The 72,089-nt window shown below is 42.7% G+C and overlaps 2 protein-coding genes across 2 annotated transcripts; one reads left to right on the top strand and one right to left on the bottom strand.

The window, feature by feature from the left end:
• Positions 1–38,151: 38,151 nt before the first annotated feature.
• HINT1 (histidine triad nucleotide binding protein 1) lies at positions 38,152–41,983 on the bottom strand. The gene is made up of 3 exons (XM_037050531.1): positions 41,741–41,983; positions 39,690–39,794; positions 38,152–38,460 (listed from the first exon to the last, which is right to left on the bottom strand). The coding sequence occupies exons 1-3, from the start codon at positions 41,849–41,851 to the stop codon at positions 38,296–38,298; spliced, it is 381 nt and encodes a 126-aa protein (XP_036906426.1). The 5' UTR covers positions 41,852–41,983; the 3' UTR covers positions 38,152–38,295.
• Positions 41,984–45,877: 3,894 nt separating this feature from the next.
• Positions 45,878–70,236, top strand: LYRM7 (LYR motif containing 7). Its single transcript, XM_037050530.1, has 5 exons — positions 45,878–45,993; positions 55,037–55,109; positions 56,587–56,657; positions 59,786–59,867; positions 69,283–70,236. The coding sequence occupies exons 1-5, from the start codon at positions 45,976–45,978 to the stop codon at positions 69,351–69,353; spliced, it is 315 nt and encodes a 104-aa protein (XP_036906425.1). The 5' UTR covers positions 45,878–45,975; the 3' UTR covers positions 69,354–70,236.
• Positions 70,237–72,089: the final 1,853 nt, after the last annotated feature.

Raw genomic sequence — 72,089 nt, 5'->3', positions numbered from 1 at the left:
GCCTGCCAACAGGCCCCTACTGAAAAGGACTGTCTCCCCAAGACTGCACCGTGTTCCCAGGGCAACTCACACCCGATGGCTGATGGGAGAGTACAGAGATTTAGTGGCCTTCCCCCATGTCAGGGCCATCCCACCTCCAAAACGCTTTTTGATTGGCTGAGGCCTTTGTTGCAACTACAAGGCAGTCAAGTGTCTCCCCCTGCCTAATCCTGCTTCTGTTACTCCCCTCCCAGGGATCAATCCCAAGGACTCCCAGTGTACTTTGTGCATGTAAATCTCCACTCTGAGTCAGCTTCCCAGGATGGCAAAATCACAGGAGCACAAGAGCCACGTGCACACAAGGGGTTTGGCAATAAATGAGACAAGCCAAAGTTAAGGGAAGAAAAAGAGTCCAGCACACATTTACTATTTACCTAAAACTGGTTGTCTGTGTTCTTTAGTGCAGAGTCAATACGGAGTTATATGAAAACTGGAGCAGCAAATATCATGCTGGGCACCCAGCAAATCCTGCATCATGAGGTCTGGGCTGATAGTATGAGACTCATTATCTCTCCTGGAGAAAAAAATGAAAAGTCCCCCAAATCTGCATGCATCAGAGAGGTTAGAATTGGCCTTTGCCTTTTTGCTTCCTTACTCCATGATAACCTTCAGTTGAAAGCAATGACTTGTGATTAAGACTTATATTACAACGGCTTGAGCTTACGCCATTAAAACAGCCCCCAGTCTACACGATGCAAGTGCCCTTCTTCATTCCTCCTAGCTGGAGAATACAGATGAGTGTGGCACCGACCCTTGCACATTTTACTGTCCAGGGCGTTACTGTCTCAGAATACCCAGACTTTACAGGCACTCACTCCAGGCTTTGGCAGAGATGGAGAGGTAAGAACAATTCCCTGAGCAGTAGTTATAACCCAAGCCCTTTCTCAAGCCTGATTCCAGCATATGAGTGGGCTTAGAATATTTCGGTGGGGGACTGATGATCCAGGTGTAAGAGACGAGCAAATACATAATTACAACAGAGTGTTGAAAGTACGAGGGCACCGTGACCAAAACCAATATCGTCTGCCACCCCAGCCCACTAAGAAAGTTCGGGAATGTCCCTTCGCTTCTGCCCACCCCAGCCCTCTTATGCAGAAACAAGCCGTAAATGAAGGCAAGGAACTAAGACATCTGGAGGAACTACTCCATGGACCCACCTGTGGGGGTGGGATAGACATGGGAAAGTGGCTAGTTGAAAAAGTGGTCCTGTGAGTTTGAATTGGATCCCCTTAGTGTTCTTTGAGAGGCAGAGTCAGGGTTCAAAGTTATGTTAATTACTTCTGATGGATCAGTTCTTTGAATGTGATGGCATGCTGGCACCGGGCCACCTGGCACCCTTGGATTCACTCAGGTCACAAGAGAACTACATGGTGGGGGGGAGGGTGCAGGACCCTGGGGAGGGAGGACAGAGAGGAAAAGTCAAGAGGTACAAGTCAGGTGTGCAAGTGTGAGCAGGAGCAGAAGCAAAGAGTCTAAAGATACAATTCATGGTCATGTCTCAGGCAAGAGACAAAGAAAGAGGACAGTAATGAGTAAATTAGCCCAGCAATGGCCAAAGACTGTTTTATTCCCATCTTCTCTTTAGAAAAACCACATATTTGGATGTAGGTGTTTGAGGACACTCCAGGCTTAGCAAGAAGCAAAGCCGCTGTGGATAGTGGCACTGTTAAGTGAAGATGAGACTAATCTGTGCACAGGCGATTGCTAAATCAAAGGCATTCGCTAAAGCATTTATAAGCCTGACATGATAAAGTCAGATTGTGTTCTTTTGGTGGAGAAATAACCACTGTCTATAAACACCAAAAACTTGTTCTCATCACAGAAGTAAGAAGCAACAAAGATTCTGTCTCTAGAGGAGGCTAAAACTGCTAAAACAGGATCCTGAGCTTCCATCCCAGCTGCATTTAATGACATCAGGAAACCAAGATAACCCTCCTCCTCCTCCCACTCCTCCCCCCTGCCCCCTCCTCCCTCCCCCTCCCCCTGCCCCTTCCCCCTCCCCCTCCCCCTCCTCCTCCCTTTGGCTTGTCTTACCAGCCTTGGGACTTTCGGAAAGTCAGCCCCTTCTGCTTTTGTCCGGTAACATTGCTTATGCTCAACTGGCAAATTCAGACCATTTTTTCCCCTCCTTGGGATTTTTTGCTCCACGTCCCTGTTGTTTTAAAATTATATCCTTCTAATGCATATTTATCATCCATTTTTGTAAGTCAAAGTTTATTCACACTTTAATCTACATTTAATCACCCAAGCAAGAAACCAGGGGGTCCTTGCCCTGCCTCTCTCTTTTATTGGACTCTTTCGGTCACAGGATTTAACCCAAATCCCTCAGATCTGTTCCCCATCTCCTGCAGGTCCGGGCCTCCATCACTCCTGTCCGCATAGCTGCTGCCCCGCCACTGCCTGCTCATTCCCGTAGTTGTGCGATGGCTCCTATTGCAATCCTGTGGTGCCCTACACGGGAACATCTCAGCTCTCAGGCATGGCACACAGGGCTTTTGGGCCCGGCCCTGTTGACTGCCCCCGTATCATCCCCTCCTTTTTCTACCCATACCCCTCTGTAAATCAGTAACGCTCGCTGAAAGTGCAAAGTCTCCAAATGCATCGTGCTCCCACCCGAGCTCCCTCCCAAGCTCCACACTATTGCACGTGTTCTTCCCACAGCCCGAGATGCCGACCTCAACTGTTGCCTTCAGGTCACAACTTCAAACTGCCCCTAATGACCCAGGTAGTCTCGGGAGTTCCTTTCTGAACACGTCATGCCCCTTGTTCGTTCTTCCCCTACAGCACTTGTCACCCAGCATTGTTGTGACCTGGCCGCGAACCAGAGTTCGAACGGCTCTGTGACTTCCTTAAGGGCAGAGACAGCGTGGTCCATGGTGTGGCCGTAGAATGGGTGAATAAACGAAGCAGAAGGAGGGCCACTTAGATCGCAGAAAAGTGGTTTTGTCACAGGCCCAAAGCCTCAGTTTCGAGTCCCCCGAGATGATCAGTTACACATCCGATGATGGCTTAAGGTTGTCCTCATGTCTTCCAGGAACAAAATCCGGGCAGACAATCTCTGACATGTACTTCTGTCTGGCTTTTGTTCAAGTCTGTTAGATCACTTTTATGGTCTTGTGTTCCTTGCTCATTTTTTCAAATCACCCTTTTTAAAAAAAACATAATAAAAACGTATCTTCTCTCTTATACTGGATGAAGCAATCAAAACAGAAGCTCTTAGTCACCAGGGTTGGACAGATGCTTTCAGATAAATCACTCCTCAAGACTCTTCACTTTTTGGGAGGCTTTGATAGATTTCTTCCATTCTTGCCATCTCAGCAACTTATTTAACATGGCAGTTATTATGTATTATTTACTTTTTGTGCCCACCACATTGGGAGCGACCTTAGGATATCTACTCAATAAGCTTGCCCTCCATTTACTCTTGTAGCAGACACAGAACATGCTGGTCATGGGATGGATGAGTGACACAGGCTGAGACCGTCTTAGTCTCCAATTTCTCTGGGCTCAAACAGCCAAAGCAATCTTGAGAAAAAAGGAAAACTTGGAGCCATCACACATACTGATTTCAAATGATATTACCACCAAAGTACAGTGATCAAAACAGTATAGTGTTTGCAGGAAAAGACACACAGATCAATGGAGCAAACTAGAGGGCCCAGAAATAAACTCATGCGTATATGGTCAATTAACTTACAACACAGGAGCCCAGAATTTGCAACAGGGAAGGTTAGTCTCCCCAATAAATGGTACTGAGAAAACCAGAAAGCCACATGCAAAAGAATGAAACTGGCCACTGTCTTACACAACACAAAAAAATTAATTCAAAATGGATTAAAGACTTAAACTTAAGACCAGAAACCATAAAACTCCTGGAAGAAAATACAGAGGACCACGTAAAACTAAAAAGCTTCTGCATGGCAAAAGAAACCATGAACAAGATGAAAAGGCAACCTCTACATAATGGGAGAAAATATTTGCAAATCATATATCTGATAAGGGGTTAATATCCAAGATACATAAAAAACTCATAGAGTTTAATAGGAAAACAAAAAAATATCAATGAGAAGAATTAAAAATGAGTTAAAGGAACTGAATAGATATTTTTACCAAGAAGACATACAAATATCCAACAGGGACATGAAAAGCTGCTCAACCTCACTAATCATTAGGGAAACACTGATTGAAACCACAATGATGGATCACCTCACACCTGTTAGAACATCTGTTATCCAAAAGACAAGACACAACAAGTGTGGGTGAGGATGTGAGAAAAGGGGACCTTTGGTGGGGGCGTAAGTTGGAGCAGCCACGTTGGAAGTTCCTCAAAAACTTACCAATAGAACTACTATGGGACCGGGCAGTTCACTTCTGTGTACATATCTGGGTGGAAAGAATCACTGTCTTGAAGAGATGCCTGTGCCCCCCAACTCAGTGCAGCGCTATTCACAACAACCAAGACATGGAAAGAACCTAACTGTCTGTGCATCAGCAGATGGCTGGATAAAAACATGTGAATATACACCAGGATATTATTCAGCCATAAGAAAGAAATCTTGCCATTTGCAACGACACCAACGGACCTGGAAGGCCTTGTGCTAAGTGAAATAAGTTGGGCAGAGAAAGACAAATACTGTATGATACCACCTACATGTGGAATCTGAAAAAAAATTAATTCAGGAAAAGCAATCAGATTTGTGGTTACCAGAGGTAGACGGGGAGGGCAGGAGAGGGTGGGATTGGATGAGGGGGGTCAAGAGATACAAACTTCCAGTCATGACCGAGGATGAGTGATGCAGAGCACATACAACGCGATGGTTCCAGTCACGCTGCTCCACGGGGTACGTCAACGTTGTTAGGAGAGTGAGCGCAAGGAGTTCTCCTCTCAGAGAAAATGACGACTTTCCTTTTTCTTTCTTCGTAGCGATATGAGATAATGGGTGTTAACCAAGCTTCCTGTGGTACTCATTTCAAAAAATGTTGCTAAAAATGTAGATCTGAAAAGTTTGCATCACAAGAAAAAAATTGTCGTTAATGTGAGGGGTTGGACGTTAACTAAACCTATTGTGGTGATCATTTCACAATATACATGTATCAAACCATGACGTTGTACACCTGGAACTACTATGTTATACGACAATTATATCCCAGTAAAACTTAGAGCCATGGGGGGCGAGAAGATGTAGAATAGTTAAAAAGTTCTTTTTTTAAGGCTCGGGGACACTTGAGACCTTTTGAAAACCTTTTGTTTTTTTCAGTCTCAGGATATATATACATACATACATATACATATATGTATACATATATAGAAATACACATACACAAATGTCAAGGGCAAAAAATAGAGATGTTTTAAAAACACTCAGTCAACTGTAGTGAAACACTAAACGACAACATAGTATATATGTACAAAGCAACCCTCTTGAATTTATCTGAAGAAACCCAAAGCACTAATTTGAAAGAATATACACACCCCTGTGTTCATTGTAATATTATTTACAATAGTCGAGATACGGAAGCCACCCAAGTGACCATGAGTAGATGAGTGGATAAGAAAGCTGTGGTACATTTACATGGTGAAATTTAGCCATAAAAAATGAAATCTTACCATTTACAACAGCATGGATGGGCCTAGACGGTATGATGCTATGTGAAATAAGTCAGTCAGAGAAAGACATATATTGTATGATTTTGCTTATATGTGGAATCTAACAAAAAACAAGCAAACAAAATTGAAACAGCCTCACAGACCCAGAGAGCCGACTGGCGGTTGTCAGAGGGGAGAGAGGTTGGGAGCCTGGCTGAAAGAGGTGGAGGGGGTAAGGTAATTCTGGTGATTATTACCAAATAGTCACAGAGATGTGAAGTATGGCGAAGGAAATACAGTCAACAGCACTGTGATCCAGGTGGGTTCTAGAAATATCGAGGGTAACACTCTGTAGAGTACATGATTGTACCACCAGGAAGCTGTAAACCTGCAAACAACACAAAATAAAATTGAAAGAAAAGAAATGAAATGTTTGAATAGTGTCACAAAAATGAGATACAACACAGGTTCAAGAGTAAAGTGGAAGGCCCACACGATAAGGCAAGCAGGGCAGTGTTGGCCCAAGGACTAACACCAGGTGTGATTTGCAAGGGAAGCCCAGGGTTCTCAATGAAGAAAAGGAAAGAGCCACAGAACAATTTGTGAGTGAAGCAATTCAACCGTCCGTTCAGAAAGTGTTTGCATCGTGCAACCACCTTTGGGCGAGGAATGGAGCATTGTGTAAGTCTAGGAACCCATTCTTCACAACTGTTCGTATTTCACATAAACTACAATAAAATGCGTTTCAGTCCATGTAGAGTAAGAAAGAGGAGCAGCAGAGTTGATGATTCTAAACAAGAATCCAAACTTTCCATGGCTGTCGATCGGTGGTTCTGAGCTTGGGATGATTTTTCTCCTCCAGGAACTTAGGGCAATGTCTAGGGCATTTGGGGTTGTTACAACCTGAACAGGAATGATCCCAGCATCTCGTGGGTGCCATCTGGACCAGGAATGCTGCTAAACGTCCCACGATGCACAGGACAGCCCGACAGTACAACATAATCTGGACCCAAGTGTCAATAGTGCCCATGTGGAGAAACCCTGCTGCAAGTAACCTGTGTGAAGAACTGGTTATTCGCCTTCCCTGATAGAGCATGGCACTGGCTAATTGCACTGGATCCCAGTGATGTCGGCTCAGAAAATACAGAATTAGGACTTCCGCCAAGATGGAGGCATAGGTGGAAACACTGTGCCTTCTCCCACAACCAAGTTTGAATACAACAAAAGTTTGGAGAAACAAAGACACAACCAAAGGACAGAAAATTGAATTATACGGAAGTCTGACTACATCTAACCGTTCAACAGGACGGTAAGAGGGGCCGAGCCAGCAGTGAGCAGGGTCGGGCAGGACGGGGCCCCGGACCCAGGCGCGCAGGCAGACGAGAACCAGTTGGGGTGTGGGGCAGACTGACCGCGGTCGCACATTGGCCGGTTCTAGTGAACATTTTAGGGCTCTGATCCTGCTATGGAACAGGCACGAACAACCCGAAAGATGGCACAAGAAGAACTCGAAGTCCCAGAGCCAATAACTCTCAGCGACCAAGAAATTGCCAGCCTCTCAGAAGCACAATTCAGGACACTATTTATCAGGATGCTCACAGAACTGGTTGATTATAGTCACAAATTAGAGGAACAAAGTCACAAATTAGAGGAATATATGAAGGCTAAACTAATTGAAATGAAGGGAGATGCACAGGAAACCAATAGTGATGGAAAGGAAACGGGGACTCAAATCAATGGAATGGACCAGAAGGAAGAACAAAACATCCCACCAGAAAGGAATGAAGAAATGAGAATTCAAAAAAATGAGGAGAGGCTTAGGAACCTCCAGGACATCTTTAAACGTTCCAACATCCGAATTATAGGGGTACCAGAAGGGGGAAAGAAACAGCCACGAGTGGAAAACTTATTTGAACAAATAATAAAGGAGAACTTCCCCAGTCTGGCAAAGGAAATAGACTTCCAGGAAATCCAGGAAGCTCAGAGAGTCCCAAAGAAGTTGGACCCAAGAAGGAACACACCAAGGCACATCATAATTACATTAGCCAAGACTAAAATGAAGGAGAGAATCCTAGAAGCAGCAAGGGATAAGGGGACAGTCACCTACAAAGGAGTACCCATCAGACTGTCAGCGGATTTCTCAAAAGAGACCTTACAGGCAAGAAGGGGCTGGAAAGAAGTATTCCAAGTCATGAAATCCAAAGACCTACAGCCAAGATTGCTTTATCCAGCAAAACTTTCATTTAGAATGGAAGGACAGATAAAGTGCTTCTCAGATAAGGTCAAGTTCAAGGAGTTCATCATCACCAAGCCCTTATTATATGAAATGCTAAAGGGACTTATATAAGAAAAAGAAGATGAAAAATATGAACAGTGAAAGGACAGCAAACTCACAGTTATTAACAACCACACCTAAAACAAAAGCAAAGCAAGAGGACAGCTAGATCAGGAGTGGAACCATAGAAATGAAGAACACATGGAGGGTTAGAAACAGGGGGGTGGGAGGGGGAGAAGGGGGGAGAAGGCACAGAAAATAGCATAGATGGTAGGTAGAAAATAGATAGGGGGGAGGGCGAGAATAGTGGGGGAAATATAGAATCTAAAGAACTTGAGACACGTGGTTATAAACTAAGGGGGGGAGAATGGTGGGGGAGGGAGGGTGCGGGTGGAAGGGATTGAAGGGGGGGAATAGAACAACTGTAATGGTATAATCAATAAAATATATTTTAAAAAAAGAAAATACAGAATTATATATTTCATGCTGTCCTTCAAATCTGTGGGAGATCAGGGTGTCCCATAACAGTTTACTGCATTAAGCTTTGTTGCAATCCATAAAGACTAACCAACTAATACCGTGTGTGCATGTGTGTGTGTGAGAGAGAGAGAGAAATAGTTTTAGAGGGAATTGCATAAAAATACTGCAGAAGCAATTTCATGTTCCACAATTTTGTTGTGGACAAATCAAGGCTTGGATGATAAACCTACTGATAATTTTGGTTTGATGTTCTTAACGTGTCCTAGGGCCCATAAGAGATTAGGATAAAATTACTATGGAAGCCTGAAATCAATAAAATGTATTAGTGGAATTACAGGGTCTTTGGTTTTGTTTTTCTTCCTTTTTTCCAAGTATGGAACTAGGATATTGTTTTTTTCTGGCACACACCCCATCTAGAACTAGAAAATGGGTAACCTGTATTTTCAGAGATGTTGAAATACAAATGACATCCACCTGTAGGGGCGAAGGGGGAATGGATTGATCACGGTTTGAAAAATGAAGTCAGACCCACGCAGTCTCTCGCCAAGAAACAGAGTTAACCATCCAGTCGTCGGTGCCGTGCACTATTAAGGATGAAGCGTCTCCCTGTCTGTAGAGTAAGTGTTCTGATTCCCCACCTCCTTCCATTTCTGGAGACTTCTCAGAAATGGAAATGCACCGGGGGAGAAAATGTAGCACATGCGCTCCCTTGGTGACAGGGAAGGAAGAGTTCAGGCCATAAGTAACCGTATGAGTTAATTTAAATGCTTAAAACCGCTCCCCCTGCATCATCATAGGCTTTTAAATGCAAACTCAAAGCAAAGAGAAAAAAAGGAAGCCTCTCTCTGGTTTGTCTGTAATGACAGCAGTGTGGGAGGGTTAGCAAGTGTTATGAGGTTGCCTGAAGAATAAAGCACCTTTCGGAGTGAAAAAAGTAGTTTCGGTGGATGCAAACACCATTTCGACAACAACTCGGGGGGGTTGAATCTCCCCTCAGGTGGGTGCAGAGGTGAGGGAGGCAGGCAGGGAACTGGTTTTACTGCAGCGCACCCCAGCATGGACAGGGCATGTCAAGGGCAGGTCAAGGGCTGGGGTTTCGGGAGTAAGTGACCTTGTACCTTCTCAAGCTCCACGCTTCCTGTTTCTAATGTCTTCTGCCTCCTAACCAAGTTGATGTTTAAGAAGTGCAGCTGGGCAAGCTTGCCGCAAACAGCCACGTGCAACATTCTGCACATAAGTTTCGGAGGTAGATAGCGGAGGGAAGTTTTTTGAGCCTCTGGTCCACCTCATGGTTATCTCGGTGCCCCGGGATCCTTGAGCGTACATGCTCATCTCTCCAGAGGCTGTGTCGTCAGACAGACCAGGGCCTCCTAGTTGATTCTAGGTGATTTAAGCCTGTGGTCTCAGAGAAAGGACCCCTGGAGCTCTTTCTTTCTTTTATCTTCATGACTGGGTGTCATTACAACCTACCTGAGATGCCTGCAGCCTACACGGGCCGTCCTTGTGCTTGTTTTGGTGTGTGGCTGCAGGCGAGTCCAGGTTGTCCAAACCCCCTCCTTCACCATATTTACCAGCATGTGCCTTTCAGACTTCTGCATGTACCTTCCCAGGGCATTTTCAAGTGCAAACTTCATTTACCTGGGGATTGTTCCCAGTCGCACACAGCCCAGTGAGATCTGCCGGGGTGTGACCGAGGTTGGTCACCGGCTGAAAGCCTCCGTTACCTAAAGCATCTTTGACACTCCAGTACATTCTGTTTTATCGCTCATCTGTCTCTTCTTTAATCGTTCTTGAAATTGGGACGTCTGGATTCATTAACTGGTTTCCTCCACTCAGGAGAAAATCACATTGGATGAAGCTGGGGAAGGAGTGACTGCGAGTGGTATTTCCTGCTCACGTGTGAGTAAAGCCACAGACGAAGCAGCAGGATGGATAGAACCTGTGTAATCAACTTAGACATTTTTGTATATTTTGTATATTTTTGTATATACGGTACTTCCGTGGGGCTCTTGCCCTGTGGGAGGGGGAAAACAAGTGCTAGGAATTCTGGTATCATATCCCCATAGCATAAAATCGACTCTTTTTAAGTGTGCAATCAAGCAGTTATTTAGCATATTCATGAGGTTGTGCAACCGTCACCACTACTTAATTCCAAAACATTTTCTTCCTCCTAGGCGTATTTTGACCTTAAAAAAGTACTTTTGCTTCGTAATAGCTCACGAGGGAGATGCCACGGTGGACAGAATAACGCATCCTTTCCCCTGCCATGTCCACACCTAGTCCCCAGAGCCTTCGAACAGGTTAGGTTTGAGATGGGGGGATTACCCCATGTTATCTGCATGGGCCTTGTATAATCACAAGGGTCCATAACAGTAAGAGAGGGAATCAGAAGGGTAATTGTCAGAGTCAGAGAAGGAGCCATGATGCTGAAAGCAGAGGTCAGAAGGCTGCAGCTGCTGGGCTGCAGGTGGCTGAGTAGCTGGGAGCCCAGCAATGCGAGTGGCCTCTCGAAGCTGGGAAGGGCAAGGAAGGGGATTCTCCCCTAGAGCCTCTGGGAGGGGTGCGGCCTTACCATCAGACTAGCATGTTGACGTTAGTCCAGTGAAGCCCATTTCCAACCTGACCTGTAAGATAATAGGTTTGTGCTGTTTTAAGCCACGAAGTTTGTCATAGCAGCCACAGGAAAGTGGCACAGATGGGGAAGGATGGCAGGTGGACAAGCAAGGGAAGGAGGATTGGAGAGAAGAGAGACACCGTCAGGTACTGTGAGCATGGTGACCCTTGATGACATCCCAGACCCAGAGCTGGCTTGGTCCTTTTACTTGGTCCTGTTGGTCTTTGAAAGGGCGGTTGACAGTAGAAGCCCTTTGCTGACACATCAATCATTGGTTTTGCTGCTTAGAGTTCAGGAACCGCACTAATGGTGATGCGGGTGGACTGGAGTTGTCACTGGTCCTCAGAGTTGACCGAGTCTCTCCGGAAGGCATTGGGGAATGGAGCTCGTTAATCAGGGAGACACAGCGCCAGCACCTGCCTCCCCACCTGCTGACTCCGCTTCCAGTGAGGCTCACTGCACACGGAAATGGCTGGATGTGGAGGAATCAAGCAAGCAGCTCGATTTTAGCACTGGGACTCAGTTTTGCTTATCAACTGTTGAAAACCTGCAGTCTGGCAAGCTTTAAAAGAGGAAGGAACATGAATACTAATGTAATGTGCTTCTCGTTTCTTTTTGAGGACATGTTTGTAGAATTTGGTTAGTTTTTTTCTAAAAGCAAAAAGTGAAATTAATCTTGAAATTAGTTTTTCATATTCACTTTCTAAAATATGTTAACGATTCAGTCATGCTTCAAGGTACCTTATCTGCTAGTATTTTGGCAACAGCTGGAAATGCAACAGAGAAGAAAAGAAAGCTAATTACTCCTAAATGTTGATTTGACTGCCGTTTTAATCGTGTCTTTGACGATATGGTAAAGGCTGCCTCATCACAGCTACCTTGGGTACGGCTTCTGAATTGGAAGCCCTGTGCAGAACTCAAAACCGGTCTCTGATCCACAAATCCTCAGCCAGAGGACCAGGCTGTTGCACACACTTCCTTTGGGGTTACAGGGAATAGCATGCAGTTGTTTTCACAAGCTGCCAGTCTGCAGCAGGGTCACACTGGTAAGAGTATGACATTAAGTGGTCTCGCGAGTACCCCGCGATGCTGAGGCTCTGAGGCCCCATTGGATGACCATCCGTACTGACGTGGGCAGTCTGTTGAGAGGAGGTTGGGATTTGTTACAGAATCAAAGGAAGAGCTGCAGGAACTCACACAGCTTCGAGGATCTCAGCAGTGGGAACTAGAAAACGTGTACTTCCAAAGTCTTCTCTTTTTTTTCTATCACTTTTTCTCAACCCACCTCTAATCTTTGCTGGTCTCTTGTTGGCTTCCAGCAGCAAACAGGCTTTTGCCCTGTGGAAGGGGGAAATGAGTGCTGGGAATTCTGGTATTGTATCCTCATAGCTCAAAAGCAAGCTAGGGAAGAAATCCCCTGCCTCCATTGGCTCCGGTTAGAAGGATCCTGGGGAAGGTCTCTGATTGTCCCCACTGGGGCAGATGTTCAGACCAGTCATGGGCCCAGAGGGACTGGAGACTAAAATCATCCCAGCCTTTGTTGTGTCCATCATGGTCGTGATATTCTGGGTCGTGAAAGTAGGTCTGTTACTAGGATGGCGAGCTTGTTGATTTGATAACCTAATGATGTTCCCAACACAGTGAGTACAAAAGCTAAATAATATGTAACAACCACCGTGGAAAGCGAGTTGCTGAGATGGCAAGAAAGGAAGGAATCTACAGCCACCAAAGTCAAAGTAGAAGAAGGAATCCTGGGAGGCAACTTAGCCTGAGAGAATCTATCCAGCCCTGGTGGCCGAGAGCTTCAGGGCTTGTCCTCGAACAGGCATACAGGCAGGGCCCAGGGAACTGAGACCTGCAGGCCCCAAGCCAGCAGCACCAGAGCTGCATAACCTATGAAGGGTGAGGGCAGGAGGAGGTTACCTGAACCCGGAAGGAGGAAGAACCACAAAGAGTAGGCCGCCTGGAGAGAAGTGAGGGCCTCAGTTGAGGAACATAGACCATGCAGGAAAGAATCCAGGTGAATGCCTGGCCTCAGCTCACTCTCTTTTCTGGTCTCTAGTGAGTGTGGCTCACACCCTTCTGAAGCCAGAAGGAATGGGAGCCCTGTTGAAATAATGGATTAGCCACCCAGGACAGAGGACAAGGAAGACCTGTAGGAGCGACCATATGTCCTGGTTGGCCTGCTTCTGACCTTTTCTTCATTCGTTCCTTCACAGAATGATCTTTCAGGATTAAATTCATTTCTTACCACAACACTAGTTAAAAAGTCCGTCATGTCTCCACATTCCACTTAGGGTTCCACAGTAAACACTTTCCACTCTGTGTCCTTCAGGGTTCTCTCAACATAATTTGGATGTTACCCATCTCTCCACTCATCTAGTTCTACTTTTTCTTTAAGGTCTTCACACTTACTATTCCATCTTTTGGCAAATCTCTTCCTTTACTTTTCATGTTGTCTGTTTCTTGACAGTCATCAAATCTCAACATAAATGTTACCTCCTCAGAGAACTCTTCCATGACCACCCAGCTGCAATGCTTGGTTATTACCTTGACACACAATACAATGTACACATATGTACATTTATGTTATTTATTCACTCGTCTACTCGCCTACTGTCTGGCCCTACTAGAACATATGATCTGTAAAGATGAGGAATTTTCTTACTCTGTTACTCTTATATCCCCAGTTACTAGCATGGTGCACAGCACAAAGTAGGTACTCAGGAATTACTTGTTCAGTGAATGAATGAATGGCTCCTGGTCAGAAGAGTCATTCTCAGTATCTCGTGCTATGTGTCCATTGTTATTAATCTTGTTCGTTTCTCCTGATGTGCTTCTGTCACCACGGTGGTGCTGATACTAAGGAGTCATGTGTTTAAACTGACCAAGGCTCATCAGAAATCACAGCACCTTAGAATCCTCAAGGTCTGGGAAATACAGTGCAGCTCTGGAGGCAGCGTTTTTGGAGCGGGGCCACTGAGCAAACATAAGGCTTTTGCTCGGGCTTTGAAGAAGCAGGGCGGAGGTTCAGACGCAGTGCTCTTCAGTGATTTCCTAAGGAAAACCAGGGGAATGTGTGCAGGCTTAGAACACCTGCTGCCGAGAGCAGGGGACTGGGCGTGTACCCTTTGTGAAATGCCAGCCTCCCTCTAAAACATTATCACAGTGTCGGGAATGGGCTCCTCTCCTTCCCACACAGCAAGCGTGTGAAAGGGGAGAGGAAGGCCCTTTGGCTACTGCGGGGGAAACTAGTCATAGAAAGCCACGGTATTCGAACTGCTCCGGGTCAGCTTGGTTGATCAACAGCCGACGGATCCAAAGCAGTGACAACCGTGGAAGCAAGGCCTGGAGGGAACATCGTCCCTGTGTGCACAGATGGCTGATTAGTAACAGAATGAAAGTCTTCAGTCAAATTCACTTCTTGAACCACAGCACAGTGAAACAATATCAAAATATAATAAAATAACTTTGTAATATCTCATCACGCTTACTCCATCCAAAGAGGCAAGCCTAAATGGTACATATTATTGTCACTAAAGAGGATAGATACAGAGTCAGACTTCTGATCAGTCCCGGTCCTCACAGGAAGTGATTGAATAGACCCTTGAGTACGATGTGGACTTGTATGTGTGCCAGTCTGGGCAGACCAACTCTTGGCCTGAGTCCTAAGGTGGGTCTAACCATGCCGTGCCCTCGGACACCTATAGAGTGCCCCATACTGAAGCGGACCGCTCAAAGGAATGCCAAACACAGGTTGGTGGCTGTTTGTCAAAACCTCTTGACTGAATGCAGAGGGATGCTTGGTGCCTTCACAGCAGAGGCATTTCCCAGGAGTCTGGGAGAAGACCAGGGATGTTGACTTTCGGTTTCCAGTTTATTCTGCACAGGGCAGAGGCAAGTTCTGGACTCTCATATGGCTGTGCATGGTCTCCAGTCTTCATGGAAAACCCAGAGATGGGAGTCTCAGAAGGATAGAGAACTGCTCATACCTCATGCTCCCCCCTCCCCGGCAGAAATTTTCTCTGTAGCTTCGTGAGTTTTGAATTGCCTCAGAGGGAGAGATGGTATCTTCTTCCCGACTTGACTCCAGTCCCATCAAAGCATCTGGGAGAACACAGTGCTGTCCTTGAAGTTTTAAGTGGTCAAAATTATGTGCAAGACTGAGTCCAAGTTAGCTTGGCTTATCCTTTCATTCACTCTCCATTGATTAAGTCATTCATGCAGTTGGCTGACCAACAGGCATGTACTGTGAGCTGCTTTCTCTGCAATAGGAGATATAAAGAATAATGGACAAGCTCCATTTAAGTGGGAGAATTGTTAGCATCATACACACCACAAGGCCATATATGAGCACAGAGCTGGCTGTTGGTTCAGCTAGTGGAGAGACCACTGTGTACAGAGCAATCACAGAAGATTCAACTGAAAAAAAAAAAGATAACTGGGCTCAGCTTGGACAGGTGATTGACACATGAAGACAGAGAGGAACAGCAGACAAACGAGATGCAGAAGAGCATGAATGTACGGCCAGGTCTGCTGCAGGGGCTCCTGATCTGGGCATGAGGGAGGACGTCACTGGAAATGTGTGTTGGAACTGGACTGGAAAGCCTTGGATGCCAATGTGGGCTTCATCTCGCAAGTAATGAGGAAGTTCTAAATGTTCTCCAGTAATAGAATTATAATGTATTTGAACTGGGAATGCCTTTAGAGAAAAGTGAATATAAAAATGATGGCTGGCTAGACGAAAGGACAGACAGCCTGAGGTGAGGAGGTGAGAGGAGGTAATAGTTTAGAGCATTGACTTCAGAAAAAAGGAGGAGTCTGGTACGAGGGAAAACACAAAGTAAGAGTGGGCGGGACTTACCGACTGATACAGAGAAGAAGGAAGGAGTCTGAGACCGCCCAAAAGTTTCAGCCCTAGGTGAGCACGCAGTGGTGGCGCCCACAGGTGGAGAATTCTGTTGGGAGCAGGGGCACGGATAATGATGTCACAGTCAAGGTCAGCTGAGGTGAGCAGGATATCCAAGTGCCTTTCCACTAAGCGATTGGAGTTTTGTGACTGGAATTCGGACATGTTCAAAGATAGAGATGTGGATGGAAATCATCCATGTAGAGGATCCTGTCAATATTGCAACTGTGGTCTGAGAGTAGCCACCGACTTCTGAGACCCCACGGATAATGTGGGTCTATTATGTGGACGCACAAGAAAATCATTCCCTGAGTTTTTGTTATCCTGAGAGAGAACCGCAGGCAGAGTATATTGCACAATTAGCACATTCCCTTATAACTCATAATAAATGTATAAACTCAATGTGTATAATGCAGAACAACAAGGCCTATTCCTATTTGCCTTTGGGTTCTCTGTAGCTTGCACACAGTAGGTGGCCCCCCAATATACCTGATGACTACATGAAAATGGAAGCTGGCTTTTAAGATAATTCCTATGCTTTTATATGGCATTGGGAAGGGTTTACATGCTCAGTTTTTATCCTAAGCACTTTTTGTTGAGAATATAGTAGAAAGCTCACAGAAGTTGGAACAACTCTGCTTATGGGGGTTTTTTTAACAGAAGGAATTAAAAAATAAGAATTCTTCCTTTTGTACCTTAATGACTCATTAGTAACAGTTTTTGAGACAAAAAAAAATGACTTTTGAATCATTGTCATCATAAAGCTTTCAAGGCCTTAAACTTTAGCATCCGGTCATATACTCTTTTTTCTTTGTCCTCTAAGTCATACAACCAGATTTTTAGAACTGGAAAAACCTTAGTGCTTACCCATTTTCAAAGGTAAAAATGTCAAATGCTAAAAGCTGTTTGACACCTGCAGGTCTTATCTCCTATGTGTTATCACTCAACTTCAAGCCGTACGTTGATAAAGTCTACATTCTGTGCTTGTTCAATACATGGTATTCAACAAATACTCATCGACTTACATGTGAGTCTGCCAAATAATCCCTAACACACGCACACACACCATACCTTATAACTTGCGTAAAATAGAGCTTAGAAAGTCTTTTTTCCTGCATTAACTAAATCATAGAAAAATAGTGGTGTCAGCGAAGGTCCTATGCTTTATGGAGAGCAAGGTAGCGAAGTAAAATGCTAGGTTGCCCTGTCTGCTGTGGCTCAGTGGGGTGGGCATCCTCCCACAAAGCGAAAGATCGCTGGTGGTCAGGGTACTGGCCCGCTGGGGCGGGGCATGCTAGAGGCAGCTGGTCGATGTTTCTCTTTTTTCCTCTCTTCCCTTCTCTCTAAAAATAAAAGATAAAATCTTTAAAATAAAAACGAAAGTAGGACCCTGCCTGTTTTAGCTCAGTGGATTGAGTGCGGACCTGCGGACCAAATAACCGCGGTTCAATTCCCAGTCAGGGCACATGCCTAGGTTGCAGGTCAGTTCCCAGCAGGGGACCCACGAGAAGCAACCATACATTGATATTTCTCTCTCTCTCTCCTTCCCTTCCCCTCTAAAAATAAATAAATAACAATCTTTAAAAAAAAACAAACAAAAGTAGGAATTTATTTGAAAACTTTGCCAGGATTGAAAAGATAAGTTAAATAGTAGGTGATTAGGTTTACACTAGTCATGAGAATATTTTGCCCATATATGCCATTAACTATCTCTAGTATTTTAATTTACCAGTGTCTACACAGAGAGCTACCTAAAGATTACTCTAGAAGCCGGGAGGTAGGGAAAGCCTGAACAAAATGTCTAGATCCCTGTGTAACTGTCAAGCTGTGAAAACAACATGGAAGCCTGGGATACACCCTTTTGTAATTTTGCTCCTACACACAGGAGTGAAAAGACCAGAAGGAGCATCAGGTGGATAGTTTCTGAAAGGGCGACTGAGTCACAACAGCCAAACCCGGGGCTTTTCTCCAGCAGAAGTCCAGGTGCTCTCACCTCTTGCAGCTCACCCTGGCTGGTGTGCATTTCACGGTGCTGCTCTGCCCTCCTGTGGGAGCTCGGGGAAGTGCATGAGGACACGGTGCCCGGGCTCCAAATCAGCAGATGCCTTCCCTCGGAGAAGCAGGCAAAGCACACAATGAAATAGAGGCTTTGCTTTTAATAGGAAGTCCACATTAAATATTCATTTTTATTCTGAGTATAGTGTTACTGGATGCAAAAGAATAAGATAAAAGTGACAAAGGACAAGTGATTTGCGAATGTCAGGGGGATTTATATTTTTGTTATTTATTATTACTTTAGAGAGAGGGGAAGGGAAGAGGGAAAAAAGCATTGATTGGTTGCCTTCTGTATGCACCCCAACTGGGTACTGAACCCACAACCCAGGCATGTGCTCTGACCAGGAATCGAACTGGCAACCTTTCAGTTAGAGGAATGGCACCCAGCCCACTCAACCACAATGGTCAGGGCTGTCAGATGGCTTTTAATCCATCCACTTGTAAAGCTGAATTTAATGTTCCCATGTACCTATCTTCTAATTTTCCAAGGTGTAATATTGTTCACTGGCGTGGGTTTAAATGGGAAAAGCAGGGATAAATAATGATAACACTCAAAAAGCGATTAGCCGATGTCAGGCACCAGGCAAATGAGTATTAATTCACGTCACCTCCACAACCACTCCCTGAGAGGAGTGCAAACTCTTCATGCTTTTCAAAGTGCCTTCATGGAAGAGTTTTCTGTTGCTCCGTACACAGTGCTCGGGGGAGCAGGGTCCCCACAGCACACAAGACACCCAGAAGGTTTGAGGTGAGTGGGCCCAGGCCGCTCCCCAGCTGAGAGTCGCAATCCAAGGCTGAATGTTTATTTTACTTACACAAAGACGTTCTTTTACGTCCCTCAAGGAAAACCACTCACCAGACTGATCTGAAGAAATGCCTATCAAAACTGAATGAGCAGAAAGTATCAGGACGACCTCTGACAATTTACGTGGTTTTTCCTCTCCTGTTTTTAACACTGGAAGACAGAGGAGGCTAACTAAGTCACAAAAACAATAAAGCATAATTATTTATTGCATTGTATAGTATTAAGCAGGCTTGGTTTAAAGTAAGTTGATTATCAGCATTAAGTCCTCACTGAAGGCCCAGAATGAACTTGAACTTTCCTAAACATTTTTCCCCCATTGCTCTGACTTACTCGGTTAAGTCCTGTTCCTGAAGTCTGTACATCTGTATGAAGTTTCCCAAGGAGCTAACAGGGCTTGGCCTTGGCAAGCTGCCCATTTTCTGCCTGGCTTTTGTTCGTTTCTGTGTCTTTCTTTTGGTTTGGTTTGGTTTGGTTTTTGGTTCCGGGGGCAATCAGTGACCGTCCTTTAGATTTGTAGCCTTTAATCTTGTGGTCAATTGTATTTAAAATTTGCATTCTAAATTTAGCTTGATTTCTCCAGCAAGCCCCTCAAGATCAAGCTATTTTATATTTTCAAAAATTAAATCCCCACCCTCAGACTGACTCTGCTGATGCCACGGCCAGGAGTTAGCAAATCCAAGGACTGGGATTGGACCACCCTGGACTAGAAGGAACAGGGCTCCAAACCTGTGAGTGGTTGCAGAAGTTTATCTGCCAGTTCACCGTATGGACACTGTGACGAACGGTTTTCCCATTTTTAAAGTCACTACTGATATCATTTCTTCTGAGTACAGAGACTTTTGTCACAAAGCGGTTCCTCATTAGACCCTGAGAGACAGGCGGCCCCTGTTCCAGCTCCGAACCTGCACTGGTCACACCCCTCTGCGTGGAGCGCGGTGCGAGGGGCCGCAGGGCCACGGTGATGCGCCCACCAGAGTCTGGCCTCCTTCTAGTGGAACTTAGGCTCCCTGCTGGCCAGGGCTGGGGTGGGGGGTTGTGAGAGCCACTGCATGGGTGCCCTGTGCACTGCCTCAGGGGAAACAGAGGGAAGGTGCTGGCCCAGGCCCCTGGCACTGCGTTGGGGCCCGCTCGCCCTGCAGCGCTGCATTCTGGGAAGTCCCCTTAGAGTAGAGGTGTCCAACCTTTTGGCATCTCTGGGCCACATGTTAAATACATTGCGACACATTATCACCAAAAAAATCTCATAATGTTTTAAGTAAATTTACGATTTTGTGTTGGGCCACATTCATAGCCATCCTCAGCCGCATGCAGCCAGCAGGCCACGGGTTGGACAGCCCTGCCTCAGAATCTGAAGAATCGGAACCTAGCCTTCCGGGTCCTACGAAGGTGTATCAGCCAGAAAGGGGGCCAGAACAGACTGCTGTATTCAAATGTTTGCTAGCTAGGTTTTTTTTTTAAACTAAAGGAACAAAGCTTGGCAAGACACAGGACCAGGCAACATACATTAGAAGCCCCAATGACAGCCAATAGTGTATAAAAATGTGTTCAACCTGGGGAAAATACAATACAAATCAGCCAATGGGACAACTTTTCTGTCTATCAGATTTGCAATAATAAAGGACTGGCAAAATGCGATGTTGGAATGAAAATACCACACCAGGAGAAAGAACTACAAACCACATATCTGATAAGGAGGGCTACAACAATGGGTTTTTGTAGTTAGGGAGAGAGACTGGGCTCAATACAGTAGGGAAAAGTAGGAAGTTATAGCCCTGGTGGGTGTGCATGGTGGTGGGAGCCAGGTAGTCAGTGATTAGAAAATTACTTCAAGAGGAAAAGGGGGATTCTGGCTAAGCAGACCCCACGGGATTCCTTCCGAAGGCAGGGCAGGGGGATCACCTAGGGGATGGTGGCAAAGTCACTCCAATATTGGAGGAGAACAGATGGGCTTCGAGGAGGAGGCTGGCCACACCCTGACTTAGCAGGATTCCTGCTGAGTGAAGTCAGGAGCTGGGTGCGAAGACAGTTCCCATGAGTGTGGTCAAGGCACTGCTGCTCCTCTTAGTCTGAGAAAGACTAGGATTCCCCAAGGCCTTGCATTCCAAGAGAAGCATTGAATAATAGGAACATCTTGGCTTCCTTTACCAAAACGCAAGAACTTTTTTTTCTTAATAGAAACTGACCTAAATGCAATCCAGTTGAAACTGCTGACTGCCGTATGTTCAGCTACCAGTAGTTTGTCCTCTCAGTTTAGTGAGTCAGTCCTTCTGAAAGCTAGACTCCCTTGCAGACAATGCAAGAAAAAAAACAAAACCAAAACACCTTTGCTAAAATTTGTCTCTTAGGGTTTTGGGTTTTTTTCCCCTAATATACCCAACTAATGTTCCGGAATGTAGGACTTCCTGGCCAAGCTGCTCCATGCTGATTGAACAGGAAGCGATGTCTCTTCCCTGTGGAGAGTAAGTAACACGCTGTTGGGAGACGAGAGGGGTAGGAGTCTCAAGATAAACGTATTCCTTAAGTAAATGGTCAAATATCAGCTCTGGAACCAGCAGGAGAAGCACAGGACACATGCGCTTGTCAGTCTCACTCAACCCACAGGCAAAGGTACCAAGTCAGAAGAGGGGGAGTGACATTCTCTTGTCCCCATACTGCCACACAGCCCCGAAGGAAAGCAGGGAGAATAAGTCCCCGGCCAGCTGGCTGGGTGTGCGGCCTCCATTGCGCTTCAGGGACTTGGGCTGCACGGGTGGCATGTCCCCCTGATGTCCTGCGTCACTCAGGCTGGCCAGTGGTCCCGCACTCCTGCCTTCTGGAGCCTTCCCCCTCTATTTAGTCTCTCACTTACACCTCAGAGATGCTATATTTTTTCAGCTTCTTCCCTGCAGAAAAATAGAGATGAATGACAACTTCCTGTCAGATCTATGAATTTTTCAATGTGTTGCCTAAATGAAATTGAATGAGTCCCCAAAGGGCATGACTGATGTTTCGGAATAGCACTCACTGAAAGTGTAATTGTCCTATGACAGAATTTCTGAGTGTGTTCCACCCTTGAGAAAGAAACACGCCTCTGGAAAAGCAACACTCTGCTACCAACCATGAATCAAATAGGGCCGTCTTTACCCTATTTGAGTAGGATCATTATTACTTCCTAAGGCAGGGCCGCGACCACCATTCGCAATGGAAGCAGAAATTCCGCGGCCTGTTGGGTGTTCTAGGAAATGGAAGCAGTCCACAGAGCCCCAGGGACGGCCTGCTCCCTGCAGAGACGGGCAGCAGAGTAGAGGGGAGATCCCGGTGGATGGAGGAGAGAAGGCAGCCTATCCAAACCACCCCTCAAGGCCCCCAAGATAACAAGAAAGATGCTCTCCAGGGACAGACACGCCCCCTCCTCAGATAAGGCTGGGGCGAGCCTGGAGCCCTGTGTCAGCAAGTCCGACTGCTGTGAAAGGACACAGGCGCTCTGCTGTGCGTCTCACCGCTGAAAACATTGCAAACATTTCAGACAACGTAGGGTGAGATGCTGAGCTGTTAGGAACGCCGGCTCCTTCTCCCAAATAGGTAGAGAAGGAAAACTGAGAAATCCTTGATGGGGGAGTGCTTTGAACTGATCTGTGCAGGGTATGGTGGCCTTGGCCTGGAGGCAGGCCCGAGGGAGAGGACAAAACAAAGGGGAAATACTGGTCGCGCTTCTCCTCTGCTGTAGCTTGGCACAAACGGCGCCCCGCCCACCGCCGTGGCCTACGTGACCCCGATCCACTGGGCGGTGGAGCCGGTCCAGCAGCCAGTTATTAAATTTTCAGGAGTTCTGTCAGCCAGGTAGCTGTTATTAAAATTATACAAATTTAACAATAAGTCAACACTCATGTTTGAACGGACAAACAAAATTTGGTGTGAACACACAACGGAATATTATCCAGCCTTAGAAAGGAAGGAAATTCTGGTACATGCTACAGCACGAGTAAATCTCGAGGACGTCATGCTAAGTGAAATAAGATGCAGAACGACGAATGCTGTATGGTTCCACTTGCATGAAGCACCCAGGCAAACTCACAGACCCAGGAGGTGCGGTGGGGGGAGGAATGGAGGGATGTTCAATAGGCACAGTTTCAGCTTTGCAAGAAAAATTGCTGGGGGTTGTTTACACAGCACTGTGAATATGCATAACAACACTGAACCGTGACCATTTAAAAATGGTTGAGATGGTAAAGTGTATGCCATGTGTACTTTGTCACAATTAAAAGGTTTTTTTTAAAGTTTTTTTCTTAAGCAATGCAATCTCAATTTCCTGGCTTTGAGCGTGTATGATAAATGCGTAAGATGTTACCACAGGGGTCACCGGATGATGGGTACACGGAACCTCCCTGTGTTATTTTGCAACTTCTTGTGAGTTTATAATTACTTCAGAATAAAAAGGTTTCTTTTAAACAATACTCAAAAGTCATCATTTTCTAATTATTCTACCACAATTTGCCATTATCTGTATTCTTGAGATTATTATTTTTTATAGATTTTTAAAATTTCTTTTTAGAGAAAGGGGAAGGGAGGGAGAAAGAAGGAGAGAAACATTAATGTGTTGTTGCCTCTCACGCGCCCCCTGCTGGGGACCTGGCCTGCAACCCAGGCATGTGCCCTGACTGGGAATCCAACTGGAGACCCTTTGTTTCACAGTCCGGCTCTCAAGCCACTGAGCCACACCAGCCAGGTGTATTCTTGAGATTATTTGCATATTGTGCATGTACGGTGGGAACACTATATAATGCTGAGCTATACATCACCCCTCAACACTCGACGTGCAGTTGATAGCTTCAGATCAGCCCTGGTGGGAGTGCTCGTACCACGAAAATCAGCAAATGCTACAAAGAAGGGCTCCCTGCTCACAACCCCCATCCCATTGCTAAGCATTTTCCTCCTGTGCTGGTTCTCTCTCCCTACAGAGCTGTGATGGTTAATGTACACATGTGTCCACTTGGCTGAGCTACGGGAGGCCCAGGTAGCTGGTAAAACATTATTTCTGGGTGCGCATATGAGACTGTTGCTGGAAGAGATTAGCATTTGAAGTAGCAGACTGGGTAAAGAGGGTCTCCCCTTGCCAAAGCGCACAGGATCAGCCAATCAATCCATTCTGAGCGCCCGAATAGAACAAAGAGGTGGAGGAAGGGAAATGTTTCTCTCTCCTCTGGAGCTGGGATGCCCACCTTCTCTGGCCTTTCTTCGAACAGCAGGCACAGGAGCCCCTGGTCCTCCAGCCTGCAGACTCTGGGACTCTCAGCAGTGGCCCTGGTTCTCAGGCCTGCACACGCAGACTGAGTTTACAGCCCACTTGCCTGGGTCTCGGGATCTCAGATGGCAGGGCACGGGTCGCCGCCAGGCCTCCACCCACGGTGAGTCAATTCCTGTAATGAATCTCCTCCTACACATCTGTATCTCTATATTTATCCCACTGGCTCTTTTTCTGGAGAACTCTGACTCGTGCAGAGGTACAGGACAGAGGCCTGGCCTGCAGGCTTGTTTTGAGAGGGTAAGCGTGACCGAGTGGGGATTTTTTTGGCAGTGGGTTTTCTCCTACTCAGAGAGCTCTGCCCTGGGGCTCACCCACCCCCCCACCCCCGCCCCCGAGTTCATTGGAAGTGAAGCAGAGTCGGGGCGCTGGCTTTCCTCCATTTTCTGCTCTCAGGTAGAGACATCTGTTGCCTAAATTTGGGCCTGGGAGGCCCAGGAGAAACCTGGGTCTGAACAGGTGTGGTGGTGGAGTTCTGAAGCTGTGCTCCCCCCCCCACCACCCCCGGGAGAGCAAGCTGAGACCTCGGCTGTAGAAGGAGCCCCAGTCCCACTGAGGCGTTCAATTACTGGCTAAAACCAGGGAGGAGGAGACACTTGGGAGGGAGAGTTTTGAACGAGAGGAATCTTAGACTTTGGGTTTTTAACTCATGAGCAAGAAATTTGGGTTTTTGAATTTAATTTCTTTGTACCTAATTGCCTCCGGGCTCAAATTTTTGGAAAGACTTCACCTTGAGTCAGTCATTTCTCCCTGAGAATTTTGTAATGAGAAGAGATTTATACCTGATATAGTTCATATTTTCAGAGTTTTTATTATTAGAATAACTTACTATTATCACTCAGTCTCACACAGAACCTCTGATACACTATGTTGGGCAATGGGAGGGTCATAGTTTGGTATGAAAAATAGGGAACGTTCGGCCTTTGAAATGGAGTACCTTTGGCGTTGATCCGTAAGTGTACTTTCTCACCCGTTTCCGAGCCTTCTGGGGCCAAATCTAGCCCCCCACGAGCAGTCCGTTGCTGGACGTTGCCTAAAAGAGAAGTACTTGGTTTGAGAGGAGCAGTTTCATGATGTGGGGACAAAACCGAGGGCAGCCGGTGGCTACCACAGGCTTAGCAGCCAAATCAGTGGATTCAAAAAACAAGGAGCGGGGGTGGGGTGGGAATGCACCTCCTGTCTTCTACTCCCACGAGGAGGGCTTTTTTCCGAGCACACTCTTTCCTGGACTCACTCTACCCGAGGCAGGTGGAATGGTCAGTCTGATTGGTAAATCTATGAAGAACAACCACTAGCGCAAATTTTCAACTTAGCTGTTCTTTCGCATGCCCCACTCCTCCCGGGCTCTCCACCCCTCCTGGGTTCCATCTCTCCCATTCTGGCTTGATTCTTAGCAAGGACACGTGGCTGCAGGCTGAGGGCCACATCCTCCAACTTCCTCTCTACCAATTACAAAGATGTAATCAAAATGCTGGCCTCTGTATTTACTCTTTGTGTTATTTCCTCCATTTGTGCAAAACTCAGGCAAAGAAGAAGGGTGATATATATGTTGGGGAGTCCTCTTGGAGACCTCAATGCCATGCAATTCATATTTTCCCAGGAGACATGCTGTGCCCTAGGATTTCAAGAGTGAATAACACAAGCTGTATAGAATCCTAACCACACCCAAGAGCTGAATCTTGAAGACACACAATGTCTTGATCTTTAGGATTACGTCCCCCATTTAGCAGAAGTGAGCACACTCTGATGTCCAACTTCCTTCCCTGAAATGCATTTGTAGACACTGTCCATGGTAATATGAATTGCACAGCATATACAGTTGACCCTTGAATGAGTTTGAACTGGGCAGGTCTACTTATTAGATGCAGATTTTTTCAATAAGCACCGTAAATATTTTTTATGATTTTCTTAGTATTTTATCTAGCTTCATCATAAGAAAACAGTACGTGGTACATATAACATATGAAATACATGTTAAATGACCATTTACGTTATTGGTAAGGCTTCCAGTCAACAGTAGGCTGTTAGTAGTTAAGTTTTGAGGAGTCGAAAGTTATACACAGATTTTTGACTGGGCGGGTGGGGGCAGCTCTAATACCTCTACCCCAGCTTCCCAGTGTTCAGGGGTCAACTGCACCACGTGCAGAACTTGCTCAATTATTTCCAGAAGAAAGAAAATTTGTCTGTTGGTCCTCTGCTGAATAGTAGTTAATAAGAAACAAACAATGGAATGAAACATTTCCTAAACTTCAGATGGGAAAATCAATGCAATTCCTTTTCCTTATAGCAGATATAAAAATAAAGTTCACCGCATTAACAAAAATCCAGAGAAAGACTTCTCGAAGTGGAACCTAATTTATTTTCTTTAATAACAAAATTGTCTTCCATAAAACAGTTCTGTTGAATAANCCCAGTGTTCAGGGGTCAACTGCACCACGTGCAGAACTTGCTCAATTATTTCCAGCAGAAAGAAAATTTGTTCGTTGGTCCTCTGCTGAATGGTAGTTAATGAGAAACAAACAATGGAATGAAACATTTCCTAAACTTCAGATGGGAAAATCAATGCAATTCCTTTTCCTTATAGCAGATATAAAAATAAAGTTCACCGCATTAACAAAAATCCAGAGAAAGACTTCTCGAAGTGGAACCTAATTTATTTTCTTTAATAACAAAATTGTCTTCCATAAAACAGTTCTGTTGAATAACAAAACGCAGTTTGGCAGAAGCCTAATGTGTTCCTATGCTATGTGGCCAAACATAGTGTTGAAAGTGATGTGGCAAAAATACACTTTAAAAAGGATCAATCGTTGCTCTCAAGAGTAGGATTGTTATCAGTCTTGTAGCCAGTGATGGTCGTAGGGCTGTTTTATTCTCAGGAGCTGCTGAAGCTGTTTACATCAGGGCAGATGCACCCAGTAAGGAGGAAACAGGAGAAGCGATAGTGACAGAATACATTTTGTAATACGCCATTGCAAATACTAGGAGAGACTGCATACGATTCACCAATCATTTCTGGTTTGAAGTGGAGACAGTAAAATTGGTTGCCAGGGGGGTGGGGAGGGAGGGACGGAAAGGCTGAGCACAGAGGGTCTGTGAAACTGCTCTGAACGGGATTGTAATGGCAGGTACACGTCGTGATGCCCTTGTCCGATCCCCTAGCATGTTCAGCACCAACGGTGAACCCAGATGTAAACCATGGACTTTGGGCACTAATGACATGTCGCTGCAGGTTCACTGTGACAAATGTACCACTCTAGTTCCAGATGTTCATAATGGGGGCAGGAGGTATACAGAACTCACAGTTTTCATTCAGTTTTGCTGTGAACCTAAAACTGCTCTAGAAAATAAAGTCTATTTTAAAATATTATATAGAAATGGAAGGATCAGAATAGCCAAGACAATCTGGAAAAAGAACATTGGAGGATTCACACTTCCCAGTTTCAAAACTTATTACAGAACTGCAGTGGTCAAACACCAGTGTGGTGCTGACCTGAGGACGGACACACAGATGAAGGGAACAGAGCTGAGTCTACACGTGAGTCCTCTCCTTCACAGGCAGTAGATTTCTGAGGAGGGCGCCAAGGCAATTCACTGGGGAAAGAATGGCTTTTTCAACAAATGGACTGGAATAACTGGATAGATGTATGCAGAACAAGTTGGACTTCACACCATCTACAAAAACTTTAAATGGGTCAAAGACCTAAATGTAAGTGCAAAAACCTAAAACTCAGAAGAAAACACGGGTGTAAAACGTGACCTTCATTAGGCAATGATTTCTTACACATGACACCAAAAATACGTAGAGACAACAAAAGGAAAGTAATTGGGGCATTATTAAAACTAAAATTTTTGTGCATCAAAAGGCACCATGCAGATAGGAAAAGATGATTCAAAGATTGAGAGAAAATTTTTGTAATGCATACGTCTAATAAGGGTTTAGTATCCAAAATATATAAAGAACTCTTATAACTCAGTCATTAAAAGACAATTCGGTTTTTGAAATGGGCAAATGATCTGAATAGACATCTCGGCAAAAAGATGTGTAGGTGGTCAGTAAGCACGTGAATGGATGCCTGGCTCCAGGGAACTATAAATCGAAACCATGAGATCCCGCCTCTTGCCCACCAGGATGACTATCGTGTAAAAGGCAGGGTTGGTGGAAAACAGAGAAGCTGGAACCAGACACACTGCTGACTGGAAAATCATTCAGCCGCTTTGGAAAACAGTTTGGCAGTTTCTAAAAAGGTCAGACCTAGACTGACCATGTGGCCAACCGAGTAACCATACAGGCAATTCCACTTCCAGGTATATATACCTGAGAAAAGTGAAGACATATATCTATACAGAAACTTGCCTACGAATGTTCATAGCAACATGATTCATAATAGCCAAATGTGGAAACAACCCAAATGTCCATCGGCTGATGGATGGATGCACAAAATACAGCATATGAAATATTACAGATCAATGAAAAGGGATGAAGTATTGGAAGAAGCTGTGACTTGTATGCTAAATTAAAGAAGCCAAGCCAAAAGACTATACTGTATAATCCTGCTGATTTGAAATGCCCATAACAGGTCAATCCATAAAGAGGGAAAATAGGTTCGTGTTGCCAAGGTTGGGGAATCGGTAAATTTGAGGCAAATAGGGAGTGACTGTTAACGGGTAGATCACAGACATCCTTACACTTCCCTTTATCCCCAAATAATTCAGCATGCAGCCCCTAAGAATAAAGATATTCTTCTACAAAACCACAACACAATTACTCACCTAGGGAAATTAACAATTCACTAACGTCATCTAACATGCCCCAGAGATGTAGTTTATGGCTGTTTTTAAATCCAAGAGCCAATCATTATAAACACGTTGAGTTAAGTCTCTTTCACATCTTTTAATCTAGAAGATTCTATCACCATTTCCTGGTGGTTGTTTATGACATTGGTGCAGTGGTGATACTGACAGTTTTTATGGCATTGACTCTTTCAAAGAATTCAGCCCAATTCTTTATAAAATGTCCCACATTCTGCATTTGAGGGTTTATCTGATTGTTTATTTCCTCATTATCAGATTCAAATTAAACATTTCTGGCAAGGATAATACCTAGATGGTGTTTTGTACTTCTTTGTAGCAACCCTATAGGTGATGCTATTTCTTATTCATGTATTTAATGTGCTAGTTTCTTCATTGTGAACATACACTTACCACCTTTGTACTTAGTGTTTGAAAGAGACATTTTGAAACCCTCTCCCCCCAAAACTTTTCACCCCGTGGTGTTAGCCCGCATCGATGACCCTGGCCTGCATCCATTATTTACTGTGAGTTGGAAGGCAGTGGGCTTTTTCCCTTTGATTGTTTCTTCTACATTGACTAGTTGGTACTTTTGTTTTAAACAAGAAAGTCCTGTCTCTTCTTTTCTCTTCTCTTTTCTATTCTGTCTTCTCTCTCCTCTCCTCCCTCCCTCCCTCTCTCTTTCTTCCCCCCAATCAGTATAGATTCACAGATTTGTTTGCCCGTGTATTATGGTCATTGTTAATTATTCTTATGTTGAAATTGTCCCAAATTTGGGCACGTGGACCCCTTCAATCAGGTTCCTGTGTCCTTTTGACGTGACCTCATCAGCCTCTGAGCACTCCCCCTGCCGGGCTTTCTGGCACAACGAGACAGCCCACACTCGCCTTCCAGTTCCCCAGCCACACCGGGAACCAGCCATTTCTTCAAGGAATCTTTTAGTTGAGGATGGTGTTTTAAAACTAAAGCTGAGCGTTCTGTAGAGTTTACTGTCACCAGGCCTTTGCAGTGGACAAAGCTAGGACTTTTTTTTTAAGATTTTATGTATTTATTTTTAGATAGAGGGGGAGAGTGGGAGAAAGAGGAGAGAAAAACATCAGTATCTGGTTGCCTCTCTTGAGCCCTCTACTGGGCACTGGGCCTGCAACCCAGGCATGTGCCCCAGAATAGGAGTCTAACGAGCAACCCTTTGGCTCTCGGGTGGGCACCCAATCCACTGAGCCACAGCAGCCAGGGCAAGGATGTTCTCTGAATCCTCAGTGTATATTGGTGATTCTTAACTTCACGGGTTCTTTCTCATCTTTCCCTGTTCCACGTCTGTATCTCCTTTCTCCCCGCAGTGAAAACTTGGATTCTCATTCACACCAGTATCTTCATCCATTTCCTCTATCCTACAGTAACTGTGAAAAACAGTTAAACAATTGTTAACACCCACAAGCACATGCGATAATGTTCAGGATTTCTTTGCAGTTGCCCTTGTCCTTAGAACTTGCTGTTCAGACAACATGAGTCCACATGCTGTGTTCAGAAGTCACTTGAATTATTTTTTCTTTGTGTTTATGTTTTGAATATTTATTCATAGTTGTCTCCATTTGGTTCTCTTTGCCTTTGATTTTAGCCTCTACTTTTTAATCCTTTTTATTTACTTTTAGCTCAGTCACTCTTGGGTGTTTCCAGCCTTCCTCTATCCCATCAACAGTAGAGTGCTAGTGTCCCTGGTACCTTCTCTTTCTACGTTTCCGAGCGTAGTCCCAATACACTATTTGGAATCTCTTGGAATATTTTCAAATGTGACAGCAGAGAAAGAAATGCAAGAGTTGCATGGGTGGGAGAGGACTGGTTGTGAGAGAGTTCCCTTTTCTTTTGAAAGAGCGAGACATGAAAAATAACAGAAGTATGTGAGGAGTGATTGAGAAAGGCCTTCAAGCCACCAAGAATCCAATNGCTAGTGTCCCTGGTACCATCTCTTTCTACGTTTCCGAGTGTAGTCCCAATACACTATTTGGAATCTCTTGGAATATTTTCAAATGTGACAGCAGAGAAAGAAATGCAAGAGTTGCATGGGTGGGAGAGGACTGGTTGTGAGAGAGTTCCCTTTTCTTTTGAAAGAGCGAGACATGAAAAATAACAGAAGTATGTGAGGAGTGATTGAGAAAGGCCTTCAAGCCACCAAGAATCCAACGGAGATGCTGCTTCCGCTGAAGAGGGAGGCTCAGTGGGTGCGGAATTCGGGGTGGTCTGAGTCAGCCAAAGCCTCCAGTGTAGCTCTGTCTGTTTACTCAGATACCACTCTTTCCTGATCAATATCCTAGCTTCCTCATCGGAGACTAGAGAGACTATGAACTGAACTGCTAAAACTTGGCAACGCCGAGGATCACACATTATGTTAGGCTTACAACTGTTTGAATTCTTCAGCGACAAGAGCATATGTCATGAAAAAAGTCTCCTTAATACGTATAGCATAGTCAAAAAGAGCCCTTAAGTGTCCATTGATAATTTAAGCCAATAATTTAGAAGTCTTGGCTTGCTGTTCTTTCTTCAGGGTAGGCAGCAACATCAGGAGCAACGACACCACCTCCATGCTCTTGGGGTCCCCCTGCCCTTCGTACCGATGGCAGCTCAAAGGCTTGACCTCAGTTGGACCATCCGTAAGCGTGACCCACGGGATGATTTAGTTAGCTCTTTGGCTACTATTTACCGTGGGCTGAGATAATCTGCTTTCTCAGTGTTAGCTGGCCTCTCCTGACCATTATTGCAAACCAGGCCAAATAACTAATCTTGGCTTAAAGCCACCCTGCCCACCTCCACCACCACCTTGCCCTGAGATCTGCTGCCTACAACCATTCCTGGCAAACAGTTCTCCCGCAGTGAATTTCTTGAAACAGTATTTAATGGGTAGCTCACAGATTAACTGAGAAAATAGGCAAGAATCGAGAGAAGCTATGCAAATAATGCCCAGCCAAAATGAGAACCAGGGAGCTAGCTGCTGGGGCGCCGCTGCTGCTGCGGCCACTGATCCGAGGGCCTGCAGCCCGCTCCGGCGTCACCCCTGGTATTCAATGCCGGGTCCAGCGGCTGGCAACGCGGACACCGCCATGCCTGCCAACTGGATGCTGCTGTCACTGACACCAGTGAGAAATCTCCACTGTCCTTGTTCCTTTGTGTCATTAGTTTCAAATTCAAAATCCCAGATGAGTGCATCTGATTGGCAGAGCCTGAGACAAGGGCCCACATCCCAGCTGGCACAGGAGCTGGAATATTAGGTGTCCGTTCATTTCAGCTTCTCTTTGGGGAGGCGGGGAGTCCCTCACATTCCAAGGGGGTTCACAGAGTGAACACCAGTCATTACAAGTGTCCATTACACATACTCCGCTCCGGGCAGTGCCACAGGCTGTAAGGGATGTGCACCGTGCTGCTGGGCGCTGAGTAATGCTCCAACACAAATCACACAGTGCCTGCCTCAGAGCAGGCATTAAATAAATAGCAATTGCTATTCACAGTATTATTAAGCTATTATAATTACTATCATAATCATGATGGTGGTTATTATGAAATGTCAACCTACAGGGATCAGTGAAGAAGGATTAAGTGAGATAACAAAAGTCCCAGGTAGACTGGAGAGACCAGTGACAAAGAGGCCTAGATGCCCCTCCTGGTGCCATGATGCTGTACAAGACCCTCCAGAAATGAGGTACAACCCCTGGGGTAGGAGGGGAAACTCTAAACTGACTAAAATGAAGAATTTTCACCTTGGTGGATCAGAGACTCAAAACAGAAAATTTGTTGTTATAGAAAATCTAAGAGGTAGCCCTGGCTGGGGTGGCTCAGTGAACTGAGTGCTGGCCTGCAAACCAAAAGTTCGCTGGTTCGATTCCCAGTCAAGGCACATGCCTGGGTTGCCGGCCAGGTCCCCAGTGGGGGGCGTGTGAGAGGGAATCACACATTGATGTTTCTCTCCCTTTCCTTCTCCCTCCCTTCCCTGTCTCTACAAATAAATAAATATTTAATACGACAAAGAAAGAAAATCTAAGAGGTATATTTCTCACATACTTAATTGTAGCCTGATATTGATACACACAACAGCTTTCTTCAGGTGCACTGTGCCGGAAAGCCAGGTGCCTGTGTAATGCTTCAGAGCACCTGCCGCTCCCACTGTCCTCTCTGTGAAGAGTCTGTGAGATCACACACATCGGCTACCACGGATGGAGGATTGCCTCGCCACAGAGAAAACTGACCAGCCCTTCTTAGGCTCTTCTGCAGTTTATAAGGAGATCTGGCCCCAAGTTAATGCCTTGGGAGTCCTTGTCTTCTCTCAGGGAGTAAGAAGCAACGAGTCTTAAATGGCAGCAGGAGAGAAAGTAGCCGAGTGAGCAGGACAGCGGCGGGGTAAACTGTTTCACGGCTACACACTCCTCCCGTCCTAGTATGTGTGCCCCTTGGCAACGGGACTTTTCCTCTTCTCCATGCGTCAGTGACATGGGTTTCTCTAAACCCTTGAGTGTAGACCAGCCTTTTACCTTGCTCTGACCAACAACCTGTGGTGGAAGTGACGTTATTTGAGTTCTGAATCCTAGGCCTCACGGGCCTTGCAATATCTGTTTTACCTTCTTGAAACGCTGCCCTGAGAACCTTAAACTATTTGTGTGCTGATTGGGCAGTTCTTACACTGGGTTGAAGTCAACATGGAAACAGGCGTAGCCGTCCCAGGTGCCCCAGCGAAATCCACTCCATCCAGATGGGATTTTCTCTCATCCACTGCATGAGTGAGTCCAGGTGAGAGAAGCAGAACTGCCCACTCAACACACAGAATCATAAGAAATAACATATTGTAATTGTTTAAAACTAAGTGTGGGGTGGTTTAGTACTTTGTGACCACTGTGTAAGCTGATCTAGCCTAACAGAGAGAACGGGGTCACACAGAGGAGAATCAAAGGACCCCAGCTGACTGCCAGTGCCAGTCGTGAGCCATCTCAGTGGGGTCCCCTTGGGCCCTCCAGCCTTCAACAGACCACAGCGACATGACCACACTCAGGCAAAAGCCCCAGCGACTGCCCTGTCCGCAGAATTTTGAGAAAGAATAAATCCTTGACTCCTCTCTATTCTCATGCCCCCATATTTTACCCACTGGCAAATCCTGCCAGCTTCACCTTGCTGAGTACGTGCTGAGTCCGACCGCTGGTCAGCTCCGTCACTCATACTGCCTGGTCCAGGCTGCCATGGGCACTTGCACGGATTGTAAACTGGCCTCCTAACAGGTCTTTTCGGAAAGACTAAACTAAGGTGTATCTGGATTGGCGTTGGATACATGACTGCATACATTTGTAAAAACTCACTGAGATGTACAGTTTTAAAAGGTGGATTTTACTCTAAGGTATAAATCAACGCTCTTGACTATTTAAAAAAATAACCACCCACGCTTGCAGGTCATAGTCACACAAAGTACAAGGAATTTATGTTAAACCAATTGCATTTTTTCTAGGACAAGTGCAAAAAAAACATTCAGTGTGAAACAAAGAAAAGAAACCAGCTGTAGAAACATCAGCATTTACTCTAAACAAACAAATGGATGTGCAAGTCACACTATTTTTGAGGAGCTTATAGAACTGACTATAGTTATAATAAATATATTCAGGGAGAAAACTTAATGAGCTATTATAGGCAAAAATGTCTTTACTGAAGGATCCTGTATAGCATAGAAAGCGATTCAAGAAATTATCAGCAGCAGCAGGTGCTTACTCTTCTTTATTTAATTATATTTATTGACTATGCTATTACAGTTGTCACAAATCTGTCCTCTTTGCCCCCGCTCCACTCAGCACCCCCCACTCCTTCAGGCAATCCCCACACCATTGTTCATGTCCATGGTCATGTGTATAATTAATTTCTCCAGCTACCCCATTTCCTGTACTGTACTTTACATCCCCATGGCTGTTCTGTAACTACCTAGTTGTGCTTCTTAATCTCACCTTTTCTTTACCCATTTCCCCACACCCCTCCTGTGGGCCAATGTCAGCTCAGGTGGTACAGACCAAGGTCAGCCCCCACTTGTGTTTTGCCCAGGGCCACCCTGCCTGAGCTATAAAGCAATCTGAGGTGGCCGCTACTTGTGCTGGACTGGGAGATTCCCAGGTGAAGCCAAGCTGTGAATCCAGGGTGGCTGCTACTGGTGCCAGGCCCGGGGCTACTTAGCGAGAGGTGTAGCACCTGGGGGCTCACTGAGACCAGCTGTTGCTTGTTTGAGAGTTTTTAGGAAGTTGTGGAGCAGGAGCCAAGACCAATTCATATGGAAAAGTCAGTTAACAGCTTGGGTGGGCCTGTAAACGGAGTGTGATGGAGTCTCAGGGAATCCCCAGGGTGGGGCAAGCAGTGTTAGCCAGATTGATGGAGCCTCATAGATGGCACCACCTGCCAACTCTGTGACTGTGTCGGGGGAGGGTTTAGAAAAGGAACAATGGCCTTGCCTGCCGTTCCCTCTCAGAGAAAGTTCTGCCCCAGCTCTTGCCTTGACGCCACGCACCTCAGTTCCTCCCTGTGGGCCTTGGCGCCTTTCAAGCTGCTACCCCAGTGCTGAAGCTCAGAGGGAGGGAGTCTGAGTAAGTCCATGTGTGGGATCCTTAAGAGGAACTGCTTGGGACTCCAGGAGTTTCTTCAACCCACTCTGCCCCCACTGGTTTTTGGAGCTAGGAGTTATGGGGACTTGTCTTCCTGGTGCTAGAACCCTGGGCAGGGGGTGCCTGGTGTGGTGCTGGGACTCCTCACTCCCAAGATATCTATCCCTCCTGAATTTTTATCCACACGTGTGTGGGACCAGCTCGTTCTGCCTCTCCACCCCTCCCACCAGTCTGGATGGATGTGTGGTTTTTTTAATCCCATAGTTGTCAGACTTCCATTCAACTTGACTTCTGATTGCTCTGAGTGATGGTTGTTCTATAGCTTCATTGTAATTCTGAAGTTGTTGCGCCAGGAAACAAGCCACGTTTACCTGTGCTACCATCTTGACCACAAGTAGTCAGCAGGTGCTTTCAAATGCTCCCTTTACAGATGAATGAAAGGACTGACTGGCAGGCGGAGGACGGACACCAACTCTTGGCACACTTGCAGTACTTACTTGCGAAAGGCTTAACCACTTTTTTGTTCTGTAACTAAAACCCTTGCCATAAGAAAAAGGCTTTTTAAAATTTAGTCACTATATTGTATGGCATTATGAGTAGAAAAAAGTGTATTGTAATTAGTACGATAGAGCGCCAGAAAGGAGTGAAGGAAGGAAGGACCTTAAGTTGGAATTAAAGTCGCACCCACTACTATTATCCACTGATAATAGTCAACAAAGTGCCTCCTGGTCTTCAGGCAGTGGTGGTGAAGAGTGAATACAGACAAATCACCGCGACTTGGAGCCGTCTTTTCCAGCAGTTAGGTGAAGTCTAAGAATGCCTGGCTGCTCTTCCAGATTCGTGAATAGCTCCAAGCAGTGAGATTGCACCTTGTCTCTCAATATCCACTCCTTCCCTTCTGGGTGGCAAGGCATTNCACTGAAAATAGCAGTCAACAAAGTGCCTCCTGGTCTTCAGGCAGTGGTGGTGAAGAGTGAATACAGACAAATCACCGCGACTTGGAGCCGTCTTTTCCAGCAGTTAGGTGAAGTCTAAGAATGCCTGGCTGCTCTTCCAGATTCGTGAATAGCTCCAAGCAGTGAGATTGCACCTTGTCTCTCAATATCCACTCCTTCCCTTCTGGGTGGCAAGGCATTCAGCTTTTCTTACAGCTGGAGGTGGCCGATGATACAGCAATAGGTGGTATGGCACCTCTGGAAAAGCTCCTTCAAAGAGGGACTACTTCTGGCAGGTAACTTTTTTGGCATTTTCCTTTCCCCTCTTTTTGACAGGAGGAACTGTCAGTTCTGTGAGCTCCTCTGGCAAGTTATCCCCGGTAGACTAGGGAGCTCTGATTTGTAGCCCATTGGTCAAAGCACTGATAACCACCTGGACTCTAATCGGGCAAGGGGAGCCGGGAGTCCTGTAGGACTGAACCCTTAACCCATGGAATCTGATGCCCTCTCTGGGCAACCAGAGTGAGAACTGAGCTGACCTGTAAGACACCCAGCTAGTGTCTGGAAAATAACTCAGTACTCTGTGGAAACTCCGACCCCTTCACACAATGAAAATTTTGTCTCAGAACCATTTTAGACAGAAAAGTCAGACACAACCAGAAGACAAATTAGCAGCTGTCTACGTGATTTATTAGCACGGGTTTGATGAAATTAGTGGGAAATATGCCTAAAGAAACTGACTCAACCCTCTAGCACATAATACAAATGCTTCTTTCATTACATTCTTTACAGTGGCACAACCCTCTCCAAAACTTTTACCAGAACTTCCCCCACTTAAAAAAAGTCATAAAAGTACATAAAGCCATAAAAATTATTAGGGAAAAAAATAATAATTTTTAGAAATCCTCCTGGGGTGGAAAAGGCTTTTTAAAATATGAAATAAAAATTGGTATATTAACTATATAAATACTCTAAACACTTAAACCAAAAATTACTGAGAAAAAATTATTTGTAAGATATAAATGGCCAAGTTTCCTAATTCCCCCAAAATATTTTAAAAATCACTAACAAAATTAAAAATTACGAAGAAAAACAATTTGCAATTGCACGTGTCAAACCCTGCTACAGTGGCCTTCAGAAAGGCAAGGTATGGCAAGACTAAAAAGAAAGCTTGGTTGTCAGGCTACGCAGGGCGCACCCAGACCCAGAGATACCCCTCCCCCCCCGTAATTCCACAGAACCAGATTCACGCACAGCTCAAATATTTTTGTTGGTGCAAACGTAGCACATTGAAAACACTGAGTTTTCAACTTGAAGTTAATTCTGACAGGTTTTCAAGCCTTTATAGTAAATTCTCAGCCAGAGTTTTGGTAACAAGGAAATAGCAACGCATGGCTTCCCGTGGTCATCAAAAGTCTGTGGCTCATCTACTTTCATCCTTTCCAAAACCATCCCAACAGTCCGGGGGAAACATATGGGCTGGACAACACTGTGTCTAAGCCCCAAACTGTTTGTGGTTCAATCACATCCCAGATGCCTTTGTTCTTAGAAATAAGAGAACTGGATTAGAACATTTTCTCCAGGACTGAAAGGACATTTCAAAGCAAAAGCTAAATTTATGACATTTTGTCATTTGTTGTCAAAGATGGTCACACCATTCTACATACGTTGAGTCTTCCTCAGGGAGAAAAACAAAAAACCTCCCAAGTTATGATCCCCACTTTCATACATCCCAATATATATATTTTTAAAACAATAAATCAAATACAGAATTCAGAACATGCAACAATGTCTTTTATTATGTGTGGGTTTTAGAAATTATTTCCTCAATCTCTCCATACACAAGCAAAAGTGTCCTATTTAACTTGCAAAACTGATCATTGCCTACACTATCAAAAATTATCCCTAAAATGTGCTTAACCAGGAGGCCAGTTCATCTGCCGACCTCCAAGAACATGAAGGTGAACGTGATAGACAGACTGCCCCCCATCGGAGCCTTCGTTCACTACCATTCGGTAACCCTTCTTCAGGCCCAGGTCAGCAGCACATTTCTTGCCAACGATCATTAAATGTCCAAGAAGCTGGAAAAGAAAAAAAAAGGGTCTTAAGCACTGGCAATTTACAACTTCTAGACATTAAATAATAACTACCAAGGTGAAATATTAAGTTAAAAAACTGCCAGGTTAAAACTCTTTTGTGGTGACCGGAGGGGGGGGGAGGGGGGGAGGTGGTTTAAGAGAGTATGGGGCTATGGAAAAAATACAATAACAAATTAATAAAAGGGAGATTTTAAAAATCCTCCTTTAGGCAAATATTTGGAAACTCTTTTAATCCTAACACAATATAACTTTTAATAAAAACCCAGTAAGATTAGATATTTACTACTAATTCCAATCAAAAGATTAGAGGCATGTATCTATTTCTCAATGAAAATAATTTTTAAGTGTTCTTAATAAAGCAAGACATCTTGCTCTCTTGTTATGGAACAGTGTATCAATCAGGACAGGCTGGTTCTGCTGTGGTAACAAACCAGCCCAAAATCTGACTTAAAACAAAGAAACATGTCTTGCATTCACTGCATGTTCATCGCAAGTTGGCCAGGCTCGGTTTCTACATCTTTTTCACTCTGAAACCCAGGATGATGGAGCGGCCGCTACAGGACCACAGTGGCAGAGGGGAGAGAGAGCAGGGCACAGCAGGTGCCGGTTCTTAGTTCCCGCTCAAAAGACATGGATCGTTTCACTGGCCGAGTCAAGTCATATCACCTGTCCCGACATCAGTGAGGCAGCAGGTGTACTGCACCCCTAAAGAATAGTCAAGTTTTACGAGCAATTATACAACCTACCACAAAGAGCACTAGGAAAATATTTTAATTGAGACCTGTACTTCCTGGTAAATGCAAATAATTATTTTTCCCTTTAACAGTGTTAATAGAAGAGTCCATAAATCCTGTCCTATATGATATGCTACTTCTTTGAGGAAAAATGAGTCTCACCAACTAATCGTTATGTGGAACCCTTTCTCCTCAAGAATCTGTGCTGATGGGACGTTAACTGGAATTACTATGGTGATCATTTCAAAATATATACGTATGTTCAACCGTTATGTCGTGTACTTAAAACCAACATGCCAAGTATATCTCCTTTTTTAAAAGCCAAACTCCTTATAATTAGTACTGAAGCTCTAATGATTTTGCTTTCTTTAGTAATGCCCCTGGTAAAACAAATACATAACATCAGTTTAAGGTCGAAATTTAGTCTCCCGATTTAAAAAGCAAGAAAATAAAATTTGTGCCAGTAACTTTACTTACACTTTCGTCAGCATCTTCTGCTACAGAAATCTGGGATATATGCTTCTTGGGTATCACCAGAAAATGCGTTGGTGCTTGAGGGGAGATGTCATGAAAAGCAAGACACTAATGAGGAGGGGAGAAAAAAAATCAAAGTTTAGTGAATATACCATCTTGTAAGCTAAGCTTACTCTTTCACACTAACCACAGGGGAGACCTGTAGTAAATGCTAGGAAACCAGTCATGTACCCAAATGCATGTGGTTCCCTGGCCGTTTTCATGGAACATACAGTCTAATAGGAAGACCGACTTTAGATCCTACATGTTACAAAGCAAAAGTAAAAGTGAAATAAATGACTATCAGAGAAGTCTGATGATTTCGATTGGGTGTAGCAACTTCGAGGGAGCAACATTTAATCATGCAAAGGATGAGCAGAAATTAATGTAGACAAACCCTTGTCTGCCTTTCCAGTTCAATCTCCTACAGCTGTCGAAGCTCGAGCCACACTGTCCGTCCCTCTTATGCTCAGGGTTTTTTCCAGTGGTTTCCTCAACTGCAATGATCCTCTCCGCCCCCACCCCAGCTCTGGTCTAACTTAAACTGCTATTTCCAAAAGGATACCTTCTCGATGCCTCTCCCCACCTTCCCCGGGTCAGGAGCCCTTGGGTGTGTAATATCCAGCTTTTTTCCTTTACTGAAGTCATCAGTTTTGTATTTATGTAACTGCCTATTTCTTCCAGTTTTACTCAATGTTTAAGAAAGGTACTTATTTTCCTTTATAGAAAGGAGTATGCTATCTTCATAGCATGTAGACAAATGACAAACCACACGATTGTTTTTGAATCTCTTCTTCCCTCCTGAAGGTGGACGCTGCTTAACTTTTTATAAATATCCTGCTTATCCTGCTTTCCTGTCTCAGGAGTAATTCTATCGGGTATTCCATACAGAATGCTGTATAATTTAGATCGCTTCCTGCTGTTATACTGTTGGGACTATGGTGGTTCAAAGGTCAAGTGTTTTAGCGATCATTTATAAAAAGCAACTGAAATTATTTCAAAAGAAATGTGCACTCTCCAAGACAAATGAACTTCCCTAAGTATCAACAAAAGTATTTAAATTCACCTCGAAGAATTAACATTTTGTATCTAAGAACGCTCCTAGTGGCTTAAAATGAATGTTTCCCTTATTTTCCATATTTCTTAAATTTAACAAAGTTTACAGAATGTTTTCCATGTTAACCAGCCAACTTCCTGCCACGCTTTATCTGAGACCCAAGCCCAGAAATATAACAGCCCATTAAATATTTTACAGGATGTCTGAAAGTCACACCAAGTCGGCCTTCCTAAAACTGAATTTCATCCATGGTGAAGTCAGTAAGAACTACAGCCTCAGTCTCTTGGCACAAAATTGCTTCCTGCCAAATATAAAAGAAACCATTCTTCCCGGGCGGGGCGACAGAAAAGCAAATCCCCGAAGTAGGCCCATTTAGTTCAAAGTCCTAGGTCAAAGTAGAGAGGTGGGGATCGGGTAGGGGTGACGGGCCGGCCCCGCGCGCCCGCACTCCCCGCGCCGCCCTGAAGCGCGTGCCCTCGGCCCTCCAGCGCCACGCGGCGCGGAGAGGACCCGGGGATCGCCGGGCAGCGTGCGCGGGAGATCCCGGAGATTGGGCCTGAGTCAGGGCGCGATCGGGTTTCTCTCTGTCAGGCAGAGCGCTGGCGAGATTGTGAGATTCCTGACAAAGGCGAGGTCCGAGGCAGCCGAGGAGCAGGCGGGCGCCCACGCCCCGGACCCGGCGCGCCCTTCACAGTAGCAAAGACCCCGCGACGCAGGCCCCGCGGCGCCCGGCGGCCTGGCCCGCGCCCGGGCTGATAACGCGTAACCGGAGCGCCGGCACGCGCCGGCAGGCCGCTGGCTGGGGGCCCGCGGCAGAGGCCGCACAGGTCTGCTGGGTCCCGTCCCTTCCCTTTCCCGCGGCGCCGCCCGACCCTTCTCTACCCTGGGTGGGGAACCGGCGGTCCCACGCGCGGCCACTCATCCTAATCCCACGTGCGAGGTGGCGCCCGGTGCCTACCTGGTCATCCTCAAAAATGATTTTGGCTGGGATTTCCTTGCGAATGATCTTCCCGAAGATCGTGTCGCCACCAGGCCGAGCGGCCTGAGCTTTGGCGATCTCATCTGCCATCGCGGCCTCCCTTCCGCCAGGTGGCCGGGGAAGAAGCTCGGGGGAGGGGGAACAGGGGGAGCGGGCGGAGGGCGGGAGCGCGAGACCAAGCCTGCGCTGGGACCGCTGCTTGCTTGGAGGAGCTGGTCCTGCGCCTGCGCACTGGCAACCAGAGCTTCGGCTGCGGCGGGCGCCCAGGCAGGCGCAGGGGAGACCGAGGAAGCTGCCAAGTTCCGGAAGAAGGCTCTATATCCAAGGCTCCAAGGAGCCATATGGAGATCGATTTTCCTTATTCCTTTCTTGTCTCTGAGGGAATGGAGTTAGTGGTGGAAGCCTATATCTTCTCTTGCTTCATGGGCCCTTGTAGCAAAAATTAGATACTGTAACTGAAAAGATTTGATAGTTCAAGCGTTGCTGGCCCTGTTTGCTGGGTGAGACCCCGTGACACTCATTTCTCATCTACAATAGGTCTAGGGTCGAGGACGTACGCCTTTCTCAACCGGACTGCACGTTAAAGTCATTTGGGGAGCTTTTAAAAAAATCCCGCGAACCTGGACACGCCCTGTATCAATTCAATCAGACACTGGTGGTGAGACCCAGGCATCAGTATTGTGTGAAACTCCCTAGAATCTTCTACAAAGAATTTTTCCCAGCAGTAATCAACATAATGTCAAATACCCAACCTTAAACATTTCTTAACCACAAGTCCTCCATATCTTTGCTCATTTTCAAGACTTTTTCCTGTATATTGTGGACACTTTCTCACCTTTCTTTTTTGAGCCCTTTTGTCAAAATCACTGAGGACCTGCACTTACAAAACCCTATAGGTAATTCTAGTTCTCATCATACTAGACCTCTTGGCATCATTGGCCACTGTTGACCATACTCTGGCCTCAGCAGTGGTCTGCTCTTAAACCTCTCTGGTGCTGTATCTCCTTCACAATGGGTCTCCTCCTATTCCAGGCTTCTCGATGTATTCTGTTCTGGGCCCTTTTCTCTAGCTAATGATCTGCAGGTGTCCTCATTAAGACAAATTAACTTTGCCTCCCCACTACCCGTATGTCACTATATTTTACCACTTTGTCTTGGCAAAATTTACTGATAGTACACTGATCCCTTTGATGTCAAAAGTGTCCCATTTGTTATTTTTGTTATCAAAGCTACTGGGACAATAGGTGAAATCTAAATAATGCCTGTAAATTATATAGTAGTTTTCAAATCATGTTAATTTCATCACATATCCACAGCAAAATTATCAACATCAGTTGACTTACAGTGGAGCTGTGTAACTTAGGTGCCTATATAATGTCACAAAAGTTAGAAGTTCCTACCTTCCTAGGAAGGTAGGAAAGTTCCCACTCTTCCTACTTTTTTTCAGCCATGTAGTATTCCATTGTGTAAATGTACCAAATCTTTTTTATCCACTTAGCTACTGATGTGCACTTTGGCTGTTTCCAGATCTTTGCTATTGTAAATAATGCTACTATGAACAAGAATATGCTGCTATGAGCATATTCTTTCTGGTTTGTGTTTCAGGATTCTTAGGATGTATTTCCAGAAGAGTGGTCACTGAGTTCAAATTCATTTTTACTTTGTCCTCAACAATCGAACAAAAAGACTCCTCCAGCAGTATTCTATATCTTCTATAACACCATTCATTGAATTGTTTAAGCCAAAAGCCTTGAAATAATTCTTTACTCTTCTGCCAATACTTTCAGCACATTTCATGAATCTAATCACTTCTTACCTCTACTCCATTACCCCAATCCAAGCTACTATCATAAAGATGGTCTCCTTCTTATCTCTAGAACCAATTGGTATGTTACTTTACGTGGTAAAAGGGATTTGCTGATACAATCAAGTTAAGGATTTTGAGGTATGGAGATGCCTAGATTTTCCAGGTGAGGCCAAGGAAATCACAGCTCGTATAAGTGAAAAGGAACACAGCAAAACAAGAGTCAAAGAAGGAGATAGGGTAATGGAAGCAGGGATGAAAGTGTAAGATTGAAGGTGCAGTACTGTTGGCTTTGAAGATGTCAGAGACCACAGGAAGATGACATTCTGGAAGTCGGAAGTCTGAATTGGGTTTTACTGAGCTAAAATTATGGTCACAGCAGGGCTGCATATCTTCCAGAGGTGCTGGAGGAGAATGGTTTTCTTACTCTGTCCAGCTTCTAGAGGCCATATTCATTCCTTGGCTTCCTTCCTCCACTTTCAAAGCCAGAAGCAGAGCATCTTCAAGCTCCTCACTAACTCTGCTTCCTTCTTCCACTTACAAGGATCCTTGTGATTATCTTGGGCCCACCAGACAATCCAGGATAATCATTCCATCTCAAAATCCTTAATTTAATAATCACATCTGCAAAGTCCTTTTTGTCATGTAAGGAGCATACAGAAGTTCATAGGATTTTGGAGGCCATTATTCTGCCTACCACATAGCTCCATGAACTTACATGATGAACGGGTTGGAGTTTCCTATTCAGTACTGGGTCCCACACTTTGAGATGCCAACAAATGAAGACATATTTCCAGAACAACCAGAACAGTCACCCCATTTATGGAAAAGCTGAAGAAACCATAGAGATTTATCTGAGAAGAGAGAAGCTTCAGGACTGAACTGATTTGGGCACTCTGGGGACTGTATTTTCAAATATTGGCTGATTAAGGCTTTTGGTTAATTGAGTAAAGGACCCCAGTTAGCTAGACATTATAAGGTAGGCTATGATCCTGAACTGGAAATGAAGTAAGCATCTTTTTATCATTCATTAGCAATCAGAAGACTTCAATGCAATATCACAAGATCATCCACTTTATTGTTTCCTGGATAAAATAAAGTAGTCAGTATTTTTGGCTTAATTAATTATGTTAAACACTCTTTTGCAAGTCTGATATATTTTATAAAAAAGCAAAGTCAACTCAATATTATATACATCCCCATCACGGAGGTGATGGGGATGTAAAGTACAGCATAGGGAATATAGTCAGTAATAATGTTATAACTATGTACAGTGTCATGTGGGTACTAGACCTTCTGGGAAGATCACTTGGTAAATTATGTGTCTAATCATTATCCCGTACACCTGAAATTAATATAAAATAATATTGAATTCCCAATGTATTGACAAATGAAAAATTTGTATTAAAAAAAGCAAAGTAGACTATTTTCTTGCTATTTTCATAATGACTTTCAAATAACATAAATCACAGAGGAGGAAAGGGGTCTTGGAGACCCATTGGTCAAAATCTCTTCATTGCTAATAAAAAGTCAGTTTTACCTACAAGTTATCTGAAAGGTTGTGCAGGATACAAAAGGCAAACAAAGTTTATGCAGTGGGAACAAGGTTGGGATTTTTCTTGATGCTTACAAGGTCATAAGTTAAAATATATTTAAGTAAATGCTTTGTGATTATTTATGATCTATAAACTATTTCTGACTGCTTGACCAGCAAAGCCAATGAGTAAGGCTGGGAGTTTAAACAGTAAGACTAGGCTTTCAGGTCAGAAACAGGGATTTGTAACCCAGACTTCCATTTACAAGCCCTGAGGTCTTAAGCAAGTAACTCATCTTCACCTTCTAAGGAAATTAAACGAGACAATGTGTGCATAGCACTTTTGGGAGTCACTGTTCCAATCAATGTCAGTCCCCTACAATTGTTATGACTTGGCTCTCACTTATGCAATTCTGCAAGAAGACAGTCGCAACTGGAATGAGTTATAATAAGGGTTCTTAAATGATAAGCCTGAACTCGAAACGGGATAATGAATAGTATGTGTATTGTAGATGCTGAAGCCATCCATTAAATGTCAATCCACTCTCTGCCACCAGGGGTTGCAACAGAAAAACTGGAAGTGATTCTGCCCCTAACTAACATGGCGTCCAGGTGATTTCCGATCTCCTCTAGCCTGTAAGGGACTTGGGCGGCTTCTCGCGGTTTTACCGGACCCAGACGGCTCTGGTTCATCAAACTCCTCTCTATGCTTGTCCGCGGAAGGCGGGGCTACGAAGGGGATGCTGCATGGTGATTGGTTGCGGTGCCTTAGGTGCGTAGTTACGGGAGTTGGCCTGCACACGCCAAATCGGGATTGGTTGCTGGAGGCGGGACGAGTGGACTGCTGGAGAGGTAGCCGCTGCGGTGAAGAGAGACATGGGTCAGGCAGCCAAGGTGACAGGGCATGGGGAGGTGATGGGTGCAATGCCGACCGTGGGTGTTAAGAGCGAAGCCTGATGAATGTTTTCAGGAGTCCTGTAGCTGGCGTTCAGGCCCTCCACGGAGGATATGGCTGTTGCCCTCGACGCATCGGGTGCCTAACCCCGAAGAGTATTCGAGGGTTTGTGCAGGTGCCTAGGAGAGAGGGAGGCACCAGTGCCTTCTTAGTCCACCAAGGTACCTAGTGTGTTCCGTGATGCAAGATTTGAGTTCTGCCCGCATTTCTTCTCCCCACCGAGTATTTGCCTGAGGGACCCATTTCCCATCCTTGGGAAGTAAGTGTAGGAGACGCCAAAGGCAGCCCTGCGCTCCCGTCATCTCAAGAGGTGAAAGGTATAGTAATATAACTGGAAGCTACACGGAAGTCTAGGAACCAAGGAAACCAAGTCCCGGCAAATTCATTACCAAAAGTAACAGCGACACAGAACAGAGACCTGAATGCTTTGGATGAGCTTGGGAAGCGATAGCCCTGCCGGGGTCACATTCCTGTGCTCCTGGTCTGAAATCCGTTTGTCATCAAGCTGATGCATGTTCCTGGTCGATGCATAATTCTCAGAGACGAGCCATTCTTAATCTTAAATATCAGCATGGCTGGTTGGGATCTGTCCCTGTCACTGGCTCAAACACAGGCATGGAGAGGGGGGCCTGCTAGAATATAGTGAGGAAGATCAATGCTATTGTCAGTAACAGGGAGCCGCTAAGCAGTGCCTCGTGTACTGCTGAACCTGCTCTCAGCACGTTGTAACATATGTCACAGCACCAAGACAGGCAGATTTGTAAAGGATTATTCTTTCAAAAAACTTCCTGAGTGGCCATAATAGCTATTAGTAATACCTAACAGCCAACATTTAGCCTATACTTTCTAAGCATAGCGGATGCAACAATAAACAGGCCATCTTTGCCTTCATACAGAAGTCTAGCTGGTCAGGAGATTTTTAACAATTACCTAATTAGAATTGTAAGTGCTTTGAGTTGAAAATACAGTGTATTTGTGTGCATATAATTGGGGTTTAACCAATCCAGAGGGATGAAAAAAATAGCCCTAATAAAAGTTAAAGTTAGGTTATGACCTCAGGTTTAGAAACTAGCTTAGAGAAGGGAGAAAAAGACTATTCCAGAAAGAGGAATTAGCATATGGAGAGTCTTTGGAATGGGAAGTTGCTTGGAAAACTTGAATACAAACGAAAGGATTTGTTCCAAAAAAGCATTTTAGCCAGGCCTACAATGTATGGAAGATACCAATGCTAAGCATGGAGGACACAAAGGTAACCAGGAAGCCTTTGAGGAAGTATGGCACAAGTAGGCAATTAACATACAGCATAGTGAGTGCCCAGTGTTGGGGATATACTCAGAGGAGCACATAACCCTGGCTTAGAAGGAAGGGCTAATGACTGTCTTCAGTGAAGCCTAGTACAGAAATTATACCATACACCCTTAAAATTAACTCATTATTCAAAAAAACTTGAGGCAAAAAGTCTGAGTAACTTGTCCAAGCTTACAATAAGTGCCAAAGTCCGATTCAAAACTGATCTGACTGAAGAGTACATTCTCTATATACACTGCCTGAATGTGTCCAATCAATGTAAGAAAATGGGGACAAGAAGATGATCTATCACCTAGTTTTCTACTTTTGAATAAAAGTATATTAACTCCAAGGTGATATTAGCTCTGATAATTCCAGGGTAGTAATGATAACCTCATCTTAATGTGATTATATCTGCAAAGACCTTATTTGCAGCTAAGGTCACAATTTCAGGTACTGGAGATTAGGACTTCACCATGTCTTGGGAGGACATAAGTCAAACTATAACAATGTGGATATACGATATTCTATTTACTTATTCATGAGTTTATGAACATTTGGGTTGTTTATACTTTTTGACTCTACTACAAATAATACTACTATGGGCATTTGTGTGTAAGTTTTTGTGTGAGTGCATGTTTTTTTAATATATTTTATTAATTATGCCATTATAGTTGTCCCATTTCCCCCCTTCATTCCCCTCTCCCCTGCACACCCCCTCCCCCCCACATTCCCCCACTTTAGTTCATGTCCTTGTGTTATAAGTTCTTTAGCTTTTACATTTCCCACATTACTCTTGCCCTCCCCTGTCTATTTTCTCCCCACCTTCTCCCCCCTTTTCCTCCTCCCACTCCTCTGTTGCTAACCCTCCATGTGATCTCCATTTCTGTGGCTCCACTCCTGATCTAGCTGTCCTCTTAGTTTGCTTTCGTTTTAGGTGTGGTTGTTAGTAACTGTGAATTTACTGTCCTTTCACTGCTCATATTTTTATCTTCTTTTTCTTAGATAAGTCCCTTTAACATTTCATATAATAAGGGCTTGGTGATGATGAACTCCTTGAATTTGACCTTATCTGAGAAGCACTTTATCTGCCCTTCCATTCTAAATGAAAGCTTTGCTGGATAGAGTGATCTTGGATGTAGGTCCTTGCCTTTCATGACTTGGAATACTTCTTTCCAGCCCTTTCTTGCCTGTAAGGTCTCTTTTGAGAAATCACCTGACAGTCTGATGGGAACTCCTTTGTAGGTGACTGTCCCCTTATCTCTTGCTGCTTCTAGAATTCTCTCCTTCATTTTAATCTTGGCTAATGTAATTATGATGTGTCTTGGTGTGTTCCTTCTTGGGTCCAACTTCTTTGGGACTCTCTGAGCTTCCTGGATTTCCTGGAAGTCAATTTCCTTTGCCAGACTGGGGAAGTTCTCCTTTATTATTTGTTCAAATAAATTTTCCACTTGTGGCTGTTCCTTTTCCCCTTCTGGTACCCCTATAATTCAGATGTTGGAATGTTTAAAGGTGTCCTGGAGGTTCCTAAGCCTCTCCTCATTTTTTTGAATTCTTGTTTCTTCCTTCTTTTCTGTTTGGTTGTTTCTTTCTTCCTTCTGGTCCACTCCCTTGATTTGAGTCCCAGTTTCCTTTCCATCACTATTGGTTTCCTGTGCATTTCCCTTCCTTTCAATCAGTTTAGACTTCATATGTTCCTCTAATTTGTGGCTAAAAATCAACCAATTCTGTGAGCATCCTGATCACCAGTATTTTGAACTGCATCTGAGAGGCTGGCTATTTCTTGCTCACTTAGAATTATAGGCTCTGGGGCTTTGATTTGTTCTTCTGCTTGAGCCATGAGTTTTCGGTCAGGTCTCACCCGTTAGGTATAAGGGGCAGAGCCTTAGGTGTTCACCAGGGTGGGGGCAACTCACGTCACTGGGTTGTGATGCTGTATGTGGGGGCAGGGTCAGAGAGGGAGCAATGGTGTTTGTTCGGCGCTCTCTTGGATTTCGGACCCCTCTGCTGCTTCCCATAAGCAAATTGTGCCCTTCTGGTGCTGGTTCCCGGGTGGGTGGGCTAGTGTACATTCTAGGACCCTGTGGGTCTCTCCAACGAACTTTCCTGTGAGGCTAGGAGTCTCTCCTGGCACCTCAGCCCCCACAAGTTTTTCCAGTCAGTGCTTTTAGGCTTTATTTTCTGGCTCTGGGGACCTGGGTTGCTCAGTCTGTCTCACTTCCCGTTTTCACCTGGTTTATCTGCACGAATGTGTGACTGTGGTCAGCCAACTGCCTTGCGTGCCCTGCTCATTTCCTCTCTGAACCTGGGGCCTGCTAGCCCCTCACTGCCTACACGCCCCAGTCTACCAACCACCGCTTTTTCCTGCCAGGACCCTCTCCACCAGCTGCTGACTTCTCCCCCTTACCAGTCTAAATGAATGGTTCATTGTCTGACTTCCATACAGTTCAGTTTTCTGTCTGTTCTGGTTGTGTTTTTGATTCTAAATCTTTGTTGTCCTTAAATTTGGTTGGGCGAGGAGGCACAGTGTTTCCACCTATGCCTCCATCTTGACCAGAAGTCCTGAATACATGTTTTCATTTGTCTTGGGTATATATACCTAGGCATGGAATTGCTGGGTCACATGATAACTGTTTAACTTTTTGAGCAACTGCTAAACTGTTTTCTGAAGCAGCTGCACCATTTTCCATTCCTGCCAACAATGTATATGTTCCAGTATTTCCACATCTTCACTAACATTTGTTTTTTAGTATCTTTTTGACTATAGCCCTCCTAGGAGAATATCACTGAGATTTAAATTTGTATTACCCCCAATGGCAAATTATATTGAGAGTGTTTTTATGGCCTTAATAACCATTTATCTCTCTTCTTTGGAGAAATGTCTATTCAAATCCTTGGCAAAAAAAAAAAAGAGCGAAAGAGAGAGAGAAAGGGAAATTAAGAAAAGCAAATAAAAATCAAATCCATTGCCTATTAATTTTTTATTATTGAGTTGTAAAAGTTCTTTTTTTAACTTTATTTTTATTGTTAACACTATTACAGAGATCTCCATTTTCCTTCCCTTTCCTCCTCTCACCTCAACTCAGCCCCTGCCCCCCCCTTTCCTCTGGCCATCACTACACTGTTGTTAGTGTCTGTGGGTTATGCATGTGTGTTCTCTGCCTAATCCCTTCACTTCCTTTCATCCAGCCCCTTCCCCTCCCCTTGGACAGCTGTCAGTTTGTCAGTCCCCTTGGATAGCTTTCCCCTGTTTCTGTTTTGTTCATTAGATTCCACATATAAGTGAGATCATATGGTATTTGTTTTTCTCTGACTGGCTTATTTCACTTAGTATAAAAATCTCCAGGTCAATCCATGCTACTGCAAAAGGTAAGATTTCCTTCTTTTTTTAAGGAGCCCTGGTGTGGCAGATTCTGAGGATCTCTCTCTAAATATTTCCCAGGAGATATTGCAACAAAGCAAAATTTTGAAAGTTATCAGAAAGAATTCAGTCAAAAATGCTTAGAACTCTTTACTAAACTGGCAGAAGATAAAGAGAACTACAAAAATTGTTATGAGAAATTCTCTGTAAATATTAGGCCTGGAATACATGAAGACTCAAAATCAGGAGAAGCTTTCAGAACTGTTAAAATACTACGATTTTCTTCTGGTGATAAAATGGTTTCCCTAAAAGATTATTACACATGAAGGAAGGAGAACCAGAAACACATCTTTTATGTCACAGGTGAGACCAAGGACCAGGTAGCTAACTTTGGCCTTCATGGAAGGAACATCTTTGAAAGCATGGCCCAGAAGTTATTTATATGATCAAGCCTATTGATGAGTACTCTGTCCAGCAGCTGAAGGAATTTGAGGGGAAGACCTTAGTGTCAGTTACCAAAGAGGGCTTGGAACTTCCAGCAGATGAAGAAGAGAAAAACCAACAGGAAGAGATAAAAAGAACAGTAAGTTTGAAAACCTCTGGAAAATTACAAAGGACATCTTGGAAGAAAAAGTAGAGAAGGCCATGTTAACCTGATTGGTGACATCCCCATGCTACATTGTCACAAGCACCTGTGGCTGGACAGCAAACGCTGAAGCCCTGAGAAACGACAATGGGTTACATGGCAGCAAAGAAACATCTGGAGACAAACCTAGACCATTGTGTCGTCAAGACCCTAAGGCAGAAGGCAGAGTGTGACAAGAATGACAAGTCAGTAAAGGACCTGGTGAGCCTCCATGAGGCGGCGCTCCTGCTGTCTGGCTTCAGTCTGAAAAATCGCAGAATACACGCCTAAAGAATATACAGAGTGATCAGATTTAGTCTAGGTATTGATGGAGATGACCCCGCTGCTGATGACACTGATGACAGCATGTCTGGTGTAACTAAAGAGATGCCGCCCCTCGAAGGAAGCGGTGACACATCATGCACAGAGGAAAAAGACCAAGCTCACCTGGACGATAACTTGTACATGTGTTCAGTACTTTACCTTTGTTCCCTCTGGTAATATATTTTCAAGGATTTTTCCTTTATTTTAAATTTACATTCTAAAAATCTATATGGCATGACAGTAACTACTCAAAGGAAAAATAAGGTTTCTTTCTACCTCTAAGTGTATGATACTGTGACACTCTAGGCACTAAAGCAGAACTAGTTTTTCTTTTCTAGTTTCATGTTGGCTTCTTTTAACAGAATGAGGTTGTGGTGAGATGTGTGTAATCTAATGTTTGTTAATTTGTGGTCTAAAGTGTTTAGCTATCAAGTGGTTTCCTTCGTAGACCAAATTTTTTGTCACTGAAGTATACTGAGATGTACATGCTTAAAAACAACTTTCATCTTCTAGGATCTACTTTTTAAACCTTCCATCCCCTGCAGTTATCAACTGCATGTATGGCCTCTAGAAATTAGTACGCTAAGCTGAACCAACTTGATGGGAGTGGTTATTCATAGGGCTTGTTTTCCAAAGAAAAGTATTATTTATTTATTTAAAAAATTTGTCTCCATGGTTTTTTTTTTAAGATTTTATTTGTTTATCTTTAGTGGGGAAGGGAAAGAGACGGAGAGAAATATCAATGTATGGTTGCCTCTTGTGGGTCCCCTGCTGGGAACTGGCCTGCAACCCAGGCATGTGCCCTGACTGGGAATCGAACCGAGATCCTTTGGTTCACAGGCCCGCACTCAATCCCACTGAGCTACACCAGCCAGGGCCAAAGAAAAGTATTATTTAAAGTAGCAAAATCATAAGCCAACCTAGGCATGTTGTAAAGCTATTCAAAAGTAACTGAGAGCAAGTTTTGTGAATGGAAATGTAGTGCTCAAGTCACATTCTGCTTTAAAAAGATTGTGACAAATACAGATGAATTAAAAAGGAATAAAAGAAATAGCGTTACATAAATACCAGTAGGTGTCTACTTCCTTCTACATACTCCTAATTCCTACTCCCCAAAGATAAGAACTTTTAAATGTTTTAGCTATTGCTTGTGATATTTACCTCTATGTTTCAAAATATGCTTAAAGTGCTATTAATTTATTTTCTCTTTGGAGATATAATTTGTTGACTTTTAACCATGGAGGTTGAGTACTAAGCTTCCTCTTATACCTTATTCATCTCAATATACAAGTTTTGGCTAATCAGTTTTGTCTCTGGTATAATTTGACTGTATAAAACCCACACCTGATCTTTCTAATATAAATATAATTACATTGCTTTAATTTATAATTCTTCATTTTTCTTGAAATTAATAACTGATTTGTTTTTATCATTAGTTAAAATGATAAAATAAATATATTTATATTTATTTTATATAAATATAAAATTAAAATGATAAAATGATATATATTCCATATATATTCCCAAACTCTAAACAAAACTAAAGTCTACCAGTTTTATACTTTCCCTAATAACATCTTTTCTGGAACAGTGGAGGCTTTTCCTGTAGTCTAGACTAGTTGCTTTTTTGGCTGGTTGCACAAATGCTGACCTGTATTTGTCCTTCACCGTCATTGTGCCTCTCTGGTGTTGGGTCACGTGTCTTCCCGATTCCCATGCCTTTTTCTTCTGTGGTTCATCCCTTGCTTTGGTGCAGCGCATTCAGTGGAACCCATGTAGTGTTCCAAGAAAAGGTATATGGCATATAAGAGAATGTGCATTTCTGAAAATGGCTGCTTGCCCGTGTATGGTAGGGGATCATTTGGCTTGTATGGTTCTAAGCTGGACACTTTCTTTTCAAAACTTGCAGATGTTACACTGTTGTCATCCCACAGTGATGCTATTTAGAAGTCAGGTGCCATTCTGACTCTACCATTTGTACATGAACTGTTTTCTCTCTCAGATTTTTCTTTTTATTAGCATTGTGCTGAACTCATGATGAGATGTGGTGTGGATTTTGTGTTGGGCACTTGGTGGAGCCCTTTCAATCTAGTAACTCATGTAGCACTTGTGCGCTTTTCTCGATGTATCCCCCTTTTAATTTCTGTGTTCTCTGTTCCCTGTTGTTGGAGCCATCTAGACCACTCCCTTAATTTTCTTATCTGTTCCCTCCTCAATTTCTCTCTCAATTTTTACTCTACTTTCTGGGCAGTTTTACTCTACTTAATCTTTGTTCTCACGCATTGAGTATCCAAGAGCTTTTGGGAGTTTTATGAATGTTCCTTTTTAATTTAACTTTGTAATTGTGGTTATTCCATGTTTGCAATAATTTACAAGTTAATTGTAGTTATTTGTTTTTTGTTTGGTTTTGTTTTATTTTTATGTTTTCTGCTCCTCATTTCCTGTTTCTGTTTTGGTGTCTGCCTTTGAGGTGATAGGCTTTCTAACATTTCAAATAGTGCCTAGCACACAGGATATTCTCAGGCAATGTTGATAGTCTATGTGGTAAACTGACTGCAGGAAGGGGGAGAAGGGTGACAGATTTCTGTAAGTTCTCTGAGAAAGAGTCGGGGAGCATCTGATCTGAAATGGTTTGGGGGTATGGTGAATGTACCAAAAAATTAGACATCCTAACATTTCCACGCGAAGAGTGAGGTATATTTAAAGTTGACCTTGAGATTTTGGGCTTGGGAAATTCTGTGTTTTCCATAACTGACATTGAGAAGACAGGAGGAAAGTACTGGGGGAGTAATATTGAGGACCTTTTTGGATTTGAGAGTGTGGGGTAGCCTCAGCCACTGTCTGCCTCTTCCCAAAGTGGCAGGCTCTCTTCTCTCCATTTTTTAGCACAGTTGTAGAATACTACAAAATCTCAGCATTTTATTTATTTTTGGGGAAATCACAATTGAACTTGCCTAAATTACCTGAAATGTCTTCCTTCTGGACTCTCTTAAGATCTAATAAGATCATGCCTGTGTCTACATGTGTCTCACTTTAAGAACAGATGGAGGCCTCACCATGTTAAGAAAAATGATAACAATACATACCAGACCGGTAAAGTTGTTTACCTTAGCAGACTGGTTTGGGCAGGGAGATTATTAACTTTTTAATTATCTTTGAATTGTTTCATTTCAAAGAACTTTGTATTATTTCTGTAAATAAAGTTATTTTTTAATTAAAAAATATATAATTAATGGAAAGGTATTTTGACACACCCTGGTTTTCATCAGCTACTTTGAAAAATAGTCTAGGAAACAAACAGAAGAGAAATGCTGTTTAAATCTTGTAATTATGTAAAAGGTGACTTTTTTTTCTTTCGAGGTCTGAGTTCTGTTTTTCTTGATAGGTTTTACAGCTCTTCAAAACATTGCACAGGACCAGGCAACAAGTGTTTAAAAATGATACCAGAGCATTAGAAGGTAAGTTGTTTTTTTTTCCCTTCAGAAGAAGTCCATTCTTCAGTGGCTGCTAACATACTGAGAGACCGTGTGCACAGTCAAGACTCATCTTAGGGAATGCCCTTCACTACCTCTTCTCGAATGTTGTTTTGTGTTGTAAAAATTAGTTCACATTACACTCTTATGAGGAGTATATACTTAAAGAAAATGAAAGTCACTTCTCTATTTTATAATCAGAGTTTCACGCTTTCCAGGACCTGGTACTACCACATTGTCAATACCTTGTGTCATTCTACAAGTGACGGCAGCGATGAACAAGAATACCGGATCTATCCCAAACAATTCCAAATTCAGTATTTCACTATTTTATGTGGTTTCTATCGTATCTGGAAGTCAGAAATGTGGAGCGTAAGCTCTGTGTTGGTCAGGTTCAGTTCCAGTCCTCATAACATTTCTAAACCTCTTTAACCTAGGTCAGGTGTCCCCACTGTCCCCAGGAATTCAAGTTTTTGGAATTCACCAAAAGTAATTTCTTAAATATTAAAGTATATGCCTTATATTGTACTTTGCACAAATTCTTCATTTAATTCCTCTAACAGCCCAGTGATGCAGTTGCCTTTTTAATTTCTATTTTTTCAGATTAGAAACTAAAATGTGGAGGGACTTGCCCTACATTGTGCTCAGTAAAAGCGAGAGCTAGGGTTCAGTCTGTGCAGTGTGACTCCAAAGCCCAGACTCCTAACCAACCGCCTTGCATACTGCAATTACGAAGCACGGGAGGAAGGCTTTATGACTATTCTCCATCAAAAGAGCATACTTTTGTTGTTTTAAATGTTTTTAAGTGAAATAATGATAAGAACAGCTAACGTTGCATATTTACTAGCCACTTTACATGGGTCATTCCGTTAAATGCTTACAGCAATACAGTAAGGCGGTTGAACTGAAACATTGAACATTGTTCAACTGAACATTGAACTGAAATATGCTGCTGTAATGATACCACAGTCTTGATGGTACACAGAACAGCAGTTTTATTTGTCACTCGCTGTACCTGTCAGCCAAGGCTCTGAGGCTGCTATATCTTTATTTTAATTTGTGTATTTATGTGTTGTTTAATGTGCTTATATATATATATATATATTGAGTTTTGCCATCTTAAAATTTTTCATTTAAATTCTTAGATTTATAGGAACAAAACATTGGATTTATTAGAATCTAATAGTATACAAATGAAGTTGGAAGTAAAAAGCAGGAAACAAAAAAGTATTAGAGTGTTGAATGCTTATATTAGGTTTAATTACAAATTGGCCAGCCTTTTGGAAGCTCTCCAAGAGACTTCTTTAATCAGTTTCTTATTAGTCTACTTTGTTTCACATGGGGCAAAACTATTTCCTCTACTACAGAAGTAGCCGTTCATAATGAATCACATGTAAATTATTGGGACCAGTTTTCTAAATTAGTAAAGCAAATAACTGTATGTGTATTTTTCTTTCTGTAGCAGCCAGAATAAAAATAAATGAAGAATTCAAAAATAATAAAAGTGAAGCTTCTCCTAAGAAAATAGAAGAGGTACAGTAATGTTTTCAATTATAATAAAACTCATAAATTTTCTTAGCAACTAGAGGAAAAGATGAAAATAGAAGGGTNCACATGTAAATTATTTTCACTATTAGTATTAATAGTGAAATACTAATTTATTTCTAAATTAGTAAAGCAAATAACTGTATGTGTATTTTTCTTTCTGTAGCAGCCAGAATAAAAATAAATGAAGAATTCAAAAATAATAAAAGTGAAGCTTCTCCTAAGAAAATAGAAGAGGTACAGTAATGTTTTCAATTATAATAAAACTCATAAATTTTCTTAGCAACTAGAGGAAAAGATGAAAATAGAAGGGTTATTTGATATAAAATCCCTGAAAGTCAGAACAACTGTAGATAAACCTTCACTTATTCAGTATGGCTCCCCTCCTCTGGTTCATCTCCTTACATCCATAAGACAGCAGGTTGTGTGGTGAGAAGAACCTGGGTGTTGCCATAGTCCAAACAAGACCTGCTGGATCATCCTGGACACCACAGAGATGCTGCCTTCACTTAAGGCAAGTGACGGAACGTAAGGAGAAGGAGTGAGTGCTGTAGTCACTCAGAACTGCACAGGGAATGTCTCCCCATTGAGCTCAACCGGACAGATTTTTTAGAAAATTCTTATGTTGGCAGTGGAACTAACCAGCCACAGTTTATGACCTACTCTTGGTTTGCCTTCTGTATGTGTGCTTTAGTCACTTGTTCTAGTTGAAGACAGTCTACCGACACTGATCTGTGAATTCCCTAGTACTCCCCATACATATTCATTGAAAAAAATGCACAATGATTTATTTTCTGTATAAAATTATGCTGCGTATGTACATTGTCTCAGTCTTGAACTTCCCAAGTGTTCCCATATCTAACCTTGTATCAAATAGGGGGAAAAGACCCATAGGAAGAAAATGAAAAGTGGACAATTATTTGCAGGAGTAGTTATGATTCCAAGAATTGGTTTGATAATAGGAATGGTACAAATTAGAGAAATTGTTGGATACTTAATAAAATTTCCACATCTTTGGTTTTCAGGCAGGTGCTCAATCCACTGAGCCACACCAGCCAGGGCATAAATTTTCACGTCTTAAAAAATGTTTTATAAATATGCATTTATATTTTAAAAAATGACATTTTTGAAGTAGAAAATATCTATAATAATGAAACTAATGATATAAAATGAGATACCTTAACTATTTCTATCACTATAAGATAAAGAAAAAAGGGAAAGATTTCTCTTTAGCATATGACAGGGCACACAGGGATAGATAATTCTCATTTACACAGAAGTTAAGATGGCATAGACCAGCGCTCCTCAAACTTTTTGTTCTCAAGACCCCTTTATATTCTTAAAAATTGAGGACCATAAGAAGTGCTGTTTTTATGTCATACCTATCAATATTTACCATATTAGAATTTAAAACTGAGAAATTTAAAACAAATATACTGATTAAATCATTTAAAACAAGCTTATTTCATGTTAACAAATATTCATGAAAAATAAGTATATTTCAAAATAATTTAGTTAGAAGAGTGACATGCTTTACATTTTTGCAGATCTCTTTCATGTCTGGCTTAGAAGTCAGCTAAATTTTATCTGCTTCTTCATTCAATATGCTTTTTAGGTTGAAGTATTTGAACAAAATTGAGCCTCACCAGCTAAGTAGTTGGAAAGGTGTAGGAGTATATAATAGTCTTTTCAAATAATGGTGAATATTCTTCGATACTATATGCCAACAAGTGATAGGTTTCCTTAAAGATTAGTTGTAGTGTGAAACTCCGTTCCCGTTACACCTACTGGATATGTAGACCAGTGGATATATGTGGCGGTTGGAGGGGATGCTGCGTGATTTAAACACACCACCTCCTGTTCCTCTGGGCTCCCCTAATCCCGTGTTCCTTGTCTGACCTTGTTCCCGGCCCTAGACCTAGGACTCCACTCAGCTTACACGCCTCCCGTGGGTGAGGAGATCCTTTCTTTTTCCCCCTCTCTGCCCTGCTAACCCCCGTTCTCAGGTCTGTCGAGGTGGGCGGCTTTGCTGTCCTACGGCCTTCTCCGTGTCGATGATGGCAGCTCCCTCCCTTTGATGCGCAGACCAAAAGCCTCGGTGCGCTCTTTCCTGTCTGCGTCCCTTCTCTCCCACGCTGAATCTGGCAGCGGATCCTATCGGTTTAACCTTCGGAACACACCCAGAGTTGGACCACTTCTCATCCTCCCCACCGTCCCTCACTGCATTGTTTCCACAGCCTCCCACCGGTTCTCCCTTCTTTTGCTCTAACGTCCTACAGGCTGTTCTCGGTACTTTTAAAGGCAGAGCGAGCCTCTTAAAAAAAGGTGTTCTCTCTCTCTCCTCTGCTCACAACCCTCATGATACCTTGTCCCATCCAGAGCAGAATCTAAAGTCCATAATCTACCATGACCTGTGAGACTGTATTATCAGGCCCCTGTTAACTTCCTGCCTCACTTCACTCGTTTTCAAGAGAAAGTCTCAGAAATACCCAAGTCTGAATAATCACATTTTGCCTGCCTGTCTGGTTTATTCAAGTACAAAAGGTGTTTGCCAGAGAAAGCTCTACTTCTCACAACTCAAACGGTGCAGAAGGCTCTAGTATTATGAAAATAATTTTGACATCATGGGTCCCTTGAAAGGGTCTCAAAGTCCCTCCAGGTGTCCACATCATTGAGAATTTCTGTTCTAGTCCAGTTCTTCATTTTGCAAATGAGGTCTGAAACTCAAGAGTAGTTGTTAACCCAAGGCCGTACAGTTAGAGACAGAACCAGAGTTGGAATCCAGGTATTATGACTCCTAATACAGCATCCTAACATCACTCAGAACACTCAGAACATCCAACTCTGTACAAGAGGTATTCACGTACCCCGCCAAACAAAACTGTTTTAAACACACTGTAAAATATGTATACAAAAAAACCATTCTATATCTGTTTTGGAAAAGTTAAAAGTATACACCTATCTGAGCTTTCTGTACACTTGGAATGGTTAGAAAAAGTTAAAGGCAGTAGTACCTAAAAAAGAGCAAACCTGTAGTTTTCAAAACTAGTATATTCATTTGAACCATTGAAAAAACATTTGAAGGATTTATTGTTTGTGTTTGGTTTTCTTAACAGCTAATAAAAATAGGTTCCGATGTGGAATTGTTACTCAGAACATCTGTTATACAAGGTATTCACACAGATCACGATACACTGAGTAAGTAGAGTAAAAGAAAACTGTTTTCTGATTGCAGTGTGTTTTAAAATATTGAGCAGTTAACGGTGCTTTTAATGCTCATCAGTAAAACAGCTTGGTGGAGCCCTTTCAATGTTTTAAAATATTGCCAGATAGTGTGGTATATGTATATTGTATACATTTGTAAGGCAATCATTTAAAAATGCTGAATTATGAAACTTTGTTTTGTCATATTTTTTTTTCTTTTTTAACTTTTAAATCTCAACTACTGGTTATATTTATAAAACTATAGTTACAGAGACAGTATGGCTATTTTTATTATATTTATTTGAGGTTATTAATATTTCTAGTATCGTTTGTCACCTACCTAAACTAAGTCTATTTCTTTACTTTTTATTCTGTGACTAGAATTAATTTGATTCATAAAGATTGGGATTATAGAAAATAAAAATAGAGTAGAGGACCCTTCACTGTACCGCAAGACTCCCAGTGGGGCTTCGGCAGAATCTCATTTCACATTATATTTTGTTTTTATTCCCTAAAGTTTCTTTGAAGACAACAATAGCAGCAAAAAGATGACATTGACCATTTTGAAAGGCTCTTTTTCCCTTTAAAATAAATGAAGTATAACATGCAAACAGAAAAGTGTCCAGTTTGTAATTGTGTAACCCAGTGAATTTTCATAAAGTGAAATTTTCATGTAACCAACGTCTAGGTCAAGCTGTGTGACGTAATGCTGCCTCGTCCCTGCCCCGTGCCCCTCCTGGCCCCGTGTCCCTGCACACACTCCCTCCCCACAAGTGTAACCACTGTCCTGAGTTCTAACACTGCCACTTTTTAACTTAATAAAGTGTTTTAACTTTACATGACTGGCATCATACAGGATTACTGTTTTGTCTGACGTCTTTCTCTCAACATTACATTTGTGAAGATCATCTATATTTGTTGTGCATAGCAACATTTCCCTGAATACTGTTTGAGTATACCAAAGTTCATTCATTCTGCTGTTGTTCATTTGGGTTGTTCCTGGTTTGGGACTATAATAAATAATGATTCTGTGAATATTCTTCTATGTGACTTTTGGTTTCAAAAATATATGTACACGTACATGTATATCTACATACACATATATGTATATAATGCATTTTCTTGGGTATACGTATAAAGCAGTGAATTTTCCAGGTCAAAGGGATTGTGTGTTTATTGGGCTTTCAGTAGATAACTGCCAGCCAGTTCTCCAAATGGCTATACGAGTTCTCACTCCCATCAGTGGTGTCTGAGGGCTCCGGTTGCTTTGTATCCCCACCAACACTCGGTGCTGCGTGTCTCTTTAATTGTAGTCTTTTTGGTGGTTGTCTAATGGTGTCACATTGTGACTTTAATTTGCATTTCTCTAGTAACTAATGAAGTATTAGTATTTTTAGATTGTCCTATTTCTGTCAAAAATGCTGTCAAGATTTTGGTAGGGGTTGTGTTGAATTTATAGCTTGCTTTGGATAGTATTGACCTTTTAACAATATTAATTCTTGCATTCCATGAGCACTGACTACCTTTTAATTCATTTGTATCATCTTCAGTTTCTTTTATCAATCTCTTAAAGCTTTCAGCATACCAGCCTTTCACCTTAAATTTATTCCTAGGTATTTTATTCTTTTTGATGAAGTTGTAAATGAGATTATTGTCTTAATTTCTCTAATTGGTTATTATTAGTGTGTAGCAACACAATTGATTTTTGTATGTAGATTTTTTTACCCTGTAACTTTATTGAATTCGTTTGTTACTTCTAACAGTTTTTTGGTGGAATCTTTAGAGCTTTCTACGAATGATGTCATGTCATCTACAAATAGAGACAGTTTTACTTCTCCTGTCCTGATTTGGGTGCCTTTTAGTTCTTTTTCTTTCCTAATTGCCCTGGCTAGGAGTCCCAGTACTATGTTGAATAGAAGCGGGAAGAATGAGTATCTCGTCTTGTTTCTGGTCTTCACAGAAAAGCTTTCATTTTCTCGCCATTGAGGATCATGTTAGCTTGGGCTTGTCATATGTGGCCTTTATTATGTCGAGGTACATTTCTTTTATACCCACTTTGTTGAGAGTTTTTATCATGAATGGATTTAAATTTTGTCCAGTGTTCTTTCTGTATCATTGAGTTGATCCTATGATTTTTATCCTTCATTTTGTTAATGTGGGTGTATCACATTGATTGATTTGTGGATGTTGAACCATCTTTGAATCCCTGGAATAAATCTTACTTGATTATGGTGTATGTTTCTTCTAGTGTATTGTTGCATTCAGTTTGCTAATATTTTGTTGAGGATATTTTGCATCTATGGTCATCAGGGATATTAGCTTATAATTTGTTAAAATACATTTTCTGCATTTATTTATTTTTTACAACACAATTAAAAACACTTTTTAAAATTCTATGACAGTTGTCCCCACTTTCCCCCATTGCTGTCCCCTGCCCCACCCCCCACAGTCAGTCCCCGCCCTGTTGTCCATGTCCACAGGTCATTTCTACCTGTTCCTTGTAGTTTTCTTTCATAGCAGTGTACGTGCCTAGTTTTGGTATCAGGACAACACTGGCCACACGAAATGAGTTTGGAAGTGTTCCTTCAGGTTTATTTTATTTATTTATTTATTTATTTATTTATTAGAAATCTTGACCCAAATTTTGATTTGGGACCATAATTGAGTTTAAGCCTGTTTCATTTTAAGAAATTACTTTTTAACTTTACTTTTTAAAGTGCAGTTTATGTTCAGTATTATTTCCTACTAGTTGCAGGTGTGCAGCGTAGTGGTTAGACAATCACAGACTCCGCAAAGCGGTCTCCCAGTGTTTCAAGTACCCACCTGGCCCCATGCATCGTTATTACAACCTTATTGACTCTATTCCCTGTGCTGCGCTTTACATCCTGTGACTGTTTTGTAACTACCAATTTGCACTTAATCCCTTCACCTTTTTCACCCAGTCCCCTGACCCCCTTCTTCTGTAGCAAACATCAGTCTGTTCACTGTATTCATGAGGAGTCTCTTTCTATTTTGCTTGTTCATTTATTTCATTCTTTATATTTCACAGTTAGTGAAATCATATGGTGTTTGTCTTTCTCTGAATGACTTATTTCACTTAGCATAATACCCTGTAGGTCCATCCATGCTTTCTCAAATGGTAAGTTTTTTTTCTTTTCTATGGCCAAGTAAGAAATTACTTTTTAAGAATACATTTAATATGGCCATAGTAGATAAGTTTTTCAGGGGCTTAAAGTATAGGAAATAAACCATGATCTTAGTGTAGTGCTTTATCAAGATCTGGCAACTTAATAAACTAATATTGTTATGGTACTTTGATATATAATATATAGAGCAGAGTCAAGGGTTTTATAATCTATAAAACAAACTTACAGTGAAAAATAATATATTGCATGTAAATTTAACTAATATATTTGGCCTAATTAAAGTGTTAGCAATCAATGAATGCAGAAAAATTCAATTATAGGGTAGCTTTTGATTCCAAAGATTACCTAATAAGGTGAATTTTATAAAGGGATTGAGCCCTGGCTGGTGTAGCTCAGCGGGATTGAGTGCGGGCCTGCGAACCATACAATTGCAGTTCGATTCCCAGTCAGGGCACATGCCTGGGTTGCAGACTAGTTCCCAGCAGGGGACCCATGTGAGGCAACCATACATTGATATTTCTCTCCCTCTCTCCTTGCCTTCCCTTCTAAAGATAAATGCATTTTAAGAAAATAAATAAATAAATAAAGGGATGGAGTAGTGAAATTTGACAGGCTTTTGGATTGTTTACCACTCTTTGAATGTCCTTGCTTTATTTCCCAAGACAGAATCTAGAAAATTCATTTCCTCAGTTTCCTGTGCAGCTCAAGCGTGGGCAGTGTACAGGTGCAACACACTCACCATGTTCAGAAATGCACTTTGGAAAAGGGGCTTAGCACAGAATCTGTTTTGCTGGCAGGAATAGCATCAGTGGTTGCAGAGTCCAGTGACTGACTCAACGTGGCCCTGGTGTGGTGGCAGGAGCACATGTCCAAAGGAGCCTCTGAAATGTAGCATCTTATGCTCCATGGGGGTAGAAATGGTGGCAGTTTCTTTTGGTGCCCCCAGTCAGCAGCGGTTTTTACCATCACTCCAGTGCCATGGCGTGGCCTTGGACGCTGTGCCTAGAAAGAAGCTCAGCTGCAAGCCTGCCTGATTTGGAAGCTCTTACAACAAGTCCACCTGTTAGACCGAATACCCGTTAATGAATGCCTTCTCTGCATCATCAGCCAGAGTCAGCTTCTGTTACTTTTAAATAAGAACAATAGAAGTGGTGACCACAGGTGGGGTACTGAAAATTGCACAACCTAAAATATGAATGTAGTTGAATTGAAGGCAAGGATCAGGGGATGCGGTATAATTATCATGAGCCTGACCATTACAAGCTTTAAGATGATGGCTCTTGTCATGTAGTGGTGAAATGTAAGGTAGGTGCCTCCCACTGTTTCTTGGAACACAGACCAAGTTCTGGCTGAGATAACTGCAACAGGGGAAATAATCAAAATGTCAGTGTGTGCTGATTATCTCTTCCTGCTTTCAGCAGAACATTGAAAAAGAGGATGAAGGCAGATTAAGCTAGTTGGTCTGCAAAGCAAAGACAGAAGGAAGTACTCCTTTGCCAAGAGAACTCTTCTGTCCACATTCTGAAGTCTGATTGATTGACACTCCTATAATTTATAGGAGTGATTTTCAACTGGTGTGCAGCAAGAATTTTTTAAACATGCAAAACTTGACTATGTAGCCAGGGACACTGAGCTCCTTTCTCTTAGATTGTCAAATAAAAAACTGACAACAGCCAACACAACCGCAGCTGTCCAGTGTGAATGAATCAGAATTATACCTCTATCTTTTGTCAGATTGGCAAAAAATGTATTTTTTGTTGTGCTGCATACTTTTAGAAATTAGTTTATGTGTTCCATGAGATGAAAATCCCTGATTTAGGTAGAGCTTTGCAGGGTTGAAAATGTCAATTGCTCCTGTCCATTAAAACTAACGCCAAAACAAGAAGGGGGCTTCTGAGCTCAAACATGAAATAAGATCGATGCCCCGGGCCCTCTCGTTTCCCACACGAAGATCAGACATAGGACGTGTCTACTAGCTTGAGCCTATAATTTTTCATTGCTTCAAGTGTCCATTAAATTGACTGTGGGAGCAGAGGGCGGGCCGGCAGGAGAAGGGCAAAGAGGGAAAGACTGGGACAACTGTAACAGTAATAAGTATAACAGTAAAAAGAAGGAGAAGGAAGAAGTATCCATTAGCTCTGGCTGGGTAGCCCGGTGGGTTAGAGTGTCGTCCTGAGGTGCCAAGGTTGCAGGCTCAGCCTTTGATCAGGGCCCATACAAGAATCAACCGATGAGTGCATTAATAAGTGGCACAACAGATCTCTCTCTCTCTTTCAAATCAATTTTTAAAATTGATAAAAAAATTTTAAAAAAAGAAGTACCCATTAGTTAAGGGTTAGGGGACATGCAGAATAGAGGCCATTACCAAAGGATGAACATCTTCATGCTTAGAAAGCATGTGTCAACATGTTTGCCTCTGGCTATTTGTACATGACAATGACTGAGAAAAAACATACTTGAAGCTTTTTGAATGAATTGTATTGCCAAGAAATGCCAAGCCTGTCTATTGTCCTTCAACTCTCAAGGCCGGCCTTATGCTGCTGAACGCATGTCAACAGGAAGTGCACTCTGAAAGCTTCAAAGACTCACAAAAGGGCATCGTCCCCAGTATCCCTACCTCCAGAGAAGGAGGGCCCCTAGAGGACAGAGCCAGGACCTGTGAAGGACAGTGGACAAGAGAGGATCTTTGACTCTCCCAGAAAACACACTTAGCAGCTGCCAGCTTGGCTGACTAGAGAATTTATTGCTTTGCTGAAAGTGAGCCCTTGCTTTTTCTGTGCACCAGGATTTAGGATTTGCCATGTGTTTCCCATTCCAGGTTTTTATTGCTGGATCCTAATCTCCACTGTGGGCTAATAGGTAGCTACCTTGTTGCCACAGCTGGGCCTAATGGAAAGGCGAGCACATCAGCCAAAGATCCTTGGTTTGAATCTGGATGAGTGAGACCATAGGTAGTAAATGAATATATTCTACAGATGGGAAGAAGGGCATATGTCAGTGTGTAGCTTTAAAAGGGTGGACTGTTTGTACCTCCCTAGTGTTCATTCTTTTTTACTAACTGAAATATTGTGTTCAAGGTGCAGTGTGCCAAGCAAAAGAAAGTGATTTTGCAGACAATATGACACCTTTCTGGTCATTGTAAGCAGCTGTGTATTAGATATTACTTCCAAGAAGGCTATTGTTTTCCTGTTTAAAGGGCCTAGGCCAACCTGTCACTCTCCTTTTGCACTTTTTCCTTCTCTCTTCCTGTCTGGACTGCAAATGTGATGTGATAGCAACAGTGAAGACAAAAACCACACTCGAAGGGGAACAGAACAGGAAGAGCCTGGGTCCTTAGTGTACCAAGCATCTTCAGTAGCCTGGGACTACCTACTCTGTATTTCTTGATATATGAGAAAATTAAATCTCTTACTAGCTTAAACCGTCATTTGTTGGACTTTTGGTTAATCTGTCTTTTCCACTGGACTGTGAACTCTCTGAAGCTGAAGAGAATTTTTTGAGGCCAAATTCTCATGTAATGTTATTTTAGTTTCAGGTATAGTATATACTGATTAGGTACTTGTATATATTATGGAATGATCACCTCAATAAATCTAGTTTTAGGACCTATTCAAAGTTACATTTTTTTCCTTAGGATAAGGACTTCTAAGACCTATTCTCTTAGCATCTTTTAATGTATAACATGTATTGTGGAATATAGTCACCATGTTCTATTGAAGAGACTATTGTATTTACCTCTGTACCTTCATTTATTCGTGTAGTGTCCAGCATAAAATAAGCACATGTATGTTTGGCGAGTGAAACAATGTACTGCCTTTGTTAATAAGTTAAAACCTAAACTATAATCTGGTGCAAACTCCAAAGATTTGGTAAAGTAGTTGAGATTTAAACAGTGGTTAAATAATGCTTATTTAACTGGTTTTTATTGTAGTAAACCAGATTTACCATCTGGATAATAAGAGCATTATTTTTAGTCATATGAGTTATTTTTAAAGTGAGAATTTCTAATTTTCCTCTAAATTGAATTCCTTTTAGTGATGTCTTTTTTTTTTTTAACATTTTATTTATTTATCATTTAGAGAGGAAGGGAAGGAGAGGAAAGAAACATCAATGTATGGTTGCCTCTCGTGGGTTCCCTGCCGGGAACTGGCCTGCAACCCAGGCATGTGCCCTGACTGGGAATCGAACCATGATCATGTGGTTCGCAGGCCTGTGCTCAATCCACTGAGCTACACCAGCCAGGGCTAGTGATGTCTTTTAAAAAATGTTTTTGAAATGATTCAAATTTATAGAAAAGATGCAAGAAAAGTTGAAGGCTATGGGAATTTCCTTTGCCTGGATTCCACAAAGGCTGGCATTTCACCACATTTGCTTCACCCTCCTTTCTCATTTTTTTTCTTAACTTTCTTAAAAGATTTTTTTCTGAACTTTCTTCTTTTTTTTTTTTAAGATTTTGCTTATTTGTTTTTGGAGAGGGGAAGGGAGTTGGGAAGAGAGGGAGAGAAACATCAGTATGGTTGCCTCTCACTTGGCACCCCCTACTGAGGACCTGGCCTGCAACCCAGACATGAGCTGTGACTGGGAATGGAACCTGTGACCCTTTGATTCACAGGCTGGCACTCAGGCCACTAAGCCACACCAGCCATGGCCTGCACTTTCTTGAGGATAATGCCTCTTTTCCTGCTAAGGCTCATTAAAAAAAAAAAAAATCATGATAGCTCACTTGGATTTAGAAGTGGAGAAATACTTTAGGGTATCTTTCTAAAAAATACTTCAGTGCAATAGTATGAAAACACTTTCCGAGTAGTATAAACTCATTTTCACCAGGGCCACATCAGCCACATGGTTGCCTTCAAAGGGCAGAATGTAATTTTAGGACTGTGTAAATGTAACTACTCCTTAACTAGGGACTAAGAGCTTGGCAGTGACACCAGGTAGAAACAAGGTGCCGGGCCGGATAAAACAAGGTGGAGGGCTGGGTTCAGCCCACCGGCCTTGTGTTTCCCACCTGGGCTTCAGTGTGCGCTTCCTAAGTCAAGGACTCTTTTTCTTTTTTTTAAGATTTTTATTTATTTATTCATCTTCAGACTAGGGGAAGGGAGAGCAAAAGAGGGAGAGAAACATCAGTGTGTGGTTGCCTCTCATGTGTCCCTTCCTGGGAACATGGCCTGCAACCCAGGCATGTGCCCTGACTGGGAATCGAACCAGCGACCCTCTGCTTTGCAGTCTGGTGCTCAGTCCACTGAGCCACACCAGCCAGGGCAGACTTTTTAAAAAATGTAACCACAATGTACCTATCAAAATCAAGATATTAACATGGACACAGTTCAGTTATTCAGATCTTTCCATTCATCCTAACTGCATTTTATAGCAGCAGGAAAGAGAGCCTTCCTCTGGTCCACCACCCAACTGAGAACCGCACGAGTGGCGTGTCAGCATTATGTTTTTCCATCCTTCTCAGTCTGGAGGAAGGAGTTCCTCAGTCTTTCTTCATCTTTCATGATCACAATGTTTTTGAAGAGTTTAGGGAAGTTAGTTCATAGAATGTGGTATGAACATTTTTTGAACTTGACAATTCATCTGACTTCAGCTTTTTTTGGAGTTAAAAAGGAGAAATCATGTATCTTTTCAAAATTTTGTATCTTAAGAGCTTTATCTCAATTGATTCCAGCACACATCTTAGCTAGAAATCAGTATTTGTTGTTGTTCGCGTTTCTCAGTGGGGCACCAGTAGCATTATGACCAGGAGAGTTCCTCGCAGCGTGAGACGTTCCCGCACATCCCTGGCTCCAGCCCCTGACTTCCAGTAGCCTTCTTCACTTGGTGTGACCACTCAAAGCACTCCCAGTTGAGAACCACAGTTCTGTGGAATTTGGAACCTTTAAATTAAGAAAGCAGTCTTGCTTTTTGTAGTAAATAGTATGAAAACAGTTTCCAATTAATGGTTTTAATTATCAGTATACTGTAATCAGGTGGTCAATAATGTGCTTTAGCTGAATTCTGTTTAGTTATTTGATTAGTTATAGTTAATAATTAAGTGGCAAAGGGTTAAGTTGATCATACATGTTTTTATATAATCTGAAGTGAGAATCCTACTGTCTACATTTAAAATCAAAAGACTCTATCCTAGGAGTTAACAGAAACAAAATATCTCCGGAAGATTTTCCTAAAAGTCCATATTTTACTGTAAATTTTAGGGCAAATGAGTGTATTTACTTTTAATTTTAATGATGTTAATTATTCACTTTTTGTTTTTCTTTCAGAGCTGGTCCCTAGGAAAGACCTTCTCATAGATAATGTGCCGTTTTGTGATGCACCAACTCAGAAGCCATGAGTTTCCTAGGATAAAATCAAGTCTTTAACCTTTAGTCTTTAATCTTTAGTCTTTAATTTTAAAATATACAACTGCAACAAAAGTCCTGGATATGCAGATACTCTGAACTGGCATACTGAAAATAATGAATTAAAGTTTTATAATTGAATTTCACTTTAGAAGGACGTTGCTAAAAACCGCAGGCCATAGCTAAGTATTTCTAAAGAACATTAGATAACACATTTCATTTTTATTGAAAATCAAACTTTATAAAGTGAAATAAATGCTTGGGGAGGTAACTTTTCTCTGACTTTGATGAGTCTTCCCATAACTGAGAATGCAGTGTTTTGACAAGTTGATGGGTTTCCCTCCCATGTGAAATGAAACTATTAAATTTAAATTATTAGATTAAATTGACTGTTGGTCCCAAGCACATTCAATTGGTTAGAATATCACAGTGTGTGCCAGCTCTCCGAAGAAGGTCGCCTTTGTTTCCCGAAGCACTGAAATGATTTTTGTGACTAGTAAATAATACAGTTTCTTTGTAGAGATAGAAAGTATCTCTTTGTTCCTGTGAGGACAACTTTTTCATCAGTCTTCTGACGATAGATAATAAAACACCAAAACCACTAGGATTGCTGTGGAATACAGAAACCTCAATTTTCAAAAGAAATAGTGGCCCTTGGTCAAATGATATGATACAGCCTTAGTAGAGTTAGCTGTACTTAGACCACAGCTAGACTCTGTTGTCAAAATGTAACATATGGCTGCATCCTCTTCATTTTAATCAATAAAACTTAAATGGCTTCTTCCATATGTCCCAATCCTGAAGAGATTGGCAGTATTACAACATCCCGGCATCCTACCATCTAATGGTAGGAACTATAAAATTGTATTTAATATTCTTCTTGTTTCTCCATTATGTGTATCTTTACCACTCAGTTTTTTCCTCAGTGAACAGTGTGTTTTCTCCCATTCTCGAATCAGCGCTCACATTCAGTAATGACAACACAGGGTTTTTAGGGGTTTTCTATGGGGTTTTTTTTGAAGATTTTATTTATTTATTTTTAGAGAGAGGGGAAGGGAGGAAGACAGGGAGAGAATATAAATGTGTGGTTGCCTCTCGCACGCCCCCCCACTGGGGACCTGGCCCACAACCCAGGCATGTGCCCTGACTGGGAATCAAACTGATGACCCTTTGGTTTGCAGGCTGGTACTCAAACCACTAAGCTACACCAGCCAGGGCAGGGTTTTCAGCTTTTACCAGAATCTCAATGCTTTGTTTTTTGGCAAAACATATTGGTATATCCATACTGGATATCAAATTTCATACTTAATAATAGGAGATCAAAACATTATCAGAATTATTTAGATGTAGTACACTTAATATTAAACCAGACACTACCCTTAATGCTTCCTAATACTATTGAACCAATTAGTTAGTAGTCTATGAAATGGATTATACATGTCAAAAGATTTTATATATAACTTTTCATCTCCCATGTATATTTCTTATTATGTATGTGGAAAGTATACCTACATAAAAATTAAATGTGTATGCATTTCTCTATTCTAATGCTGTATTGGTTATCTGTGATGCAAATGTTTTCTTCTAATATATGACTTGTCTTTTAACTCTGTATGATAAACATGTATTATGGGAGTTTATTTTAATGTATCCATTTTTAAAAATCTTTTAAAATTAATTTTGCTTTTGTATTTTTTTAATATTTTATTTACTTATTTTTAGAGAGAGGGGATGGGAAGGAGAAAGAGAGGGAGAGAAACATCAACGTGTGGTTGCCTCTCATGTGTCCCCTACTGGGGAACTGGCCTGCAACCCAGGCATGTGCCCTGACTGGGAATCGAACCAGCAACACTTTGTTCCACAGGCCCGAGCTCAATCCACTGAGCTTCAACAGCCAGGGCTGCTTTTGTATTTTTTAAGAAATTCTTTCCTACTCCCAAGTCATAAAAATGTTTTAATACATTTTCCTTTGAACACTGAAGTTTTGCTTTTTATGTTCCAGTTTTTATACTATCTAGAATTTATTTTTGTTTTTGCAATGAGGAAGGAATCTACATCTTTTTTTATGGCAAAACACTTGGCCTCAGCATCATTTTATCAAATAACCCATCATTCTCCTGATTACATATAAAGCAGTTTTGATGATATACCAAGTTACAATTGAGTTGACTCTTGAACACAGGTTCAAACAGCACAAGTCCACTTATACGTGATTTTTTTTTCAGTAATTAACCTGTAGAGTTTCTTTTTAAGTTTTTTAAAAATTTATTTTTTTAAATTAGAGAAACATCAATTTGTTATTCTACTTACTTACACATTCATTTGTTTCATTCTTGTATGTACCCTGACCAGGGATCACACCTACAACCTTGGCGTATCAGGACCTTATATCCAACTGAGCTACCTGTCTAGGGCCGGTACCTGCAGAGTCGTTGATACCTGGTTGGTTGGGAATTTATGGATGTGGAGGGCTGACTGTATGCGTTGATCTGTGCCATTTTATACAGGGGGCTTAAGCATTGGTGGATTTTGGTATCTGTGGGGGTGGGACCTAGAACAGTCCCTTGCAGATACCAAGGGACAAGTTAAGTTTTTGAAGAGTCAGAAATTACACATGGACTCTCGACTGCACAGGGGTTGACACCCCCTCGCCACTATGTTCACTGTTCAGGTTTGTTGGAATTAGCCTAACCCTCTCAGCTAGTGGAGGACTCTGCTCCCGCAGGATT

This window comes from Sturnira hondurensis, unplaced genomic scaffold (assembly GCF_014824575.4).
Source record: "Sturnira hondurensis isolate 20B ecotype Veracruz unplaced genomic scaffold, ASM1482457v3 Scaffold0006805, whole genome shotgun sequence".
Taxonomy (NCBI): Eukaryota; Metazoa; Chordata; class Mammalia; order Chiroptera; family Phyllostomidae; genus Sturnira; species Sturnira hondurensis.
The sequence above is the reverse complement of the archived record's forward strand: the minus strand, read 5'-3'. Positions and strand labels throughout refer to the sequence as shown.

Excerpts from the sequence above, each read along its gene's own strand:
- HINT1 (XM_037050531.1), bottom strand. The coding sequence starts at position 41,851 with ATGGCAGATGAGATCGCCAAAGCTCAGGCCGCTCGGCCTGGTGGCGAC. Across the intron at positions 39,795-41,740 it reads TCATTTTTGAGGATGACCAG|TGTCTTGCTTTTCATGACAT; the intron begins GTAGGCACCGGG and ends CCTCCTCATTAG. Across the intron at positions 38,461-39,689 it reads CAGAAGATGCTGACGAAAGT|CTTCTTGGACATTTAATGAT; the intron begins GTAAGTAAAGTT and ends TTTCTTTTCCAG.
- LYRM7 (XM_037050530.1), top strand. Across the intron at positions 56,658-59,785 it reads CTCCTAAGAAAATAGAAGAG|CTAATAAAAATAGGTTCCGA; the intron begins GTACAGTAATGT and ends TTTTCTTAACAG. Across the intron at positions 59,868-69,282 it reads CACAGATCACGATACACTGA|AGCTGGTCCCTAGGAAAGAC; the intron begins GTAAGTAGAGTA and ends TTTTTCTTTCAG.